At 44.6% G+C, this 72,089-nt stretch overlaps 2 protein-coding genes across 7 annotated transcripts; both read left to right on the plus strand.

The window, feature by feature from the left end:
* The first annotated feature begins 3,958 nt into the window (after positions 1-3,958).
* ADGRG4 (adhesion G protein-coupled receptor G4) lies at positions 3,959-56,314 on the plus strand. 6 transcript variants are annotated; one of them, XM_075573219.1, is made up of 27 exons: positions 3,959-4,109; positions 7,010-7,109; positions 8,831-9,183; positions 12,189-12,283; positions 18,502-19,116; positions 25,383-25,433; positions 28,410-28,778; positions 29,251-29,342; positions 29,531-29,595; positions 29,721-29,763; positions 30,926-30,960; positions 31,080-31,231; positions 32,891-33,023; positions 35,186-35,304; positions 35,810-36,014; positions 37,764-37,929; positions 38,397-38,528; positions 39,882-40,004; positions 41,064-41,109; positions 41,790-41,893; positions 42,634-42,755; positions 43,475-43,743; positions 45,217-45,325; positions 46,605-46,885; positions 48,441-48,542; positions 54,065-54,232; positions 55,954-56,314. In XM_075573219.1, exons 4-27 carry the CDS (start codon positions 12,205-12,207, stop codon positions 56,043-56,045), a joined length of 3,672 nt encoding a protein of 1,223 aa, XP_075429334.1. In that variant the 5' UTR covers positions 3,959-4,109; positions 7,010-7,109; positions 8,831-9,183; positions 12,189-12,204; the 3' UTR covers positions 56,046-56,314. The 6 variants fall into 6 exon arrangements, with proteins under 6 accessions (XP_075429334.1, XP_075429332.1, XP_075429335.1 ...); XM_075573217.1 differs by having other exon boundaries at positions 8,831-9,179; XM_075573220.1 differs by lacking the exon at positions 8,831-9,183.
* Positions 56,315-65,616: 9,302 nt separating this feature from the next.
* On the plus strand, positions 65,617-70,358 carry BRS3 (bombesin receptor subtype 3). Its single transcript, XM_075573623.1, has 3 exons — positions 65,617-66,187; positions 67,937-68,288; positions 69,531-70,358. Exons 1-3 carry the CDS (start codon positions 65,760-65,762, stop codon positions 69,936-69,938), a joined length of 1,188 nt encoding a protein of 395 aa, XP_075429738.1. The 5' UTR covers positions 65,617-65,759; the 3' UTR covers positions 69,939-70,358.
* Positions 70,359-72,089: the final 1,731 nt, after the last annotated feature.

Genomic DNA, 72,089 nt, shown 5'->3' on the forward strand with positions numbered 1-72,089 from the left:
CCCCACCTCAGTACATGTGTATCATAGATCCAGGTTCGGTTACAATGAACAAGAACCACATAAATCAGCAATTATACCTAATAAAACAAAATCTATAAACAACATAATAAGCGGTATATAAAATAATAAAAAGGAAGACAATGTTCAAAAAAACGGGATAAATGAATCCTGATTTGGCTAAAAATATAGCTGAACAGCTGCCTGAGGCTGACAGGGGGAGACGGAGACTTACACTGAAGCCCAGAGCGGGTTCCGCGGCAAGCGTTAGGGGCGTCCGAAAACTCAACCGCCAGAGCTTCTGCAAACCGCCGTTTCAGCCTGTCAGAATACGCGCAGAGTGACCTGTTGGGGGGCCAAGGGGCAGGGAGGGGCGGGGGGGCCAAAGGGCAGGGAGGGGCGTGGGGGGGCCAAAGGGCAGGGAGGGGCGGGGGGGCCAAAGGGTAGGGAGGGGCGGGGGGGCCAAAGGGCAGGGAGGGGTGGGGGGGGCCAAAGGGCAGGGAGGGGGGCCCAAAGGGCAGGGAGGGGCAAAGGGCAGGGAGGGGCGGGGGGGGACAAAGGGCAGGGAGGGGCGGGGGGGCCAAAGGGCAGGGAGGGGTGGAGGGCCAAAGGGCAGGGAGGGGCGGGGGGCCAAAGGGCAGGAGGGGCGGGGGGGGGGGCCAAAGGGCAGGGAGGGGCAGGGGGGCCAAAGGGCAGGAAGGGCGGGTGGGAGCCAAGGGCAGGGAGGGGAGGGGGGGCCAAAGGCAGGGAGGGGCGAGGGGGGGGGCCAAAGGGCAGGGAGGGGTGGGGGGGCAAAGGGCAGGGAGGGGCGGGGGGGGGCAAAGGGCAGGGAGGGGCAGGGGGGCCAAAGGGCAGGGAGGGGGCGGGGGGGCCAAAGGGCAGGGAGGGGCGGGGGGGCTAAGGGCAGGGGAGGGGCAAGAGGGCAGGGAGGGCAGGGGGGAAAGAGGGCAGGGGGGCAAGAGGGCAGGGAGGGAGGGTGGCAAGAGGGCAGGGGAGGCAAGAGGGCAGGGAGGGAGGGGGGCAAAGGGCAGGGGGGGCAAGAGGGCAGGGAGGGAGGGGGGCAAGAGGGCAGGGAGGGAGGGGCAAGAGGGCAGGAAGGGAGGGGGGAAAGAGGGCAGGAAGGGAGGGGGAAAGAGGGCAGGGAGGGAGGGGGGGCAAGAGGCCAAAGGGCAGGGGGGCAAAGGGCAGGGGGGCAAAGGGCAGAGGGGCAAAGGGCAGGGGGGGCAAAGGGCAGGGGGCAAAAGGGGAAAAGGCAGGGGGAGGGAGGGCAGGGGGGGGCAAAGGGCAGGGGGGAGGGAGGGCAGGGGGGCAAAGGGCATTAGGAGGGAGGGTAGGGGGCAAAGGGCATTAGGAGGGAGGGCAGGGGGCAAAGGGCATTAGGAGGGAGGGCAGGGGGGGCAAAGCAAAGGGCATTAGGAGGGAGGGCAGGGGGGCAAAGGGCATTGGGAGGGAGGGCAGGGGCAAAGGGCAGGAGAGGAAGGGCAGGGGCAAAGGGCAGGGGAGGGAGGGCAGGGGGGCAAAGGGCATAGGATGGTGGGCAGGGGGGCAAAGGGCAGGGGGGGCAAAGGGCAGGGGGAGGGAGGGCAGGGGGGGCAAAGGGCATTAGGAGGGAGGGCAGGGGGGCAAAGGGCATTAGGAGGGAGGCAGGGGGGCAAAGGGCATTGGGAGGGAGGGAAGGGGGGCAAAGGGCAGGGGGGGCAAAGGGCAGGGGGGGCAAAGGGCAGGGGGGCAGTGGGGGTAAAGGGCAGGGTGAGTCAGGGACGCGGTAAATAACCATTCCCTGCGTTCCTCACTTGCACACAGCCGCACTCCTCTCCTACGGGTCCGGCCGCCGTCCTCCTCCACCTCTTGCTTCTCCACGGAGAGGCTGAGACGCTCAGGTGAGGAGTGCTGTGCCTCTCGCTGGAGAGGCGGAGACAGCCGGTGGAGGAGCGGCCTGTGTGAGGGGAGAGCCGCGTGCTCTGTGTGTGTGGGGGGGGGGGGGGAGCGCGGGTGAGGGAGAGCCGCATGCTCTGTGTGTGTGTGTGTGGGGGGGGGGGAGCGCCGGGTGAGGGGAGAGCCGCGTGCTCTGGTGTGTGTGGGGGGGGGGGGGGTGAGCGGGGGGGGGTGAGCGGGGGAGCGGGTGAGAGGGGTGGAGGTGAGCGGGGGGGGGGGGGGTGAGCGGGGGGGTGAGCGGGGGGGTAGAGCACCGGGTGAGGGAGTGGCCTATGGGTGGTGAGAGCCGTGGGGAGGTGAGAGTCTCCCGCTGTGTCCCAGGTGCTCGCTCCGCTCCCCCGCTGACTGTAGCGGCGCCTGGGGGGGGGGGAGGAGAAAGCGTGGGAAAGCGGGAGACCCGGGGAGAGGAGGTGCGCGTGGGTCGTGTGTGTGTGTGTGTGTGTCGTCACTCCGCCTCAGGCCAATGAGAGGTGTGCGGGGGCGGGCGGGCCAAGGGAGCAATCTCATTGGCCTGGCCCAAGGTCCAATCTGATTGCCGCTAGGGACACAGGGAGGGACACAGGGAGACACATACAGACAGACAGGCAACAACACATAGGACACTTTGAGAAATATATAGTAGATACTTTACTATATTTTAATCTCCGGTGCGCATTGTGTGCATTTTTCTTTCTAGTGTAGTGTGTTCTACAGAAAAAACAACTCAATGAATCACAGTTGGGGACTCACAATTTCTCAATGAAATAACAGCAGTGGGTTTAATCGTGTTGAATTGAAGATTCTCTCAATTGGAAGTACCAGGTGTCATTTGATGCTGCGTTACCATGGCGACGAATCGCCAAAGAGCCGGCTGGCAACAGGTAAGGGATGTTACAGAGGCCTCATGCCTCCCCCGGCATTTCATTTAAATGCCTTGGTGAAGGGCTCGGGGCCTCTGTAGCCACCACACCCCCCCTAGAAAATCTTGCGCCCCCCCCAGTCTGCGCACCCCTGCCTTATGGTAAGGTATAGGATTTCTATGATGCGTGCACTTGCCAGTTTAGACCAATAATTGTTTTGGTGTGTCTACTGCTTTGTTCTCCCACTCTCTCTCTCTCTCTAGATAAGTACTCCACTAGACTGAAATAGACACAGCACTGTAAAGTTGAATATCGAAATGTGATCTTTATCGCCCAAAGTACAGAAACCAACGTTTCGGTCCTCTCTGGGACCTTCCTCAGGTTAGTGTGTCTATTTCATCAGAGTTGTACTGCCAACCAACTTCACAATGATGACACCCATTAAGGTTGAAACATGTCTGTGAATGGTTTCTCTGGCTTTGCATCTGATTCCCATGCTGTGCTTTTAAAGCTGTGTTAACAGCGAGCATTAGTTATATGAGCTCCATGTTACAATGGCTTTTCAGACAAAAGGTGACACATTGTCTGCTCATTTGCATGTCACTTCCCAGAATCCCTTGCTGCAGTGGAAGCACTGTATGCTGGGGATAATGGTGAAAGGCAGGGTTGCAGACCTGCCAAAGACATGTGAATGTGCTCACAAGTGATCTTTTTATTTACTATATGCAATACAGTACGGTGGAGGTTTCTTGTTGCCTTTTTCACCCACCATAACTTAAAACGTGATGATATATATATATATGTGTGTGTGTGTGTGTGTGTGTGTGTGTAGTGGGTTTGGGTTCTGGGCTTGCTAAGACAGAGTATGTCCTTATTCACATTATTTTTCCAGCCGGAGAGTGGCCTCAACCTTCACTGCACAACGCCACAACATTTTCCAGATGGAAAAACTCTCATCTTTTACTCTCAGAGGAGAAATATAACTATTGTTTTTAAGGCTATGACCCATGTAGCATTTCTAAGAGCTTTGTAATAGAAACAAATGTAACTTAACTTTGTACCTTATTGCCCTTAAACTTCCCCCCCTTTTTCTAACACAGCACGGGTGCATGCCTTGTATTTTATGGCATAATATGTTATGTATAACCAATAAACCTACGCTCGACAAACACTTTGAGCGACAGAGATCGTAGGTCAATAACTATGCTGAAGTTTCTGCATTATCCAACAGTTGGGCTTGCACACGTATTAATGTCACAAGGATCTCTATTACATTACAGGATCTGTGTATTGATGCGTTTTTCAGGATGTGTTGAGAGCTGGAAGATGAAGAAATACGTAAGTATAGCTTAGATATACGTTATTTCTGTCTAATTTATTTCCCCTCTTTGTATTTTTAAATATACGAATGGTTTAAAGCCAATGACACGTGCTCATGCTGTGCACTGTAATGTAACTCAATGCAGATTTAAATTCCTGTCATTCAATTAGGTCTTGTCTGCATGGACTTTTATGACTGGACAATAGAGAATAGACTCGAGACGTCCACATCAGACATTAGAAATTGTAGGTTACATAGGAGATTGTATTGTATTGTATGTCTTTATTTATATAGCGCCAAAAATGTACTCAGCGCTTCACAAAGAATACAGTACAGGGAATTAAAATACATGAAGTGCAGCAAAATCAGACAATAGGAAAGGAAATCCCTGCCCAAAGAGCTTACAATCTAAGAGGTTTGAGGGGAAATTTACAGAGAGAGCAGGTGAGGGAACAAGTGCTGTAGATGGCAGTGCTTGGCCACAATGGGTGGTAGGAGTGACTGTGGGACAGTACCCATGGGTGCAGGCTGCTGGGATGCTTAACTTGTGGGGTGAGTTTTAAGGTTAGTCAGTATTCATTCAGAAGGTTAACACCATTTACAGGGGAAGAGATGGCAGGGAGGCATGGGTAAGATCAGGTGTGTATGTCTTAGTTCAGACATAGGGGAGATCCCCAGCAGCAGGAATGAGTAGATAGAGGGTGTGAATAGAGGATTTGTGTGGGTGTTTTTTATTGAGGGGTAAAGAAGTTTTTGGGAGAGAAGTGTATAAATAATGGTGCAGTGGGGAGTGGGGAAGTTGTAGAGAACAGAGACGTTCACAAAGGAGTGAGGAAACAGTAAACAGACAAAGCAATAGGGAGGGCGTAGTGAGATGCAGAAGGAGAGACTTCCCATGTATTGGAGGATAGGAAGAGAACAAAGAATCAAAGCTTTTAGAAAGTCAAGTTCTCACCGCTGCAGAGTTGTTGTTGTTGTACAGTGTCCGGATCTTCCTAAAATCTTCACCTCCAATTTCATCTCCAAAATTAACTCCAGACACTTTCAATGTTACACTTTAAAATGTTTCACAGCCACAGGAGATCTTATTAATATGTGGTTCATTGCAAGCAGATTATTTCATTGTCTTTTTACATGTGTCACATATGGTTTGGGGTAGATCAAAACACAAGTGTAAAATAGGTAAAGCAATAATAACTTTAAGCAAGTAAAACAGGAGATCTTGAATACCACCATGGTACATCCTTAATGTAATATGTAGTATTAGACATGTGCGCCTCCTTGACCTTGTAACCTTCGAACTTCCCCCCCCCCCTCTTTCACGTCCCAATTTACATTCCATAGGGAGGGATGGCCGGGGGGGGGGTTCTCTTTAGCCTGTTATCGCATGACTGAGCTCCTTGGCCACTTCCTCCCCATAACCCCTCCATTTCCCTCCCACCCCCCTTTCTTCCAACTAGCCACCATGTTTACCCAATACTCCCATCCCAGCGAATGATGACCTCAAAGGGGAAGGGGGGAGGGTGAGTTGTGTCCACCACATCGAGGGGAAAAAGGGGAGGCCAGTCCTTTAGTCATGCCGCCTCTCCCTTATGTATGAGGGCTCTTCTTTTTTTTTAAAAGAGATTAATATTTGGGAGGCTGTCATGCTTTGATGATGGATTTCCCGGGACAACTTGCCAGTTTGTAACTGGCATGTCCACTCACTGGGATGCCCACTGCAAGATTAGGGGAGACATTTATTTAGCTGTTGCCATGAGTCACAGAGGTGGATCACAGTAGATAAAAGGAATCCGTGTCTTGGATTTAATAAGCAGAATGAGAGTGGAGAGGAAATGGCAGCTCTTGGGCAATGCCCTGTTGCTGAAGGACACATTCATTCCTACACTGACAGTAAGCTGGGGGAGCGCAAAGACCACAGGAAATAGTCAGTAGGGCTTTCGTGTCTGGAATAGGGGAGAATAGGGGAGAAATAGATGCAGAGAGAGTGAGAAACCCCATCTCCATGATATTGCTTTAGATCAGGGGGTACCCAACTCAGTCTCCAAGACCCCCCAACAGGTCAGCTTTTCAGGATATCCCTGCTTCAGTACAGGTGGCTCAGTCAAAGACTGAGCAACTGATTGAGCCACCAGTGCTGAAGCAGAGATACCCTGATAGCCTGACCTATGTGTGGCCCTTGAGGACTGGACTTTGCTACCCCTAATTCACATCCGTCTGAGCTGAAACCACCCACTCTCAGCTCTTCCTTTACATGTTATAGTGCAGTACTACCTTTATATAACTTCCTGCCAACAAAGGAGTTAAATGGATACTGTACGTTTACTGGCCTTCGTATCCACACGATTACTTCTGTATAAAGCCGCCCTTGAAGAAGACAATGTCACCACCCTACTAATAAGGAATGGTTGGAAACCCCCAACACCAACATATTGTGTCACCAACAGAATGCACACGGGAATAGCACTATTAGCAGGTTAAAAACAAGAAGGACTGCCACTTCTGATTTATCTCTGTCGACTGACGCTAATATACTTTAATTAACACTAATGAGCCCCTTGCTTGACCACTTAACTAGAAGATGTTGATGTTGCTGCTTCTTGAAAATAAATTTCCACCCTCACCTTACAAGCTACAATAATATTTATAATAGTGAGTCCTATCTTTCTCTTTTTATAATGTAATCCGAGGAATTCTTCCAGAAATTAAGCACGCCATTCCCCACGTAGAAGTTACAGGGACGGGTCCTCCGAGATGCAATGTGTATTATATGATGGCTAGGGGGAAAATAAATAAATAAATGTACCTCGTTAACATTGCTTCGGGGTTCTGTGTTTAGCCCAGCAAAGTGAATTCTGCTTCATTCGAGAGGTCAGATGATCCAAATTAGATCTATTTGTCTGTCTATTTAAAACAGTTCTCACACTGTCCACCAAGCCAGCGCGGAACGGGATAACAGCATGAGGACAAGACCCCCTTGGAGTCCACCAGCCTCTCCCCCTGCATGTCTGATTTAGGTACTGTGTGTTGCTATTTCCACAAAGAATCTCTGGGACGTAACACTCGAGTCGCCCCCAAGGCGTTCAGTAATGTTACAGCTGCTCTATTGCCTCTGAAACTCCCCAGCCCTCTCATCCCTTATACCCAATGTCTACTTACCCTGCCTATAGATTGTAAGCTCCTTGAGACAGCGCCTCTTCTAACACATTGCAGGCCTCTCCTACCTCTTCTAACACATTGCAGGCCTATCCTACCTCTTCTAACACATTGCAGGCCTCTCCAACCTCTTCTAACACATTGCAGGCCTCTCCTACCTCTTCTAACACATTGCAGGCATATCCTACCTCTTCTAACACATTGCAGGCATATCCTACCTCTTCTAACACATTGCAGGCATAACCTACCTCTTCTAACACATTGCAGGCCTATCATAGCTTTTCTAACACATTGCAGGCATATCCTACCTCTTCTAACACATTGCAGGCATATCCTACCTCTTCGAACACATTGCAGGCCTATCCTAGCTCTTCTAACACATTGCAGGTCTATCCTACCTCTTCTAACACATTGCAGGCATATCCTACCTCTTCTAACACATTGCAGGCCTATCCTACCTCTTCTAACACATTGCAGGCCTATCCTACCTCTTCTAACACATTGCAGGCCTATCCTACCTCTTCTAACACATTGCAGGCCTATCCTACCTCTTCTAACACATTGCAGGCCTATCCTAATTCTTCTAACACATTGCAGGCCTATCCTACTTCTAACACATTGCAGGCCTATCCTACTTCTAACACATTGCAGGCCTATCCTAGCTCTTCTAACACATTGCAGACCTAACTTACCACTCCTAACACATTGCAGACCTATACTACATCTTCTAACACATTGCAAGCCTATCCTACCTCTTCTAACACATTGCAAGCCTATCCTACCTCTTCTAACACATTGTTGGCCTCTCCTATCTCTTCTAACACAATGCAGACCTATCCTGCCTCTTTAACACATTACAGGCCTATCCTGCCTCTACTAACACATTGCAGGCCTATCCTGCCTCTTCTAACACATAGCAGGTCTATCCTACCTCTTCTAACACATTGCGGTCCTACCCTACCTCTTCTAACACATTGAAATGCCCCCTTAAGTGGAGGTCTGTATTTACGTAAACAATAAATTATGATGAAGATGAAACCCAAAGGGTCGAAAACAGCTGTCTGTGAGTAATTACTGGCTACGCGCATATTGTGCTGTGCTGAAAAGCTGTGTAATACGGCAGGTATAAGCTTATAGGGGTCCATGTTAAAATGGATTTGAGGCAAAACGTGACACTGTGTGCTCATTTGCATGTCATTACCCAGAATCCCTGGCTGCAGTGGAAGCACTGTATGCTAAGAGATAATGGGGCAAAACAGAGTTGCAGACCTGCCTGAGACGTGTGAATGTGCTTATACATGGTATTTTTATTTGCTGTAAACTGTACAGTGGAAGTTTTTGTCACTTTTTTACCCACCATAACCTAGTTAATGTATGGTCAAAACATAACCTAGTTAATGTGTGGTTGAAACATAACCTAGTTAATGTGTGGTCGAAACATTTCTATCAAACTCACAACTGAACACATTTATTAACAATGGATTTAACATTATTTATGGATAAATGTCTAGAAACAAAATTATGGATTCATCAGCAGTAAAAACACAATATATTGAACCAACGCTACTTTTTATCTCTCCAGAGAACAAATAATGACACATCTGCCTCTTGTACCTAAAGAAAAGGCATTGATCTACGCATAGTTGACATATGAGGATAACAGAACTTTGCTCTTGTTCTCAGCCCAGTTCTCCTTTTGTGGACATATAATGACGTACAAAGGGCTGTATATCAGGAAACAATGATGTGAGAATGACAGGGCACTCCATGATCTGCAGTAGTACAGAGAGCAGGAGCCAAGGCTAGATGGGTTTCTTCTGGAGACCATAGACTGACCACAGGCTAAGTGAATGGAAAAGTCTTTAAATGTCCATGTACTTTTCAAGAACAACCAAGGATCATCGTCTCCTTGAGATTTCTACTGGAAGGCTGTAGGTAAGATTCTAGCTCATACAAAGATAGCCTGCATATTTAGTTTGGCACCAAATGTTGGCATCACACATTTTAAACAATTCATTCTTATAAATAGCAATCTTATTAAGTCCAGCTTCTTGCTGTGTTTTCTCAGCTGCACGGGTGTTTCCTATGTTATTTTTTTTGTTGTATGAGTCAATTTTGCACTAAAAATGTATGAAATGTCTCAAAATCATTTATTTGGAGAATTGAGGGGCATCATCTCAGCTTGGCTCTTTGAGATTGGTTTTTGGTTTAATTTGTCGTGGCAAGAACAACTTTCAATTTGACTTGCATGAATATTACAGAACAATTCAACGAGTGGGATGCCAGTTTAGGGCAATCCATTTTTCTTTGCCCGTGCCACATTTTAATAAACCTTTTTTTGTGACGTCTGCGGCAATTACTAACTTTATTTCTCTGTTGCAGCCTTCCAGAGACATGTACGGTTAGGCTGCTGGAGATTGTATTCCATTTCTGTCATTTCCTTTCGTAGAAAAAAAAACGGGCTCTGTAAAATTTCCTGATTTAAAAAGAAATAAAAGAATATTTAGCTTTTCAGCGTTTTTCTCAAGAACTTGTATTCTGAGAGTCGGCATCAACAAATACTTGAGGAACCCGAGTAGCATCCCTTAGTACTTTCTTGTTATACAAATATAGGTGTGATAAAGCGGCAGAGACATTTCATCTGGTGAATTACTGGAAGTCATTTTATGATGGGTAATTTTGATACGTCACATTCTTATATGACCTCCACTTTATGGTATAGTTGAATACTATAACATAGAAAAAGATGCATGACATACGAAATCATCATTTTGTCTGGTGTTACGGAAGTCTTTGGGCATTGAACGTGTGACGTGCTGTAGAACACTGGATAGTGTTGTTGAATCAGATTCTTTTATACTTATCATTTTATATGTATCATTGCATATTATAAAGCCCCTTTCGTGAGCATTAGCAACTCTTTTTAATCAGGGAAGAAGTTTTTTTTCTCCACATTATTAGACCCTTTAGCAGCACTGTTTTTATTCAGGAATTAAAGCAGCAATACAACACCCCCCCCCCCCCCCTTTTTTCTTATTTGGATATGTAAAGCATGTTAAAATGTATCGTTCTACATTCTTACCTAAGCTGGCAATTGTTTGGTGCTCCTGTTATAAATGTGTAAAAATCCTGATTGCGTGCCTAACATAATAGCCGCCTTTCAGTTTCAATGAATCCTTCAGTTAGTGTAATTCAGCAGCTGCAATGTATCCTGATTACTAAGGTAACATTCTTCAGTGTTACAGTTTAAACTGCTGGGAACATTGGCAACAAATTATCCCAAACAGGAAAGTGTTACAAAGATCTTGCACTGCTGGGTAGGTGCGCTAAAACCTGCTATAGAAGTCAAAGGATGCTCATTATATTAAAGCTCATTAAAAATGGCATTAAGAGTTGAATTTTTTTTAAATCACTAATATCTAATACTACAGAACTGATTTATTAAAAAAAACAACAAAAAAAATCCTATATAAGATTTCACATGTTTTGCTGCTTTAAGAGAAAAGGACGCTTGAAGCAAATTAACTTGCTTAGGAATTTACTGACGCTACCATCTATCATTTTTAGAGAAGGGCAGAACTATCCAAAACGCAGGCGCGCCGTTGTTAGCGGTTTCCCCCCCATATTCAATTCCTTGCGAAACGTCTCCACATTAAGCGAAGTGGTTTTAGAAAATGTAACAAATTAGCATATTAAAGCTGCAGTTGAAGCAATATCCTACGTGTGTTTTTTTAATAAATAAATCAGCTCTGTGACTATGTCCTCCGCCCCCCGCCCCCCACCCGGCCCCCCAGAGATGTAGTTTTATATTGTGCACCAGTAACAATAAAGTCGAGTAAAACTCCTTACTACTATAAAGATAAAATGCCAGAGCAATTCTTAACCGTGGTAAATAAAATAAAATCCTTTATCAGTCACTTAGGCTGAGGCCCCGGTCTCTCCGCTGTAACGCGCGCCCGCGCTTTTGGCTGCGCATTCCGGCGATTCCCCGGTCTGCAGCTCACTGCAGGAGCAGAGACCGGGGGGGCGTGGCGGAGGAGTGATGGGGCGCAGCCATGACGTCACCCGGCAGGTTCGCCCTCATTGGCTGAACCGCCGGGGGCGTGCCTAATCGCTCGACGCGAGTCCTGCTCTCAATTCTATTGAGAGCAGGAGTAGCTCTCGCGCGAGCGCTGCGGCCCCCCCCTCGCAGCGGGCCCGGCGCCATTGCAGGGAGGGCTCTCGTGCGCGCAGCGTCCGCTAGTAGGCAGCGGGGGCAAGGCCTTAGGCTGCGTCCCCGCTAGCGCTGAGCGGGCGGCGCTTGCTTACATATATAGATATATGTAAGTCCCCGATCACGCTGTGCGCTCGGGCACACACGCTCGGCACTTAGATAAACCAAAAAAATTATACTTTCCCCCGCGCTCAACTACCCGCAATGCCTTCCCCCCGCGCGCGCGTGCATGCATGCAGGACACCCGGCACTCATGCTTGGCGCCCTCTCCAAGCATCGGCGCGCTCAGCGCCAGCAGGAACTCAGCCTTACTGTATATAGAAGTAGAGGAGGTGGTAGTACTGCTGCAAAACAAAGAACTACATATCAGTACATTATATATATATTTATAATATTATATATATGTATTGATATCCTTTGAGATATATATATATATATATATATATATATATATATATATATATCTTCCCAGAACATGACATTATAATGGTGCATATGCCATATACTGTAATGAGTGGACTAGATATCGGTTATCTCTTGTAAAACAGCAGTGACTATTTAAACTCCAAATGACTTACTTTGCCCATTACAGTGTTTGCATTGTTCATGTATAGTGTGTGTATACACTTGCTTTCAATATCCGGTGTTGATAGGAAGGTTAAACACCAGAGTGAGAATATACGCTATAAGGACAGCACTAAACCACTCCGGTCTGTGTCAATTTCAGGAGCCCAGGTAATAAGATGAAGACGCAGGAAGCCTATCAATATCCTGTGAGAGTGCTGTGTGTGCTGGTCTTTACTGCTGACTTCGTGTTATCAGGTAAGAAAGGAACATATTAAAAACATGTCCATGTGGCAAATTAAACTGTGGTAGTTATTAAATCTGTAGTGTCAAAAATGGACACACCAGTGGTTTCTATCCTCTGTAAGAGCATAGAAAAAGGACACAACTCTCATGGTGTAGTAATTGCTATTAAATTAACTATAGTGAAGAGGGTAAGTATTGCACGTACATCCAATCAAGTCAATCAAGCATTACATGTTGGGTACATGTTACCACAACGGCACACAGCTGGTCTCCTCATCAAGCGGCCATCACGACAGTCTGCTCCCAGGTACATGGAGATCGGAATCTTCAACTCAGAAAAAGAACACACGCCCGACTCCTGAAGTCCGCGGTTGATACGGGTTGCTCCGTAGTGTCTTGGCGCTTTAGCGTGGGCTCGTGTAATAGTAGGGAGACCCCCACACTGACGGCGATAGCCGAATACACCTCCTGTGTCATATACACATACACATTACATAAATCTTGAAGTAAAAGTAATACATTGCAGACCCCGCTGGCAGAGAAATGGTTAATATAGTGGAGAGCGGGCCTAATTATGGCGTAAGAGTCGCCCAACATTAGGGCAGGGAAATCGCATTTTGCTTGTGCGCTCTTACGTACTAACTGAAATTTCGCCATCTGCGCCACAGCGTCAACAATGCCTATTTTTTTTAATTTGTTTTGCCGCACAGTAATGGGCTGTGCTCGGCGTACAGATGGTAAATAGCATGTACTAAAAAATATGCGTTAAAATCGGGGTGTTGAACCCTAAGTTCAACCCTAAAAAGACCGTTCGTAGAGTGAAGTTGCTATGTAAGAAACCCCAAAAACGTATACTATAGGTCACCAAAATGTATTATTCTCACAGTTATGGCTATTATGAATAATATCACACTAATAATTGATACTTGCTAACACCGGTTATAAATAACGAAATGCACATCATTCTGTTTGAATTTTAATTGCATTCATAAGGTATTCGACAAGAGGCGATGCATCAACATTCATTTCAATTCACAACTGACAGCAAACGCCCACGATTGCGGGGCTATATACAATATGTACGGTTGGAAAAGTACAGATATGGGTTTATTTCTAGTTATCTAGATCTCTCTTCATATAAACTTTGAGAAGCAAATCACTTCTACTAAAACAAAAACAAATGAATGACAAATAAATATGATCAAGTTCTGGTTAAGAAGTAATTCCTTAGATAAATCTCTTGATAGAGTAACTATTTTTTCTATTCAGAAAGAGAGAAATAAAAGGAATAAAGAAATTAATCATCTGTCTAATAGGACCAAGTACAATGCATTTGTCAGCAGATTCAACCAATCAATTCATAATAGCCATAACTGTGAGAATAATAAATTTTGGTGACCAAGTATCCAAGTCTGCATAATTCTTTCACCACCGTACCCCCCCCCCCCCAATTTGATACTTTGTATTATGTATCCTACAATTTCATATTTAAAGCAGCAGTCCAAGCTGCCTCCCCCCCCCTCCTTAATATGTGCATCAATACAATCCACACAATGATACGTAATTAGCTAAGTTGCCGATCGATCTGTTCTCCTGTTATCGATCGGCGAAGATTCGGCTCGGGGGTTCACTAAATGGCTGTCAGCGCAGCAGAAGAGGACCAAAGATGCAAAGTTCTGTAGGGAAGATCATGTGACCAGGCAGTCACTAGATACAATTGGTGCACTACAAGGGAGAGGGCAGGGCTTAAAAAGGGGTGTGCCAGAGCCTGTTTCAGAAGAGGAAGGAGATGTGACTTTGTAAATGGTTGCTATAGAAACAGAAAATGCTTGTGTAACATCCCTTCCCTCCTCCTCAGGGAGATATGCGTGTTATGGTGCTATCTCTTCTCACAAGAGGCCTAAGCCCCCGCGCTTGGGGAGCCTGGCTTGGCTGGTGCAGCGCCTCAACCCATGAGTATCCCTGCGTTGGCGGGATAGACCCTCACGGGAGCGGGTATACGTACCTGGTATACCTCCAATAACCACAATCACAAGAAGTATGTACAACCTATTTACTATGGGCCCATAGTCTCAACAGTATAGCATATACAGAATACAGTGAACGTCCCCCCAAAGTACTGAGGGTGCCCTGGGCACCTGAAACCCAATATCTACAATTCCACCCAGATATATGTGAGGGCAGCGCTACCCTCCCGGTGTGGTGTTGGTGCATGTGTTGATACCTTCCTGGCTTACTCAGGCAAACCAGGGGATTTGTAGACAGGCTGGAAACGTGGTCCCACGATGCAGGGCCTCCAACACAACCTCCACAGGGCCTCCAACACTTCTCACCTTATGTCCGGTAGTACTGCGGAACCGATTCCAGCTGGCCTGGGGAATCTTCTGCTGTGTTTCCGTTGGCTCCGCCAAGTCGTCTGTATACTAAGGGGGCTAATCCCTTACTATGGGCCGGCCCTACAAAACATCCGCTACTGTGTAGGGGAAAGTACCTGGGGCCTACAGGCAACGGGTCTGGCCTAATCCAGGAGGCTTGACTAGCTCCCCGGACACTACCTCTCCGCCAGGACTGCCACGCTGTCCCCAGTCCACGGAGGATATCCTGAACGACAGGACCTCCTCCCCTTGCAGCGCCAACCTCAAGATGGCCGCCGCTTTACTCGTACTCCATATGTATGTGTCCGTGCCAACCACAACATGGCCGACACAGCTCACTAAACCCTCCCACGCAACGGAACCACTGCCAGGGAGGAGGCAATGGAGGTTACCCTGCTACACTTGTTACTTTATAATACATTAAAAATGTTATTCAGAGTTGTTTTTTTAATGAAAAAAAAAATGCTACAAGTATATTCTCATAGTACGGAACTGATTTATTTAAAAAATAAAGGCACATGTAGGATATTGCTTGGTCTGCAGCTTCATTGTGATTTTAAAGCCAAAGCCCCACAGCCCACATTTACTAAGCTGCAGTACTAAGCTGAAGCTTCATTAGCCAATGGCAGATATACTGTAGGTACAAAGGGCACAGATGAACGTAATCGGTACAAGACATATATAAACAGATACTTTACCTGCTAAATAAGTACATTTGGCGGGCATGAAGCAGTTAATAAGTGGGCCTGGTGTATACTTTTCTATCTGTGAGAGATAAGATATGGTCGCACAATCATTTCCATTGTGTAAGATTTATTCACTAAAGTATGTTAGTAATGACTGATTGGTATAGGAATACTGATAAAGGCGTATACTGACCTTTGGTAAATACCTACAATACCTGCCAACTAACTCCAGGTCAGCACTGTGATCAGAATCCATCTGCACCTTTATTCCGAGCTAAAGCTATTATAAGCATGGGAGTATATTGTTATCTGCATAGCACCAACCAGGTAGGCAGTACCATACTATGGTTACACCATTATAATGCTGTTCCAGTACAGGGAATATAATAACACAGATGGGATAAGTGCAGCAAGACATAAATGTAATATTGAGAGAAAGGAGTCTCTGTCCCAAAGAGCTTACAATCTAATTATATTAAAGTTGCTAACATACTAGCAACTGGAAATACAAAAGCAGGACCCGATTATCACACACCACATCTAGACTTAGCAGGTACCCATATGTAAACCCCCGCAAATAAATTGTGACAGTGAATTAGGGAATTAGCACAGCTAGATTTCCCTTATGTTATACATATTCAACACTCCCTATAAGGAGTAGGACGTTAAATTATTCAAGATGCAAAGACCCTGAGGAAACTCCATACATATCAGTGAGTGCAGTGATATTGGGAATGAGTGAGATTGCCTAATGAGTGAGCCTCACTGCAAGTGAGTGAGCCTTGTGGCAGACCTCATTAGTAAGGCACACATTTAGAGACATCTGTGAAAGAGACCTCTTGCAACCTTGGGAGTTTTGGTGGATCATTGTAAGTCAACGCATTTTTTTATCTCATAGCCAAACATTCAATGAAGCTCACCAAAAAAGTTACATCAAATGTGATAATTAAGCACACGGTGGAAATATGTTCAAGCCAGACACATTAATTGATCCTCACCTGCGGTAAAGAATTACCAGACTCTGTGCAGTTATTTCAGTATATTGTGCATGCGTGCGTGTGTGGGTGTGTGTGGGTGTGTGTGCGTGCGTGTGTGTGTGGGTGAGGATAATGTTCTTGCAGCAAATGATAGTCAGTCTTTATAAGAAAAAGAAGAAGTAAATAGTTTAGCTTTATATTCGTCAAAGATTATCTTGTTTGATAAACAATAACTAGATCACAAGTTGATGATTTATTGGGCTATAAACCCTCCGTTTTTGATTTACAAATCAACAGCTGCCCCACCTTACATCTCAGCCCTCATCCGCAACTACTATACATACCTAAACGCCTCCTATGTTCTGCCCACCACATCCGTGTCTCCTCTTGCCTTATTACCTCCTCTCGCTCCCGCCTACAAGACTTCTCCCATGCAGCCCCCTCTCTCTGGAATTCACTTCCACGCACCATCAGACTCTCCCATTTCAGACATTTACTCCCTGAAAAAATACCTTTTCAAGCAATCCTATCTGGCATACCCCTAACATCCAACTCCCCCTTCTCCCTTGCAACCCCACTGGGACAAGCTGTGTGCCTGGACCAATCTCCGCTAACATTCCTCCCCACCCTCAAATCTTAATAGGATCAGCTGTCCGGCTGGATCATAGCCCAGCCTGAGGCACACTCCTTCCTACAATCAGGGTTGCTGCCACTCCGGGTTTGACCCGGGGACTACAGGTTTTGGCCACGTATCTCCGGGCTACGGGTTTACCTTGTAAATCTCTGGGTGGCGGTGTCTCCGGGCATTATCTGCGTCCTTCCGGCATCTCCCCTGCGACTCCCGTCAAAATGTTCTCTGGGTTAGCCTTCAGTGGAAGGTGGCAACCCTGCTTATAATGAGCAGCCACTCTGTCTTTTTGTTTCAGCATTGCATTTATTCTCTCTAGATCAGGGGTGTGCAAAGAGGGGGGCACAGCGGTTACAGAGACCCGAGCTCTCCCCCAAGGCATTTAAATTAAATGCCAGGGGACCGCGTGAGACCTCTGTAACTCTATCCTACCTATTCAGCCGGTGGCATTTGATGATGGAGGTGGAGCAGGAGGGGGAGAGGGAGGGGGCGAGCAGGGGAGGAGACCAGGCAGGGGGGTGCAGAAGAAAACTGTGTGCACCCCTGCTCTGGATTATAAACACCCATGAGCAGGGCCCTCATTAAATTCTGTATCTGTTGTGTATGTTTTTCCTTATTTGTATTTGCATGTAACTTTTTATGTAATGATCAAATCTCTGTACCCCTCCATTGTACTGCGCTGTGGAATATGCTGGCGATATTAATAATAATAATAAAGGTTCTGGGCTTAAGCCAATCGGAACCAGGTAGCTTTCCTTGGCTCTTGCACACAGGCAGACATAGCTACAATATTTTTTAACCGGTACAGGCCATAATAAATGAGTACTGTTGGAGGGTGTTTGCTGTTTTATACATGATTTGTGGAGATAAAAGGCTTTTATTATGAGGATTATAAGGAGCTGAATTTTGGGATGGGTGTCCCAAAAACATTCTTGCTTGGATCCTCCAAAGACTGCCAGTACCACTAGCAATATATGCATAATTATACTAAATCTGTTTTTATATCAACCTCTATTCATCACCTGGTAGTGCCATGCATTACTTATTTAGAATGAATCTTCTTTATTTAATCAACTTTCAAATTTTGGTCTTTAATGTTTTTACCCTAAAATATATATATATTTTAGGGTAAAAACATTAAAGAGATATATATATATAATTTATATATATATATATATATATATAATTTATTTTGATATATATGCAACATTTTTGCTGGTCAGTCTGTGTTGCTCTTAGCCCAATGGATATATCCATAGACCTGTAAATACAGTCATGAGCTCACATTTATGAAGTGCTGCTGAGCCCTAGCTCACCATTTACAGAGCCATCAGGTGTTCTAAAGTTACCATCGTTAGGTACAGCCAGTGAGACTAAGTAACCAAATGGTGCCAAGAGTAAATGCCTGTGATGGTTTATCATGGCAATACCTAAAGGTTCCATACATTGCCCAACGGTGGTGACAAAGCAAACGGCTATCAACGGGATAAAATAAAGATTTGCAATATACACTCATTTGACTCACTGCCATTAATGTTTGTTTGTATTTTTTTTCTTTGTGCAGATGCAGCTTCACTAAGGAAACACAAGTTTGAAGTGTTAACATCAGAGAATTATATACAGCTGATAAACACCCGTATTCCTGCCTTAGGAGAATTTACCCTCTGCTTGGATCTCTACCGCATGACCAACACCAATCCTTGGACAGCCTTTACCTATCACATTGTAAACGATAAGCATGGACAGAAACAAGAACTTGGATTAGTTGGGGTTGGCAAAAAACTGGAACTATATCATTTTGGAAGTGTTATTGCAGTTGACAAGGAGCTACCGATTTCCGTGTGGCACTTTGTATGCTCTACATGGGACTCTTCGAATGGGCGGTTAGAGCTCTATGTGAATGGCAGCAAAATCTTTAACACGACAACTCATGTGTCACAATATCTGAAAGCTAATGGGAGCCTGATATTAGGAATTAACCATACTAAGAAGGGAGAAGAAATTAAGCCACTAGATAATCACAACTTTGTCGGATTCATATACAACGTCCAGATATGGGATTTTAAAAGGCACCCGGATAAGTTGGGTGACTGCTCCGAAGGAAATGTCGTCCGTTGGCGGAATCAGTTTTGGAAATCTCGCAAAGGAGATCCGGTTGTTGATGACCACCTGCGCTGCGGTAAGTCGCCCGATGTAGCGTTTTGTTTGCGTGGGTGCCAGATTGTATACTTGGGGGGAAGCACAAAAATGAGATGAAGTGATATGAGGCTAAGCAATTAAGCTCTCAACAAAGCATTTAGAACAGATAGACAAATAATGGTATGGGGTCGGGGTAAACACATACTGGTTAAAAAATGTGTTACAATCAGGGTCGGTGAAAAGGTTTCATGATCCCCATTCACATGGGCTTCCTAGGCATCCCATATACTTCCCTGCACAGAGAGAAGCTGCATCTCCCTGCACAGCTCTTATACGATGGGAAGATCATGGGGGACGCTGGGGAAAATGGGGAACGATGGGAAGATCATGGGGGATGCTGGGGAAAATGGGGAACGATGGGAAGATCATGGAGACACTGGGGAAAATGGGGAACGATGGAAAGATCATGGGGGACGCTGGGAAAAATGGGGAACGATGGAAAGATCTTGGGGGACGCTGGGGAACGATGGGAAGATCATGGGGGATGCTGGGGAAAATGGGGAATGATGGGAAGATCATAGGGGGATGCTGGGGAAAATGGGGAATGATGGGATGATCATGGGGGATGCTGGGGAAAATGGGGAACAATGGGAAGATCATGGGGGACGCTGGGGAAAATGGGGGATGCTGGGGAAAATGGGGAACGATGGGAAGATCATGGGGGACGCTGGGGAAAATGGGGGATGCTGGGGAAAATGGGGAACGATGGGAAGATCATGGGGACGCTGGGGAAAATGGGGAACGATGGGAAGATCATGGGGGACGCTGGGGAAAATGGGGAACAATGGGAAGATCATGGGGATGCTGGGGAAAATGGGGAACGATGGGAAGATCATGGGGGACACTGGGGAATATGGGGAACGATGGGAAGATCATGGGGATGCTGGGGAAAATGGGGAACAATGGGAAGATCACGGGGATGCTGGGGAAAATGGGGAACAATGGGAAGATCACGGGGATGCTGGGGAAAATGGGGAACGATGGGAAGATCATGGGGGACACTGGGGAATATGGGGAACGATGGGAAGATCATGGGGATGCTGGGGAAAATGGGGGACAATGGGAAGATCATGGCGGACGCTGGGGAAAATGGGGAACGATGGGAAGATCATGGGGGACGCTGGAGAAAATGGGGAACGATGGGAAGATCATCGGGGACGCTGGGGAAAATGGGGGATGCTGGGGAAAATGGGGAACGATGGGAAGATCATGGGGACGCTGGGGAAAATGGGGAACGATGGGAAGATCATGGGGGATGCTGAGGAAAATGGGGAACAATGGGAAGATCATGGGGACGCTGCGGAAAATGGGGAACGATGGGAAGATCATGGGGGACGCTGGGGAAAATGGGGAACAATGGGAAGATCATGGGGACGCTGGGGAAAATGGGGAACAATGGGAAGATCATGGGGATGCTGGGGAAAATGGGGAACGATGGGAAGATCATGGGGGACACTGGGGAAAATGGGGAATGATGGGAAGATCATGGGGGACGCTGGGGAAAATGGGGAATGATGGGAAGATCATGGGGGACGCTGGGGGAAATGGGGTACGCTGGGGAAAATGGGGAACACTGGGAAGATCATGGGGACGCTTGGGAAAATGGGGAACGATGGGAAGATCATGGGGGAAAATGGGGGATGCTGGAGAAAATGGGGAACTATGGGAATATCATGGGGGATGCTGGGGAAATGGAGAACGATGGGAAGATCATGGGGAACGCTGGGAAGATCATGGGGGATGCAGGGGAAAATGGGGAATGCTGGGAAGATCATGGGTGACGCTGGGGAAAATGGGGAACAATGGGAAGATCATGGGGGATGCTGGGGAAAATGGGGAACGATGGGAAGATCATGGGGGACGCTGGGGAAAATGGGGAATGCTGGGAAGATCATGGGGGACGCTGGGGAACGATGGGAAGATCATGGGGGATGCTGGGGAAAATGGGGAAGAATGGGAAGATCGTGGGGAATAATGGGAAGATCATGGGGGATGCTGGGGAAAATGGGGGATGCCGGGGAAAATGGGGAATGCTGGGAAGATCATGGGGGACGCTGGGAAGATCATGGGGGATGCTGGGAAGAACATGAGGGACGCTGAGGAAAATGGGGAACGATGGGAAGATCATGGGGGATGCTGGGGAACGATGGGAAGGTCATGGGGACGCTGGGGAAAATGGGGAACGATGGGAGGATCATGGGGGACGCTGGGGAAAATGGGGAACGATGGGAAGATCATGGGGGACGCTGGGGAAAATGGGTAACGATGGGAAGATCATGGGGGGATGCTGGGGGAAATGGGGAATGGTGGGAAGATCATGGTGGACGCTGGGGAAAGTGGGGAATGATGGGAAGATCATGGGGGACGCTGAGGAAAATGGGGAACGATGGGAAGATCATGGGGGACGCTGGGGAACGATGGGAAGATCGTGGGGGATGCTGGGGAAAATGGCGTTCTCCTTGTACAGAGAGAAGCTGCATCTCCCTGCACAGCTCTTACAGGCGATCTCCTTGCACAGCTCTTACAGGCAATCTCCCTGCACAGAGAGAAGCTGCATCTCCCTGCACAGCTCTTACAGGCAATCCCCCCCAGCCCAGCCCAGCCCAGCCCAGAGAGAAGCTGCATCTCCCTGCACAGCTCTTACAGGCAACCCCCCCCCAGCCCAGAGAGAAGCTGCATCTCCCTGCACAGCTTTTCCAAGCGATCTCCCTGCACAGCTCTTACAGGCAATCTTCCCGCACTGAGAGAAGCTGCATCTCCCTGCATAGCTCTTACAGGCAATCTCCCTGCACAGAGAGAGAGAGAGAGCTGCATCTCCCTGCACAGCTCTTACAGGCAATCTCCCTGCACAGAGAGAGAGAGAGATGCATCTCCCTGCACAGCTCTTACAGGCAATCTCCCTGCACAGAGAGAGAGAGAGATGCATCTCCCTGCACAGCTCTTACAGGCAATCTCCCTGCACAGAGAGAGAGAGAGAGAGATGCATCTCCCTGCACAGCTCTTACAGGCGATCGCGCAGTAAAAAAAACCATTTGTACATAGTATTAAAGCAGGGGGTATCTGGAGCTGAGGAAAAAATAAGGTAGCGCTAAGACCAATATGAATAGAATACCAAATAAACAAATGAAAATCCCTAACTATTCACACTTCGAATAGAGGGCGGCTGCCAAATCACACACTGACCACCAGGTCAGAGAAAAACCATAGATAACATCAAATAAATTTGGCGCCTGAATGCACTTGAAATACTGAAAGTAATAAAAATATACCACCAGAAATGTGTGGCAGTGGTTCCTTGGAGAATCCGATGGTATAGATGATATAAATTCAATATGTGCATGAAAAACAAAAAAAGACAAACGTAGTGCAATACTACTCACAAATCAATTAATACTAACATGGAGCTAGTATTGGCCACATGTAACACACTATTAACTAACAAACAGACTAGGTGGAAGCCTTAAGACAAACCAGGTGATATTAAACTAAATATAAAAAAACATTTATTAAAATAAGCATAAATATGAACAATGGCAACTGTATATGAGTAAAGGGTCCTACAATTCCTCTGCTGCTTTGTATGAAATACCCACGTACTAGATAGGAAGACGAGCCGCAAACGTGAGGGGTTGCTCTCTAACACTATCCACCGCCTACTACCACTTCCTATCTAGTAAGTGGGTAGTTCATACAAAGCAGCACCGCCATGTTGGTGGAAGCAGAAGGAGGACGGCAGCAAAGAGGCGGCCGCCACATGTAAGTGCCTTCCCACCAGGCCCGGTAGGCCGGACAGCGCGGCAATTGTATATGGGGATGGACATTTTTGCCGCCCCCCCAAATGTTGCCGCCCTATGCCCGGGCCTATCAGGCCTAATAAAAAATCCGCCACTAAATTCCTCATATCCAAGCAGACAGTTATCTAGATATTGGATTACAGCCATGTAAAATCACTTCATAAAGGACATTGCTTTTTAATCCCACAATACAACAACATGGCAAAAAAGTTAGTGTATCAACTATGCACAGCTAAGTATTAGTTACTAAAGAAAATGTTGCATGTCAGTTGATAAAAACACAGTGTTAATGTATGAATGTATGCTTAGTCAGACATTCATTGACTGGGTCAGGTATATACAGGGCTGGTGCAAGGGTGTTAGGCCCCCTAGGAGAACCTTCAGACTTCCACCTCCCACCCTACCCCCTTTCCCTCCCAATTAACTTTCCAAAACTGCCCAGTGGTTGAAAAGAAATTCAGACCAATTGGTTGTATTTTGCAAATCTGGTGGTACATCACCTTTTGCCTAAGAGGCTTGTAGCATATAGCTCGGGATCTGGTGTTTGGGGAATACCAGTTTTCCTGCCTTAGGAGAATTTACCTTGTGCCTGTATCTACACCGCATGACCAACACCAATCCTTGGACAGCCTTTACCTATCCTATGGTAGACAATAAGCATGGATAGAAACAAGAACTTGGATTACTTGGCATTGGTAGAAAACTGGAACTATATCAATTTGGATGAGTTATTGCAGTTGACAAGGAGTTACCGATTTCCGTGTGGCACTTTGTATGCTCTACATGGGACTCTTCGAATGGGCGGTTAGACCTCTATGTGAATGGCAGCAAAATCTTTAACACGACAACTCATGTGTCACAATATCTGAAAGCTAATGGGAGCCTGATATTAGGAATTAACCACATTAAGGAGGGAGATTAAATGATGTATTGAAAAATAAAAATATTCCGAAAACAATTCTGCAATTGGAAAATTCTGTGAGAAATACTCTTCTCACTTATAGGGCGTTTACCGTTCTCGGTCTATTAGAGCTCATTTAGGGCCTCATGCAGAGAGCAGCGCTATTTACAATCTCGCCATTTTCGGCCGAAAATCGCGCAAAAAACAGCTGAAAATGGCGAGGTAGGAAAAAAGCGCCATTTTTTTTTCTATTTGAAAATCTCGCCGTGCGGCTGGCGAGAAACTACATCTCGCCAGTCTGAAAATATCCAAATTCAGAAAGGTGCGCTCGCCATCTAGCGGCTGTTTTTGGCGCGATTTTCTTCAATTTTCTCCGCCAACTAAAGTTGGCAAGAAGCAGGAGCTCGCAGGCTATAGGGGAAAAAAAAATGCGCGATTTTTTTCTCTCCCTTTCAGTTGCGCGCATCTCCTCATTTACAATTCTCCACATGCAGTAATGCTAAAAATAGCGGATTTCGCCCATTTCTGCATATGGAGAATAAAACTCTCCATTAAAGCTACTTTTTCTTAAACTCTCCAATTTATTCTAGCGCTGCTCTCTGCATAGGCCCCTTAATGTTCAATCTTTTGGTGGGAAAATGTGCATTATCTGTTGTATTTACAAAACACACATTTTTGGTCTGGAAAATTATTTTAAAATATATTCACTATACATAATCATTCAACACAGTTCATTTGTCATTGACTCATCAGTGCTGAAAATTCTTGGTGGTTTTGGGTTTAAAACAATAGGATATTGTGAAGCTTTTTAGTCGTTAAGGTTATATATCTGCCACATCCTCTGTTCAGTTAATACCTAGAGTAATACAGTACATTGTGGCTGCTGACAAGAGAAAGGGATGGGGGAGCACTGGTGGAAGGGTAGAATACAGCCTGAAATAGGTGTGCAATACTCTGAGGCAATATAGTGGAGTTTATAGGTGTAAAATAATTCTTAACACTCACACGGCCTTGTGCAAATGCTGTCGCATCAAGGTATCTTTAGGTCCTCTTTTTCTGTTCACATATATATGTATTTATTCCGAGGGTGAGACCACACCAAAGAAGAAGAAGAAAATCGCAGACGCAAAACGGCGAAAGAATCTAGAAGACAGAAAAAGAGGACCTAAAGATACCTTGATGCGACAGCATTTGCACAAGGCCGTGTGAGTGTTAAGAATTATTTTACACCTATAAACTCCACTATATTGCCTCAGAGTATTGCACACCTATTTCAGGCTGTATTCTACCCTTCCACCAGTGCTCCCCCATCCCTTTCTCTTGTCTCCTTTACGTTGAAGGATCCTGGGTAGATCCTTTTCTGGGGTCGTTTGAGTCACAGGAGGAAAAGAAGCAGAGGGATACCTTGCCTACTACCAAGGTTGCTATTATACCCATATCCCACACTTACCATCCTTACAGGTAGCGCCCGGGTATTTTGTTCTCTAGTACATTGTGACTGCTGTCAGTCTAACGTACCATTCATAACCTTACCTGATTTTTCCATTTCAGCTTTTACTGTGGATATACCATCAACAGCAACCACTCACAAAACCTCCGTGGGTATGTGCATTACAGTTGTTATTCACTAATTACATTTGTTTGACATTATGTAAATGTTATCTGAGTGCCAAAAGAAACAGGTGGGGAAAATGCATTACAACAGGGGTGGCCAACCTTCCTTTTGTTTGGCAAGCCAATAAGGCAAAAGGTTTTTTGGAGCGGGGAATGGGGGGCCACTGTCCTCCCCATCGCTGCCGTAGGACTTCAGCGGTGGGGACGGCCGGAAGATTATGTGGGCCGGGTGACAGCTTTCCTGGGGCCCAGGGCTAGAGTTTCTACTACGACCCCTCGTGTTGGCAGCCTTGTGAGCCCCTCCCATCCCTCTCTCTCTCATCTCCTCGCTCTCACTCTCTCTATTTCACTCCCCCCTTCCTTCCTTCTCTCCCTCTCTTGCTCCCCTCCCCTCTAGCGCACACTTCCCCCTTCTCTCTTGTGCGCACTTTTCCCCCTCTCTTGCGTGTGCACTTTCCCCCTCACTGCGCAATTCCCCCTGTCTCGTGTGTGCACTCCCCCCTCTCTTGCGCGCACTTCCCACCTCTCTTGCGTATGTGCTTCCCTCTCTCTTGCGTGCGCTTCCCCCCTCTCTAGCATGCACGATTCCCACCCCTCTCACGCGCACGCTTCCTACCCTCTCTCTCACTTCCCCCCTTTTTCGCAAGCTTCCCCCTCCCCCCCTGCCACGGGCACTTCCCCCTCCTCTCGCTCAATTTCCCATCCTCTCACTCAACTCCCCCTCCTATTCTCTTTCAATTCCCCACTCACAATCCCCCCTCATCTCACTCACAATGCCTCCCACCCTTTATAATCCCACACCCCCTCCACACTAAGGAGAAGATGGCATTGGGTGGGGGAGGGATGTAAGAAGAGGCTAATCATGCGGGCCACTGCAGGCCACGGCCTGGCCACGCCTGCATTACAATGTCCACACTGACTTATTTGGGACGCTTAGTTTGGCCACTAGAACTGGAATCCCTCGTTTTCCATTAAAAAAAAGTATCAAGGAGTTAGGATACTGTCATGGGGGGCTGTGATTTGTCGAAGGGATATTACCTGATGGGAAACCCAACTCTCATGTGCGTAATGCTTGTGAATGAAACGTTCATCGTTGTCTCGAATGCTGAATAGTTAACATTAAGGTATTTTCTCCCACATTACCTCTTTGCTCCTGTCTTTGTTTCAGAATATGCATTAGTGATTGTAAACATCTCTATGTATTAAGCTTGTATTTTAATAAGTGCAGATATGAATTTATGAATTATACTGTTAAAAAAACAAAAAACGTTCAACTCTGTACTACTGTGGCCAAAAAAAGGTGGATTTAGGAAAATAAAGGGCAAAAATGCCTTTCATAAAGACAACCCAGTTGATTTAAATTGAGGCGTCATGCATGTTGAACGACCACCAGCCATCAAGCCGAAAAGGTCAATCTTTTCCTGTATAATATTATCATAGAGATCAGTGATCCATGCATATGTTTATGACAAAAGAAAAAGCAAACCCCACAAGACAAGATTCACAGAAACTCCATTATGGGGCACTCAGGGCGGGTGAAAAAAAATACAAAATGTATTAAGTATGCCACTGATGGTTTAACAAACAAGAGAAAAGCTATAAAAACACTAAAAAAAACAAATAAGTGGACCATCTCCAGAATGCCAAAGTCAGAGCAGTAATAACAGCAGAAAGCTGTAGGGCAACCTGTAATATCACATAATAATCAGGTACCAAGTAACAGAAAAAAGCAGCGTAGATAATACTAAAGGTACTAGAACCTCACAGTAATCCCTAACATCCAGGGGAGGCTAAATCATGTCCTCTCCTAAAAAATGGGATAACTGCCCAGCCAGCTAAATAGAGGGAAATATATGTCTCAAAACAGGGTGTATGTAGATGCACGAGTGAGTATCAGCAAATATACCTGTATACACTGGAAACCCTGGTGGAAAAGAGTGAAGCAGTAACAGTTGCAGATTGGCATAAGTAGCAACAAATCCTATTCCCCGGTAGACTATCAAACACTGGGAGAGGATGATACATACTGCTGCAAAGAAAGTAGCTATACAGACCACTCTTGTAGATTTGCTGAATCTCCTTTAGTGCTGTTCAGCATAAGTCCAGTTTGCAGCTAGCAGAATAAGCGGTGATAGATGCCAGTCTCAGAATGAACGAGTTCCCGAATAGGCACAGAGATGTCCAGCAGATACCGTCAATTCCCTAACCATACCTCGCAGACCACGGAAATATCACATGAACCCGCAGTAAACTCAAGATATTCAAGATATTGTGGTTCGTAAAGGGACATATCTTGTCACTTGTGGGGTCCTTATATTCGAACATCGACCACAAGGATGGTATTAATGCAGTGAAGTATTTTCAGCGTATGCAAAACCCTGATACTCAAGATCAATGTGATTTAGTTGTCCTTTTTCTCACCTTTATTTTATTCCATAACTATTTTGTTTTTTGATAGTAAATATTATGTCCAAATAAGGGGTACCGCCATGGGCGCAAAATGCACCCCATCGTATGCTAACCTCTTCCTTGGATGGTAGGTGAGGGATCATGTTTTTACAGATCATCTGATTAAATATAGTAATCACATTTCTCCATTGATAAGATACATAGATGACGTCTTCATATGGGAGGGAGACGTGGTCGTTTGTACTCAGTTCACGGGGGTGCTAAACTGTAATTAATCGAATATACACTTAACAAATGAGATTTCCGAGACCTCTTTTTCTTGATCTGCATATTCCGATTACCAAGGATTTCAAGATTGAGACTGATGTTTTCTGCAAAATACAACTACTAACAGTTTGTTGCACTTTAAGAGCTGTCACCCAATCCCTCCACCTATATTTGATAGGTTTAGGTGTGATTCTGTTATCAATTTGGTAGTAGTGCTGTTTTCAGCCCCTTGTTCTCATCAATGTGTACATGTTGATTAGTTATGTCATGTGTTTCCACACGCATCAGCTTTTACATTACCTGAAACTACATCTGGAAGCAGATCTGAAGCTACTACGACAAAGAGGACACCTGGAACAGTTCTAGCATCGACTTCAAGCACCATGCCACCAGTTGATCCTTTGACTTCGTCACAGACGTCTGCTACTGTCACAACATACATAAGTACATCTCCTGCAATAACGTCATCTGGAATGTACTCTAGCACAGTACCGCAACATGAAGCCACGAATGCTAGCCAGACTTCCTCGTCATCAGTTGCTACCACTAAAGTGTCACAAACTCTGGTGACAACACATTCAGGATTATCAACCCCCACTACTACTAAATCCAACGATGAAACAACCTTATCCAAACCAGCTATGCCCAGCGCAGAAGGTACAGACTTAGGTCAAAGGGTATTGGGTCAAAGCATTGGAGTGTTTGTCAAAAGTTATTAAAAGCAATTTGGGGTGTATTCATTAGCAGTCTATCATTGTCCAACACTATATGAGCTCCCCATGGAGAAAATCACAGTTTGACTGTGTTCCATTATGAAATTAACGTATATGCTTCAGGATGGTATTTATCTCTCCTATGCAAAATTACTTGGGGTCTAGTACAGAAGATGATTACACACACACAGCTAAATTCATTATTATTCAACAGGGGAGGGAGAATGACTCTTTAACACGGCATACTGTATGTGCTCATACTCGGCTTAGTTCATTTTATTTTGCCAAGTCTGACCACACAAGCCGGGACACACATTAAGCCATCAACTCACCACAGTGAATATAGCAAAAAGTAAATTGCACAGAGTAAGCGAAACCTATTTCATTGTCATCTGTTTATTTCAAATGTCTTCCAGTCACATTCTACTCAGTCCAGATGAACATCACAGTGCTAGAAACACGTGGGAATATTGATGTAGAACTGGCATCAAACATTACTGAAAACATGGTAAGATTTGTTCTTCTTATGAATAAATGTAGATCTGAGTCTACAATCCTGAGAAATCACAAGGGGAAAATTAACGAATTAAATAAGCGTTATATAAAAGCATTTAAATATCAACACCTATAAAATTGACGTTGAGTCCCCTGCTTGCAGCACCTTAACCATACAGTATTTGTTTTGCTTTCTCTCAGCTGGATGACACTTTTAAGACCACAGACTTTGCTGTTCTTCAGTTTACTGTATACGACGAGATGAGGTATGTACCCGGGAAGCCAGTGCTCACCTTTCCGTTTCATTTTTCACCTGTGACGTGTGCTCTGCAGTTGTTATATTGAGATGCTATCTGCTGAACTAATGTTATTCTCTCAATGCTTGCTGCAGTAATGAATCTTGGGAAGGACATAGAGAGAAGGGGCAGATGAAGGTAACGTATCGGAATTGTTACTCAGTTGCAATATTCTTACCAGGACCCTACATCAAGTAAAGGTCTAAAATGATCTACTAAAGGAATTGGGTGTTCGTATATTCAGCTGACCCAGGCTTCTGATTTCCACCATTAAAGCGGCAATCCAAGCTGGCATTTTTTTCGTGTTTGTTTTTGTAGACATAGGATTGAAGCAGGAGGACTCACAAGCTGAACCCCATTCATTTCAGCTCCGGAGACCCGCTGCTCCCGGAGATACTTACCTCCGTTTGGGGTGCCATGAACCACTCTGGCCCGCTAGCTGGGCTCGCTAACTGGGGTTGACGTAATGGCTGCTTTTCAAAGATCCCGCGTCCAGCGGGCCAATGAGAAGCCGTGAAGTCATCTGTCGCGGCTTCCACGTGATGCGGAAGGTTTAAACGTGTAGGGGATACCGGCACCCCCTTTGGAGGTAAGTATCTCTGCTAGCAAGGGGTCCCCTGATCTGAAATTAATGGGGTTCATCTCCGGAGACCTCCTGCTTCAATAGTATGTAACACATGACCCACTTGGATTGCTCCAATTTCATGGATAGGAGACCACTGACTGCCTTTTTGCATCTATACATTTTGGAGTAATTGAAGGATGACCTATAATGTTAGTCTGACAGTAATATGACATTGTTATTCCTTGACTGTATTGTCAGAGTGCACAGCAAGATAAACACCCTATAGGCCAGGTGTTGATAGAATCCTGGGTAACAGGCACTCTGACCTTTGGTAATAGGAGAATGGGAAGAATGAGTGCTGGATAGTTAGTGGTGGATGAGACAGGCCACTATATGCAGTATATTTACTGAGTCCAACAGTGGATACATAGTATTAGGAGAATATAGGTTCTATTTAGAATACAGGCAGTCCTCGTTATCCAACGTTTCACTTTACAACGAATGGAATACCCAACGCTTTACAATGCAACCCTAAGGGCTGTTTTCCGACGCCGGAATGCGTTATCCAACGCTCACCGCCACTGATTAACATGGGACTCACTTTACAACGGTTTCACTATCCAACGCTACTTCCAGAACGGATTCTGTTGGATAACCGAGGACTGCCTGTAAATTGTATTCTTTCAGTGATTTTTTTTTAAAACTAATTTTGCTATTCCTTGACTCTTTTGTCAGAGAAAGGAGACAGACGAAGACAACGGCAATTTTAAGTGAGTGTTGTTACTAAGTAACACCAATGTAAAATAAGGATTTGTATCACATTGTCTTAAGATAGTTTGTACACCCATCACATAGTCATATAAGTATAAATAATGTCTCTTTTTCATAGTTATGGTTCAAAAGTGATTGTCCGAGCAGTCTCCTCTGACACAGCACAATCATTGACCGAGAAGCTGCAGGATCTTCTAGAAGGTCAAGATTACACGGACGCACAATCAAATAAAAAGCTTTCTGTAAAATCGGTGAAAGTTCAACTTCTAGGTAACCATTTACATTTGAGTAAATCCCTAATACCATCCTGTAGAACTAGCAATCCCCCCCTCCTTTTATACAATCTTATTTTGAGTATTGTTTCTATTCAATTATAATCAGTGTTCGACAAACCTATACATTTGCTCGCCCCGGGCGAGTGGATTGAACCCCCGGGCGAGTAAATATTGGCCCAAGCAGCACACGTTTGGTACTAGGTGGCGAGTAGATTTTTTTGTGTGGCGAGTAGATTTTGTGGTGATTTGTCAACCACTGATTATAATCATTTTAATACACGTTTATAATTCTTCCTTCCTCCTCTTCCCTTGCAGCCAACGTTAACCCCTTAGTTGGCAGAGGGGTAAGAAGAATTACAGGCATTTTTTTTTTTTTTTTTTATAAATAAGTTCTGTAGTATTAGACAATACTTACTGGGGTAAAAAAATCATCTCAATGCCATTTTAAATAAAGTTTAATAAATGAACCATCATTTGGTTACTTTGGTTTTAGCATATCTCCCGCAGCAGTGCAACATGTTTGGCAACAAATTATCCCAAACAGGAAAGTGTTGCAGTGTTCCTAAGAAGAGACTGTGGCTGAGCTGCAAGCTGTAACAATATACAATGCTACCTGTAGTAATATAAGGCCTCGGCCAGGCTTCCTGCTGGCGTGCTGAGGCGCGCTGAGGCTCCTTTCCCTGGCCTTGCAGTTGCTTACCGCACGCGCCATCAGGGGGCGGGCCGGGGGCAGGCTTGGGGCGGGCCGGGGGCAGGCACGTCACTGGCCGGGGGCGGGCCAGTGACGTCACGGAGCTGGTTTCGCCCTCATTGGGCGAACCGCTCACGTGACCGGCCTGTCGTGCCGGCAAGTGGGGGAATTTTAAATTCCCCTAAGACCTACGCTTCCGCGCGCTTGTGAAAGCGTAGGTGAGCCCCTACTAAAGCCGCTCTAATTGTGGCTGTAGGGGCTCAGTGCTGAGCGGGAGCGCGCGTCAGCGCGCTTCCGCCAGCAAGCACGCAACATGGCCGAGGCCTAAGGCTACATTGTAGCTGATGACTACACCAACTGAAGGATTGATTCAGGAGCAGCCATTATGTGAGCCCAGAGAGCAGGATATTCGCTGATCAATCACAGGAGAATGGATCGATCGGCAGCTTAGATAATTAGTTTTCATTAAAGGTGATCAAATGCTGCATATATTAAAACAATTTTTTTTTTAAAGTGCAACGAAGAATTATTTTTTTATCTTTTAATTGTATCCAATGAAGTTGATGCTTATCAGATAGCGATTGTTCTACACTTTAATACTTTTGACTAGTTATTGCATCATAATTCTATGCAAACAAAGCACACAGATTATGTTCTTGAAATCTGTGAGAATTATATAGGGATAAATCCATTTTAGGTTTAATAATAACAATGCCAATTGTACTGTATATATGGATGGATGTAAAAAAAAAATGTATAGGGAAATCATTATACAAGGGAGGGAAAAGGCTAGTTACCTAACGTTATTGCATGAAATTAATTTACATTTGTTATGTTGCTTCATAAGAATGTATCTTGGCTTCCAAAAAATGAAACTTAGGCAAACCTTTAGTGTATGAAGTATATTATTCCATCTATTTTCTGCATTTCCTCTGTGACTTTCTAACAAATAGATCTTTCTAGATCCAGGCAGTTGCCCGCTAGATGTAACAAATTCCGGTGAACAAGGATTGTACCAGTGGGAGGAAAAAAATCCAACAGAAACTGCTATTGTGCCCTGCAAGAAAACTCCTAACGAGTTTGCCACCAGATATTGGTAAGGTCAAAACTTCATGAAGAATTCAGCGCTGTGAAAAAAAGTGTACGGCTGTCTCCTTTCTGCACCTGTGGTCTCTACTACTATTTTCACTAACTGTCCCCTGACTCTGGAACTCTCTCTTCATCAGTTCTTGCTCTTAAATCAGTTAAGCAGCCTTATTGTTTTAAAATTGATATTACTGTTATTTTTACATAGTGACGACTACATACTGTACACGGCGAGCACACAGACAGGTAATACAGATAAATGATACCGTTCTAAAATAAGTGCGGTAGGTAAACGTAAACATGGTGGAAATGACATTTTTGCCTTCAGTTGATAAGTGTTGGCGTAAGTGTAATATATTAAGGATCTCTCTGTGCATAGCAATCGCCAGAGGTGGGTTTTTGTGCGTTAGTTATTATCGGTGGTATAACAGGGGCAAGCCTGTTAAATTAAAGCTAGAGCTGTTGGGTGTCGGCCAGGCAATGGTAACCCCTACAAAGGATGAGAAGAACAGAAAGCGCACACTTCCTGGTGCAAATAACGTTTTTTACTTAATAAATGAGACAAAAAAATAACAACAATATTAAGTAAAAAACGTTATTTGCACCAGGAAGTGTGCGCTTTCTGTTCTTCTCATCCTTTGTAGTTTCAATTAAGTGCTGGGTTAGCACTTTCAACAGAGAAAGCAGCACCCTCCTGGAACTCTTTTTCTCTGGACTGTTTCTGGACTGCAATTGTTCACGTTTGGACTTTAAGGTTGTATTTAAACCCCTTCAGGGTCCACTCACGGACATACTTACATTTATTTTGCTTGTTGATGAGCGCCTGTAGCTGAGTTATATGTATTAAGATTATCTAACACATTTATTTGCTTATTCTCAAATTAATCAGCTAGTACACCTCCTTTTTCTCCAATGGTTAATCCCTACCTGGAGGAAGGCAGGGCTACTGGCGAACCCAGCTCAGTGTAGCAAGGGTTTAAAAGGCAGGAAAGGGAAGTGTTTGTCTCTCTCCCTGGTCTGCGTACAGACCACATGTGCATGTCCTTGATTCCTAGGGACACCAATACGTGCAGGCCATATGTACATGTCCCAGATGCATAGGGACACCCAGTAACTATGTAGCCGTATCTGGACTTCCATACACAGGGGAAGCTGAACTTTAGCCCAAAACAAACCTGTACTTTATGTTGCTAAAACTTCGACTGAATAAAAACCTACGTTATTTTGCCAAAGCAAGTGTCCTGTCTTCACCTCTGCATGCATCGCCTACAGGGGGTTACTGGTACTATAAAAATTAAGTGCACCCTTGAAATGGTAGATTTCAATAGCGCATTGATTATCGGAAGATGATTGGGGGCTTGTGATGAGTCAGGAGAAGGCAGCAAAACTGATTACATCAACCATTTACCAAACATACTTATCCTCTTTGCTGTGCATTGAGAATACATTTTTACTCCTATTGTCACTGTCTCAATTAAACTGTAAACTCTTCATTACAGTAAATTACCAACTTCCACTGTTAACTTCTATGTATGGTGCACTTTAATTTGAATGAGATCATTATATATCACTTTATTTTGTACTGCACTATGTTAGAATATAGGGCCTCATGCAGAGAGCATCGTTATTTCGAAATTCGCCATTTTTTGTACAATTTCGCGCAGAAACCGGCAGAAAATGGCGAGTTCCGAAAAACGCGCCATTTTGTTTTTTCAATTGCTAAAACTCGCCTCGCGGCTGGCGAGAACCTCCATCTCGCCATTTTTAAAACTCTCCGAATGCAGAGAGGTGCGAACGGCAAGTAGCGGCTGTTCGCGCCAAAAAATGGCGCGATTCTCGCATTTTTGCCGCGCCAGGAAAAGATGGCAAGATGGCGCTCGCCGCCTATAGTAAAGGGGAAAAAAAAGGCGCAAATTTGTTTTTACACGTTTCTGAAGCGCGCATCTCGCCAATTTAAACTCGCCACACGCATCCATGTTAAACATAGCAGAATTCGCACTTTTCTGCATATGGAGAATAAAACTCTCCAAAAAAGCTACTTTTTATGAAATTCGCCAATTTTAAAATTCTATGCTCTCTGCATGAGGCCCATAGTTCGAAGACATTGCAGCAGCGAATGAGTTTTAATCCTCTGCGCACATGTAAAAATGTATTTTTTTTCTATTATCGTAGTAATATCAACATCACCAATTATTTGGCTGAGTGGAAAAAACCTAATCTGGAAAGATGCATATCCTTCCCCTACCTCCCAGATACAATAAATGCGCTTACAGATGTTATTGTAACACCAGGTAACAGTGACTGTATTTATTTTTTTTTAAAAATACCAAGTTAAAAATTCGCATACTGTATGTCATCAAAACCCCCAAAAGGTGGGATCTAGTGCTTGAAGGGCCCCCGTTTCTCTGGCTTACACGAAAGATGTGTGTACAGTAGATATTCCAGTTCAATTTCCGAAGCGTACTTGTTGTTTTTCCACATTTCCTATAATAACCAACTTTCACATAGTTTGCATGTCAGATAACATACCGGAGTAAACTTTTGCCAAGATTTCTTATTCTGAATTCTAAAACATTTACTTTTTTTGTGTGTGAATTTTGCCATTTTGGGGGCATGATTTGTTGGCTGCAAAAGTGCAATTGTCTGGATATTTATACATTTGTGAGAATGTTTAGCAGATCTCGAGTTAACACACACACAACACTTATATGCATATTCTGTTGAGCTTTGTACACTAAATGATATTAAAAGAAGATTTGAGCAATGTTAAATGTAACGGTTTCTTCTTTTGTCTAGAAAATGCAATCCATTTAGCAGAGCACATTTTAAATCTAACGAAGCAATTGGAGTTTTTATCCAAAGAAGAAACTGAAATCATTCTCTCCAAGGTCCCTGAAATAGTAGAATTGGGAGAGATAGATCTCAGAAGTGCCAAGACTACATTAGACATAGTAAATGCTATTTTGATGAAAGGAGGTCACCTTCGCCCATTTACCAATAGGTAAGCAATTGACTTCCGGGAAAACTGCCATGTCTATTTCATGGAGCGGGTTTATAGCATGCAAACCAAAGGGATTAATGTATCATCATTTAAAATAACTTTATTCCTTAGAGCCCCACATCTCACTCACTTAGACCCTTAGATATTAACGGCTCATTTTATACAGCTGTATTCTCTTCCAGTAGAATAAGAGTATTAGAGTATTAGAGTAATGGTACAAACCTTGGTTTTCTATATTTCCCTCAAACCGTTGGGAAGAAGAAAATAACCGGAGCCGGGGGGGGGGGGGGGGAGAATGTCCCAGACCTGATCTGCTACCCCCAGACCTGATCTGCAACCCCCAGACCTGATCTGCTACCCCCAGACCTGATCTGCTACCCCCAGACCTGATCTGCTTCCCACATACCTGATCTGCTTCCCACAGACCTGATCTGCTTCCCACAGACCTGATCTGCTTCCCACAGACCTGATGTGCTTCCCCCAGACCTGATGTGCTTCCCCCAGACCTGATGTGCTTCCCCCAGACCTGATGTGCTTCCCCCAGACCTGATGTGCTTCCCCTCAGTTCCAGAGCTATTTATAGTTTTTGCGCTGCTGTGAAATACATCAAATCTGCATGCATGGCCGTGGAGTCACCAACAGGAAGTCCCGACATCAACTCCTGATGATGTTATAGTTTTCTATTGGGCGCCAGAGCTAGGCTGTCCCCAGCAGCCTAACTGTGTCCACCTTGAATGTATTATTGCCCAGTCAATAAAACCATAATATCTCAGTGTAAAATGTCCTTTAACGTCTCTTTCATAATTACTCCAACATAACAGACCTCAGTAATTCTGGTTCATCATATAAAAAGAAACGTTTATTTTGAAGATAAATTCTTAACTTAAAATATTACAAAATGGTGGCGATGTTCCAAATAAGTTATGGTATTCTTAAAAATGGTTGCATAGTTTTCTTTCTGAGTGGGATCATTCTTAATATCATGATAAAACTTCTATTTTCTTCGTCTTTGTTAACCCGTCTGTCTCCTCGTGGTGGAATCACTATGTCCTCACATCCTGGTGGAATCAATCATTCTGTGCCTCTCGCCTGTCTCTTGCTACATCATGGTGGTATCAAAATGTGCTTCTCCTCCCTCACTCTGTGCTACATTTGGATCCAAAAACTATCCAGTCAGCTCTTGAGAATAACTGACTCCACTTCCAGCAAAGGTCCTACAGCTAACCTGATGTAATTTCGTAAGAAACTGCCCACGCCTCCATACAGAGAATAACCAAATATGGCATATGTACTGGAAGATTCCCATAGCTCCTGTCATAGCCTCTTTCCTCAGCTAAAACCAGAGTTGTCAATAATCATTCAAGTGCCATCCTAACCAGGGTTTCTCTATAGAGACCTGCAGGTCAGCTGCACCCTCAATGTAGCTCTACAATGTAACTGAATATATCCCAATATATACCAAAGGAAGAAATAACCTTTACAAATCAGATATAATATATACCTTGACATTCTGTATTGATACTGGATATCTTACACTCAGCAATAGGGTAGGAGGGGTATCCCTGGAGGCCGGGGAATGGTTGATCATTTCCAAGGACCCCGTCGTTTAGGTAAAACAAAATTACAGCTCCAAACAAATTGAGCAACATGGACAGCTACTTGTAATGGAAGATATATTTCATGCTGTAGTATGAACTTTATTTGTTTTTCATATGTGTTTACGCTGTTCTTTTTTTTACTCATTGGAAGGATTCTGGGTATTACAGAAGAGCTTGGATATAAAATGACCTTTTCTGGGGAAATGGCCAACATCACAGCACAAACCCTGGTTATATCTGTATCGAAAGTGAATTTCAGTGAATTTGAAGAAGTTTTCTTTACCGTTATGTCCTATTTGGAAGGAAAGGATCCTGAGGTTTGATTGCTGTACAAAATATATTCTTCACGCATTCTTCATATTATATCACATAACCCATTCACAGCCAATGGCCTATCACTGTACAACATGTCCTAGTCATTGCATCATGCCCAACCTTTCCAACATCAAAAGTCATAATGCTGGTGATCTACTTTATTTTCCAAAACTGGTAGAAACCAACAGAGGAACTCACCAGCATGGAATACATATCCTATAAGGGGAGTGGGGGGGCGGGGGAAGAGTTTTACCAACTGCACTATCTACATAATAATGGTGGGACAAGCTCTTTAAATCAAGATATATTCTAAAAGTTAGAAATAGCAAAGCTAGATAAGTGCTTCACATTCAGGTTTTGGTAACAGAATATGCAAGTCCCACATGAACGCCCTTTCCTTTCACAATGCTAGAATCTGACGGTGATGGTGAGGAATATGTCTTAATGGAATGGAATATTCTTCAAACAGATCAGTATGCAGAAATTTCCAGTTGGCAAGGCAGTGGCCTTTGTACGTTTACCTGGAGCAATACGCGGCCACGCTGTTACAGCCACTTCTAAAGTGCAGTTTAACTTCTTCGGTAAAACAGCACTTTTTAAGGTAAATGTTTATGTTTTGAAGTTCACTGTACTCTAAACAAGGGGTGGCCACCAACAGGTCTGGTTTTCAGGATAGCCCTGCTTCAGCACAGGTGGCTCAGTCATTGACTAAGCCGCTACTGATTGAGCCACCTGTGCTGAAGCAGGGCTATCCTGAAAACCTGACCTGGTGATGGCCCTTGAGGACAGACGGTGGCCACCCCTGCTTTATACAATAAAATGTTATACCAGAACAGGAAACTGTTTTGTTTTGTTGAAGTCAATGTATCAGAGAGGTCAGCATGGGTAGTTAACAATGAGTTGCCGACATTCTACAAGACCAAGGGCCAGATACACTAGTCTCTGTTCAATCAGGCCAATGACGCGGTTTTACCTAAAACAGTAGGATGTTACTTTCCCTGAAGTGAACGCCATTGTTTATCCCATTAGCATAGACGTAACGCCACGTTATTGTGGGGCCACGATGCGTTGGCTTCCAATAATGTGACATTAAGCATGTCTTATTCCCATCCGGACCCTGAAAATGGCGGAGGTGTGGGAGGCGTAGCTGAGATACCTAGCAAATATGCGACTTGAAAGCATTTGAATATACTTTGCATTTTTATATGTAGGCTATTTCCCAGGTATCAGAGGCGTGTTCACAGGTATATGTCCACATGTTGTATAAAGGAGTGTTTGTGGAGGTATATAAATACTCTACTAAACTCTTCCTCCCCCTCCACTATTTAAATGAGTCAAACTAGGTTAGCCTTATTCTCTTTAGTGCCTAAGGATTACTATTAACACAACTAATGGAGATTAGTGTATTTGGGCTTTTCTAGTTTAAGATTACTGTTACATAGTAAAGTACACGTGAATCATTGGGGTTGCTGGGTAATCTGAGCTGATAAAAAAACATTTCTGTTCATTTATTAAAACTTTTCGTGTGTTGCCCTTACTAAAAAAAAAAGTCACTTTAGTCCTTTATAGTATATTTGTAATAAATGAACTAAAGTTATTTTTTCACCCGCTTTTGAGAGCGAATATATTTTCCCTTTGTAGTTAGATGTGTAGAAAACTGTATTGCAACACATCGTCTAGAAACTCATTTTAATTAGTATTGGTTATGTTTATGACAATTTACCTTTTTGACTTCCGGTCAAGGTCAAAACAAAGGACAAAAGATATGTTATTGCATACAAAGCTTTCAATGCTTCCCATGTCTCATCTTCATGTGAACACTACATAGGAAGCAGAAACGTGTGCGGGTTAGTTTGCTGCTTGATACAGTTAGCGCAGCCAAATCTAGGTTAAATTTTTTTTAACTAAAACCTCCACTGGTATTGTAATTTTGACTTTATACTTTGTGTTGTAGGATGAAGGTTCCAGCAATTCCCAATTAAACACATATGTTGTAAGTGCCAGTGTAGCTAATACTAAGATTCGGGATCTAAGTGATCCAGTGGTCTTAACTCTGAGGCATATTCTCCCAAATAAGGTAAGCTGCTCTGCTTCGGGCGCCAATGCTCATCGTCCTGTTGCATTTCAACCTGACGAGCAGTGTTTCATTGTAACTGTTTTCCTAGTCTGTGTATTCATTCAGGAAGGGAACAACCTACAGTACTGTACATCACTGTGATATAATTCCTCAGTAACCTCTTCAGATAATTCATTGCATCTGGCTATCCATTCACTTGGCTTATAAATGTTATTATTGATCGGGTTACCTAATTCATTGCACAATGTTCCTTCAGAGTAAAACGACTAATTGAAACACGCACATTATTGAAAAGAATGAGATTTGTATATATTATAAATACAGTATTTCAATCTAATAAAATATAGACTCTTCCCAAGAGGGTGTTACGAGTACACTTGGGGCCAGATTTATTAAATAGTAATGAGCCACAAGGCTACCTATGGCCCACTCAAATCATTCAGTTGTAAGGTGCTGTTCAGCTTAATATCACTGTTTAGGGCTCTTCGAGGGAGCTTCGCTGGATCGATGCGGGATCGCAGTGTGATACTTCATATCGGCGCTTAGTGGAGCCTTAGGGGCTCATTCTATATCAGCTGAAGCGGCTGGAACTTTGGGGAATTTGTGTCAAAAACAGTCTCAACTGGGCTACTTCCGCTGATATAGAATAAGGCCCTAAGCCTTATTCCATTTATTCTTTTTCCTTTTTTTCACGTTTTTTTCCTGTTCTATATCTGACCCGGGGGGTCAGAGTTATATCAAAGGCTGCGGGTCTTCCTTTAGATTAGCGCTACCTTTTCTTTGTCTAGTCCCTTATTCCATTTATAGCCCATACCTGGACAGCCAGCCACTGCCCTTTGCACTTTCATGTTCCCTCTAGATACATACAATGACATCTTCTCAGAGACGTAGGTTACTAATAAATTCCCCTTGACCAATGCCAGTTTCTCTTTTATCGTTTCATTGCTATCTGCACAAAATCGGTATATATATATATATATATATATATATATTTTTTTTTTAAATAACATTTCAGTTCCAAGTGTTACACCCTCAGGGTATGTATTTCTTTCCTTTTAGGACAAGAATCCTGTACATTGTGTGTTTTGGGACTTTCATCAAAATAGTAAGTGCTATTACCTTTAGTATTCTTAGCAATGATTGGGCAGGTTCGCGGGTTCCAGATCAGAACTTCGCAAAAAAAGTTTGTTCGGGTCGAAATTCAGAAAGAACCTTTTCTAAAAGAAACTTGGCGATCTTTTCAATTTGCAAACATCAAAGAAATGTAAACTTCAAAACATTTGACAAATGTTTCCTACTTATTTGAAGAAGAAAAAAACACAAGTTCCAGCAAAACCAACACACATCCTTTCTTTGCAACCAAAACACCAGCACAAGAGCTCACCCTTCCTTTTTAGAAACACTTTCTGATTATTGATATTTCAGATCATTTTAATGACTCTTGACATGCGCAGACCGGCAGCATAACAAGCTTTTATTAGCACGGCTAAAACTAGGCAGTTCTTACGATATATCAACACACTATATATAGCATCTGCATCCTTTGCATTGACGTACATCCAGAGAATGATTTTATGTGTCATGTAGAATGAAATAATTAGGAGTCAGCAACCCCCAATGCCTGACAGTCATTCGAAACAACGATCTGAGACACATCACCCTGTTATGGGAGGCTCGATTAGTAAGAGTTTCCCTGGACGCTGCATACAAGTGATTTCTAAAAGTGATGTTACATTTATGAACTCTACTCCAATGTAACTCTTTTGTATTTTCTTTCTGGTGCAGATGGAATAGGCGGATGGAATACGTCTGGATGTAAAGTAAAATTTAATAACATAAAGTATACTACGTGTCACTGTTACCATCTCACTCACTTTGGAGTTCTCCTGGTAGGTACTCAAGTCACAAGATACAGTACATGGGGATTTGTCACAAGGTGAATGGGTTTACAGATGTCACTGCTCTGTATATACTGTAAGAAGTAACCAATATGAACTAGACAAGTCTGTGTCAGGCTAAGCTTTTGCACTACCAAGGTTATCCTTGTAACAAAGTCTTCTGTTTTTATGTATATAGTTGAAAGTAAAACAAGGGGATTAACTAGAACAAAAGGTCATAGCAGTGTATTTCAACAGGGGTTCCCTGGGCATCATTACAGGGTTCCCTGCAATTTTCAGGTAATTGAAGAATTTACAATGCATCTGATCTCAGACGCGCTATTAGAGAGGGTTGGGGATCCTTACAATGCATCTGATCTCAGACGCGCTATTAGAGAGGGTCGGGGTTCCTTACAATGCATCTCATCTCAGATGCGCTATTAGAGAGGGTTGGGGTTCCTCAGAATTTCTCTATATAATTATAGGGTTCCTTAACTAAAAAAAAAGGTTACAACACACTGGGTCATACATACTATATTCCTTTGCATGAAATACCACACATATAAGAGATATTTCATTAAGGATTATGTATTTTCATAAATGTACTTTGCATCATTGTGTGTTAAATAACTTAATGTGGCAAAGACCTTAATTCAATAGCACTTTCGGAATGCCGCCTCGGATATTGAATTGAACTAATGCAGGATACTGTATATGAATGCTGATTGGGAATGTTCCCTTACGTTTATCAGGACCTTTCCAGGAAACCACTTGACCCTTTGAACGAGTTCATAATGAGCATTTTAACATACGTGGGATGTGGCACGGCTTCTGTTTTCCTGGGAATTTCCCTGGTAACATATTTGGCATTTAAGTAAGATATTTTATTTATTATATTATTTAAGTATAGCATGTCACAAAGAACATATCCAAATTGTGTTAGTAATAAAAATAGTAATGGACATAAGGCAGGGGTAGCCAACTGGAATCCTCAAGGGCTACCAACAGGTCTGTTTTTTTAAGCCATCCCTGCTTCAGCGCAGGTGGCTGAATTAGTGGCTCAGTCAAAGTGATATGGCAACTTATGGCCCATTCAAATGATTCAGTTGTAAAGTGCTATAAAGCTTAACACTGTTTAGGGCTCTTAAAGGGAGTTTTCAGGATATCCCTGCTTGAGCACAGGTGGCTCAATCAGTGGCTCAGTCGAAGTCGACCGATTGATTGCGTCACCTGTGCTGAAGCAGGGATATCCCGAAAATCTGACCTCTTGCTAGCTCTTGAGTACTGGAGTTGGTCATCCCTGACGTAAGGAATCAACAGTAAAAAACGAAATACTAAAAGAATCAAACACTTAACCAAAGAATCCCGTTCTTATTTTTTAGGATTTTTTTTTTTAGTCCCCGTCAGAGGCCCCGAATTAAAACAAAATTCTTCTGAATTACCACCAAAAGTTTGCTTTATGTGCGTGTGTTTAAGGAAGACGATTACATTGCTAGCTTGTTTTCTAAACGTTATTTTTTTTTTGCCAGCTAACGGGGGTTTGCCTCTTTTGATTGCAAAATTTCTTTTTACAGAACTATTCTTTCCTTTCAGACCTCTGCGAAAAGATTATCCTTCCAAAATATTGATGAATCTGTCTTCGGCACTGCTTATGCTGAACTTGGTATTTCTGATCAACAACTGGCTATCATCATTCCAAAGTTATGGCCTGTGCATCTCCTGTGCTGCTTTGCTCCATTACTTTTTGCTGGCCTCTTTTACGTGGATGGGGCTGGAAGCTGTCCACATGTATTTTGCCCTCGTCAAAGTTTTTAATGTATACATTCGGAACTACATATTAAAATTCTGCATTGCTGGATGGGGTAAGTACAATGCTAATGTCCTTGACATTTGGATATGATATGCTGAAGGCAGCATGATTCACAAATGATTTCCATCATATGCAGCTGTGGTGTTGATTCTGTAACTAAGAAGTAGGTTTCATTTAAAAAAAAAAAAAATACAATTGAAATTAGGGGTATCATTTCCCACAAGTCAGTACTGTATCTCCCATGAGTCCCAGAACAGACTGCAATATATTCCAATATATGCCTGTGTTAAACGTCAGGGTTCCAATCATTGAAGAATAGCGGTGGCTGATACATTGGTTCTACACATTCTGTTGCACGCATAAAGATTGTTCCCCCTTAATATGTGCATCAATACAATCCACACAATAAGTAATTAGCTAAGTTGCCGATCGATCCGTTCTCCTGTGATCAATCGGCAAAGATTTGGCTCGGGGGGGTTCACTAAATGGCTGTCAGTGCAGCAGAAGAGGACCAAAGAGGCAAAGTTTTGTGGGGAGGATCATGTGACCAGGCAGTCACTAGATATAATTGGTGCACTGCTAGAGAGAGGGCAGGGCTCAAAAAAGGGGTGTGCCAGAGTCTATCCCAGAAGAGGAAGGGGATGTGATTTTGTAAATGGTTGCTATAGAAGCAAAAAATGCTCGTTCCATTATGATACATTGAAAATGTCATTCAGAGTTGTTGTTTTTTTTTTATTAAAAAATGCTACAAGTATCTTCTCATTGTACAGAGCTGATAGATTATAAATATATATATATATATATATATATATATATATATATATAAAATCTATCAGCTCTGTACAATGAGAAGATACTTGTAGCATTTTTACATTTAATTTAATAACACATCACTGTCTGGCATTCATTCACCTAGAGACCATCCAACTCCTCAAACACATCACTGTCTGCCATTCATTCACCTTGGTCATAAGTGGAACTGCCTGTGTTAAGGTTTTTTTTTGTATTCACCAATAATTCACATACAGGCATACCCCGCATTAACTTACACAATGGGTCCAGAGCATGTATGTAAAGCGAAAATGTACTTAAAGTGAAGCACTCGCCTTTTTTCCACTTATCGATGCATGTACTGTACTGCAATCGTCATATACGTGCATAACTGATGTAAATAACACGTGTACCAGGCTCTATAGTCTCCCCGCTTGCGCACAGCTTCGGTACAGGTAGGGAGCCGGTATTGCTGTTCAGGACGTGCTGACAGGCGCATGCGCGAGCTGATGTTTGCCTATTGGGCGATATGTCCTTACTCGCGAGTGTACTTAAAGTGAGTGTCCTTAAATCAGGGTATGTCTGTATAGTATTGATATATTTGGATACCTGACGCCTTGTTAAACAGTTATATCTGTGATCACTATCTCGAGCTGAATAGCAGCCTTGTATTTTAAAATAAATAAATCTAATATTTTTAAAGAATAAATTACCAGATGTCATTGCTTCATATAAGTTCTTCTTTCTTTTATAGGAATACCTGCAATTGTAGTTGCCATTGTACTGATTATAAACCGAGATTTCTATGGAAGCGAATCTAATTTCAAACAATATACTCTCTCCAATGACAACCCCGACAATTTGTGAGTAACAAGTTGCAGCAATTTAACCCATGCTGTGCTGAAAAGCTGTGTAATGCTGCAGGCATACGCTGTTTGGGGCCACATGTTAAAATGGACAAGAAGCAAAAGTTGACACACTATGTGCTCATTTGCATGTCATTACCCAGAATCCCTGGCTGCAGTGGAAGCACTGTTTGCTAAGGGATAATGGGGGAAGACAGGGTGATAGGCCTGCCTGAGACGTCAATGTGCTAACAAGTGATATTTTCATTTGATGTTGAATAGGAAAGATATCTAGAAAAGTTACAGTACAGGTAGAGCACCCAGGAATGTATCTGCATGTCTTAAACAAACTGACTTCACTCACCCTATTGTCAGTCATACAGTGGTTAAGCTGCAGATAAGGATTCTGGGTAGGGTCATGCAAATTAGCACATTGGGACCGTGATGTATAATATCAATCACTAGCCACTTGACAAAATACATAGAAGCAGGTGCAAAATGTAATACTAAAAACTATAACGTGATACAAAAAGGAAAGAAGGGTTCTAGGGAGAGAACAGAAACGGAAAGATATATAACAGTTGTGAGAATTAAGGAGAGAACATAAAGGAAGGTGAGTGCATAGAAACTAAAGGGTTATTCCAGAGTGCAGGGTCCAAAAAGATTCAGGGACTGCAAACGGTAGGGAAAAAAGGAAATAGAAGAGCATGTTGTAAATATGGGGGACGGGATGGTGAGAATTTTAGAGGAAAGAATTGTTACTAAATGGGAGAATATAACCATTCAGGTCATTAGTAAAGGTTGATACAGTGATTTAGAAGCTCATGGATAGTTTCCAGTGGTCTCCCCCCTCCCCCTGCTCCCTGCTCAGCACCAGAAGGCTCCGTGGCTTTGCACTCACCTCCCCAACCACGGTCAGGGGTCAGGAGAGCCCTACAATGAGATTCCCCGGTGCACTTTAGACGCCCCAGTCCGACGATTTACATGTAGCCAGTGTACCGGTTTATGAGGACTGCTCGCTAAAGTAATACCCATGATCACTGGTTAACCGCAGTTATTCAACAATATTTATTGTTGAGCGACTATTCAGCAACATTTGACAATTAACAATGAATAACGACTATTGCACTTCAGGGAGTTTATTCAATAAAGTGCAATAGCCATTACTGTTTGTGAATGCCAATGTAAGTAAAGACCGGTCACTGACAGATAATGGTTTTTAGTGATTGGTAAACCTCCATCAGTATCACAATCAGTGTCACTTCCTAAGACGTCACACGTTTTGTTCTCTTCACAGCTGCTGGATTCAGAACGATGTGGTATTTTACCTGTCAGTGGTGGGCTACTTCTGCGTAATATTCCTTATGAATATCTCCATGTTTATTGTTGTCATTCTTCAAATAAATTCAATAAAATCTAAAAGGATGAAGAACTGGAAGCTACTCTTTCTCCATGACCTCAAAGGCACGATCAGCCTTGCCTTTTTACTTGGCTTAACCTGGGGTTTTGCCTTTTTCGCCTGGGATCCCGTTAGAGTTACATTTTTGTACCTTTTTGCCATTTTTAACACATTACAAGGTGAGTGCATATTAGGCATGATTCTTATTTCTGTCACAATGAGACATAGTAGACATCAGCACTCATAGAACATTGGGGTGATTGAACTGCAATCGTACTGGAAGGCCTGCTACTCATTGTTAATATAAGACACCCTAGCACAGGGGGGCCCAACGCCAGTGCGCAAAGGACCCCAACAGGTCAGGTTTTAAGAATATCCCTGCTTCGGCACAGGTGACTCAATCAATAACTGTGCTGAAGAAGGGATATCCTGAGGCGTGACCTGGTGGTGGCCCTGGAAGATTGGAGTTGTCCACCCCCGCTCTAGCAGAACATATGGGTCCTGGAGAAGAGTAGATGTGTGATACCTTCTAATGACTCAACGTGACAATACTTCATAGATGTGGCTGCACAGAAGCTACGAAGACCTCACAGGTTCCTTCTTTATGTGCATTGTCAAAATCCAGAATTATGATCATAGAACATTTGAGGAAGAGTCTATGACTATGGTCCATATTCAGTGTGCTGTGAAGCTGTCTGCTCCCTGCTTGGCAGGATTTCTACCCCATTCAAATTAATTGAGCTGCAATCTTTTTTAGTGAACGGAAAACAGCTTCATGGCAAATTAAATAGGAGCCGATATCTAAGAAGAAATGTCACGCTGGTCCATTAAAACCACCTTGTTCGAGCCTACTGATCATAATGAGCATCATTATCATCATTTATTTTGTAAGTCAATACAGGCCTCCACTTAAGGGGGCATCGCAATACTTTACAGTCAGTTTGAGAACTACAATTCAATACAGTTATTTTTGTTGCATAAGAGACAGACACGAAAATTCAGAGTTAGAATAAGAAATGGCTGCATTACATGAGCAAAGGTTATTATACACATTCAGTTTACAGATATTTCATGGACAAGATACAGATGCAAGCTCCTTCAGAACTGAAAGAATGAAAGATCAGAGTCAAGTTTGCAAAGTTTGAGAACGTCTTGGCGACAGAAAAGCCAGACACCCACTACCTTTGCAAACTGACTGCAGCACATAGCCACTCACCTTTCACATCTCACAGCTGCTCGGAGGAAGCACAGTGATTATTGAATCACCACCTCGGTACTTTCCCAAGTTATCTTACCCCAGAGTTCGAAGTATAAAAATACGCAAAAAAAACTTTACAGTGCATTTGATATTTGAAACGTTTGACGATTTTAATTGAACTTCGAGGTGCAGAAAATGATGACTTTAAAATATTTGAATCCTGTTTAGAGACAGGGTGGCCCGAAAAACATAACGCTGCATTGTATTGCAGGGCATTCTGGTACTGAAAGCATCACTGGGTCAATTCTTTAATGTTAGGCATATGTAGCATGCAAAGAACAAGCGAGACTACGTTTGCTGAGTATGGTTAAGCAATTATTTATTAAAAAACAAGAATGCTTTTTTTTTGTTGTCAGATACTAAGATAGCAAATGGGAACCAATGGGAATAAAAATCACAATGGTACAAAGTCAAGAGGGAGAGATGCCGCATACGGCAAAATACTCTGATTAAAATGCTTTGTTCCGTTTTGCTAGGCTTCTTTATCTTTCTGTTTCACTGTCTGATGAAAGAGAATGTACGAAAGCAATGGAGGATGCACTTATGCTGTGGGAGGTTCAGACTCGACAACTGTTCTGGTGAGAATCTGCCTATTTTTATACTTTCTATGACTCATGCAAGTGTGGAGCATATCACCCACACAACTTTGTGAACATGTCTTGCAACATCTCAAGAAAACTTGTAGGTATAAGGGTACATCTTTGAACATTTAAATGAATTATGGCCCAGATTCGCAAAACAGTGTTAAGAGGTGTTAACCTATGTTAATAGCATGTTAAAGCAGCAATACGGGCTTCATTAACAAAAAAATATTATTACATGATTGAAACAGGGGGTCTCTGGAGCTGAACTGTGTTCATTTCAGCCCCATGGACCCCCTGCCTCCAGAGATGCTTACCTCCGCAATGGTGCCGGTATCTCATTTCAGTTTAAATGTCCCGGTTATGCAGGCCAATAGGAAGTCACACCGGATGACGTAACAGCTTCCTATTGGCCCGCGTGACGGGGACATTTAAATGCCGCCATTATGTTGGGCACACAGGTGTCTGACTGCAGAGATACAGGCACCCCTACGGAGTTGTGTCTCTGGAAGCGGGTGGGTCCCCAGAGCTCCAAAGACCCCCTGCTTCAATTCTCTAATAAAGACGTGAAACTGGGTTTGCTGCTTTTAAGACCAACCGCTTATCTTCAAAGGTGAAATAACGTAACATTAAGTCAGGTTTTCTCCCATAAAAAGCATTGCATTAACTATACCAGTCATTACTGTTAGTTACATGCAAATGGGACATTATTATAACCGCGCATATACACAAAAGTGCATCAAAGTTAATGCAGGAACCTAATATGTTAGACCATATGCAGACTTTGCACTGAGATAGGGCTTTTTTCACAGTCATTGTTTTTTTTATTTTCTTTACCACTTTATATTTACTAATGTAGCCCCGGGGTTATTTTTGACTCACTGACCCCCCTCCGCGAGTGCCGAGTGGTCGCGGGTGCCGCCAGAGGCAGCGACGGACCCGCCGGCACTTCGCGAGGGTGGGGGCCAGTGCAGGGAGCGCTTGGCATCCCTGGAGCTCCGGCGGCGCACCCGGCTAGCGGGGGCCGCCATGACACATTGCGCGAGCGTGCGCAGGAGGGACTCGGCGGCTAGGGAGAAGTCGCGCGAGGGCAGGGACGGCGAGGAAAAGGTTGCGGCGGCCATTAGGCGTTCGCGCATGCGCAGGGCAAGTGCGCACGCGGCCCCAATGCTTTAGCAGCCTCCTGGGAACTACAACTCCCAGGAGGCATAGGGAGGCAGGCACCAGGTGTCTGATAGGAGCCAATAGGGCTGGAGGATTCCCACACAGGAGAAAGGATACTTTTCGCAGGCTTAGTGTCACGTGAGTTGGAGCTGGGAGCAGGAAGGGGAAGGAAGGGTGCAGGTAGCGAATGGCTCCTGCACCAGGTAAGGATCCCCAAGTCCCAGGCAGGCCCCAAATCCATGAGAGGGTAGGGGGTAATTGATAAGGGACGGCCCGAGATAGGGAGGTCGCCCTTAGGTGTGAGAGGGTGCTGGCTTGTCAGTGGATCACGGCTGGTAGTGCCGTGAGCGCTGACAAGTAAGCACAGTGTATACAGTGTGTTGCTGTCTGCAGGTTGACTGTGTGTGTTGCGGTCTGCAGGTTGACTGCGTGTGTGGTGTGTTAGTGCTGCATGTTGTTGCTGCAGGTTGTTCCTGCGAGGCTAGTTACCGTTAGGATTGGGACTTAGTTAGTTAGGGGAGTGGGACAGGTACTTAACCCATGTAGGCCCCTAGGAGTTTCCCCGAAGCCACTATAGGTTGCTGTACTATAGGGACGGCCTATAGTATAGCGTGTGTCACTTGGATAGTTAGGGACTCAGCGGCTGCTGCAGTTCCAGTGACGGAGTTCGGACCCACGTTGGGGTCCACGGAGAATATCACCTGGATAGGATCAGACAGATGCATCGCACGTCTGACCCTTTGTGAAGATCGTTGCAGGCCCGAGTACCGGAGTGCTCGGCAGGTAACTCTGAATTATAAGTGCACCACCGGGCCCTTAGCTTAACTGTGACTGCGCAGTCACCCACGATCTCCGTAGGAGTGCGGAACATTGGGTGGGGGATTACCGGACACTGGGTGGGAACACCGATATTGTGTGTGTAAGGGTATACAGTTATAGTATAAGGTTATGTTGTGTTATGTTTTATATGTGTGTTAGGTAAGTATTAGTTATTATCTCTACTGTGTATGTGTTTATTGAGTGTCATGCGAGGAACCACTTCCCCCTTTGGTGGGAGCCATCCCAGGTGGAGGCGCTGCGCTATGTAAATGTGTGAGTATTACCACAGGCTCCCAGCTAGCGGAGGCTCATATCTCCTGGAGCCGCAGGTGTTATACAGCGACCAGTAGTCCCTTAGGAAGGTGTTCAGAAAAAGGGCTACACTAGCTATATAGAATATTAATGGAGCTTAACAGCAGCTGTTACGATAATTACACCGAACAAAATATCTGCCAATACCATTCTTAATTAGTTTTTTTTTTTCATTTGGCAGGAAGTTTGATTCTAAATTGTGTGCGTTATGTTTATGACAAAGTGTTTTCCACATGCAGAATAGTCAGTAATTGCATCCCATCGTACCAGCGGCAAAAGTGTCAATTTAATGGAAAGGGTATTTGTAATATATAGGGCTATATTTACTAAGCACTCTTCTGTCCTACGCTTTTGAGGTGTCCAGCATTTTTTTTATTTTTTACTCTCTTTCATATATTTGTGCTGGCTACACTATTAGGTGATTTTTACCCTTATATTGAAACGGTTTGCCTCATTTTTTGTAATTTTTAAGTGATAAGCTGAAGACACCCTGTAGCCCATTAATTCAATGAGTTGTAATTTGCTTTACAACGCCAGAAGTTGTTTCAAGGCAGAAGACTGGTTAATAAATAGGGCCTGTCCAAGTGTAGTCTTGTACGTCTTTATTTATATAGCGCCCACAGTGTACCGAGAGCTTTATAAAAGAGACAACACCACCCAGGGAATTATAATGCAATATGTGCCATGGACGAGATGTGTGCAGAGGTTTTAAAACAGGAGACTTATTTAAAAGGAAAATAATATAGGCTTTTATTAGCCGAAGCTTTCACAACATAAAATCTGCTTGTGTTCCACATACAGGAGCAAAAGAAATAGCCTAGCTCCTCTTTGGAGCACTGACTAAACAGTGCTTAGTCTATCTGCAAGTTGGGTGGCTAAGCCCCTTACAAACGATTACACGAGTCAGACATTGATACATTTTACCTCCGGGCCCTCTGGCTTCCTCCTGGCCAGGAAAGGGGGTGAAAAAGTCCAGGGCGCTTTCCACAGCAGTCCAGGGTGTCTCCCTGGATCAGAGAGTCTGAGGGCCTTGTGCAGGTTGGTCTCTCTTATGCAGTCCAGGTGCAGTAGTTTCATGGATCACAGAGGCTGCTGCAGGGATCTCTGTAGGCTTTTTAAAAGTCTCTAAGGGCTTGACCCCGCTGCCTACTACAGCGGACGCTGCACGCACGAGAGCCCTCCCCTCAATGGCGCCGGGCCCGCTACGAGGGGGGGCCGCAGCGCTGAGGTGCGAGCTGCTCCTGCTCTCAATAGAATTGAGAGCAGGACTCGCGTCGAGCGATACGGCACACCCCCTGGCGGTTCAGCCAATGAGGGCGAACCTGCCGGATGACGTCATGGCCGCGCCCCCGTCACTCCCCCGCCACGCCCCCCCCCCCCACCCTCCAGCTCTCTTCCTGCAGCTCCCTGCAGACCAGGTAATCGGCTGCATGCACCGCCAATCTCGCGGCGCGCGTTGCAGCTGAGTTACCGGGGCCTTAGCCTAACGGGGCAAGCTGAGGAGGCTAATTAAGCCATGCTGCTCAGTGCTGTCTCAGGCTTCGAAAACATGTTTCTCCTGCACCATTATCTGATAGGGGATGTACCCTGTTACATGCCACAAACAAAAATCGGACAATAGGAAAGGAAATTCCTCCCCTGTAGAGCTTACAATCGAAGTGGTATGTTGGGAAGACTGACAGGAACAGCAAGTGGGGGAATAAGTGCAGTAAATGGCAGTGCCTGACCACAATAATAACGTAAGAAAAATAATAACTTTATCTATATAGCGCTTTTCTCCCGATGGGACTCAAAGCGCTTCACAGTTACAAAAAGGGAAAAAGAAGAAAACATTTAAGGTTATAAACAAGACCAAACACAAGGAAAGATGCAATACAGGATGTGGATGGTACTGTAGCTAATAAATGCTGGACAGATTGTGGGTCAGTAATTAAACGCCTGGGTAAACAGGTAGGGCTTGAACCTGTTTCTATAGATATCCAGAGGGGGAAGGCTCCTGAATTGTACGAGACAGACTGTTCCAAAGAGTGGGAGCAGCGTGGCTAAAATCTCGGGCCCCAAAGGAAGTTACAGAGACTCTGGGAACTGTTAGGAGTCCTTCACCTGCAGATGGAAGTGAGCGAATGGGAGTGTACGGAGCTAGATGGGAGTGTGGGTGTCGGACAGTAGCCAAACTAGTCATGAGTCTAGGCTATTGAAATGCTTCATTCAGGAGGTGAGTTTTAAGCTTTGATATAAAGGGTGGGAGAGAATGTCCTTGGCTTATACTGAGTGTGAGGGAGTTCCACAGGTAAGGGGCAGTGAGGGGAAAAGGTTTAAGACGAGAGAGAGCAGTAGAGATTAAAGGAGCGGAAAGGAGACAGTTATGGGCAGACCGTTGGAAATGAGCAGGGACATAACGAGAAATCCAAGATGATATGTAGGGAGGAGCAGATGAGTAGAGACTCTTGAAGGTAAGGAGAAGAACTTTGTAGGTGATCTGAAACTTGAAGGGAGCCAGGAGAGGGGTTTAAGAAGAAGATGAGCAGGCACTATTCTGGGAGGAAGTGAACTTATTCTAGCAGCAGAATTTTGGACAGGTTGCAAAGGAGAAAGTTGTGAGACAGTTGCTGTTAGCAGTATGTTACAATAATCCAGACGGGAGAGGATAAGGGCGTGCATTAGACTACGGCCCCGCTGCCTGCACTGCATGCGCGTCGGCGAGGCAAGCGACGCGTGCAGCCGAGTCCCCCGGTCTGCAGTGAGCTGCAGGGGGAAAGACAGGGGGAGGCGTGACGGGGGCGCGGCCGTGACTTCATCCGGCAGGTTTGTACTAATTGGCTGAACCGCTGGGGGGCGTGGCCAAGCGCTCTGTCGCGACTCCTGATCACAATTTTCTTGAGAGCAGGAGTTTCTGTCGGCGCAGCGCGACACCCCCCATCGCAGCGGGCCCGGCCCCATTGTGGGGTGGCTCTCGTCCCTGCAGCGTCCACCACAGCGGGTGCTGCAGTAGCCAGCGGGGACCTGGCCTTAAAGTTTTAGCAGTAGATTGACAGAGGAGAGGGTGGATTCTGTCAATGTCGCTGAGGAAGAAGCGACAAATTTTATCCATGGCGGGAATGTGAATGGAGACTAACAAGAACGTCTTCAAAAATAGGCACTTCTGTAATGGGGCACATTGGAGCTGTTTCCTATCAGTACTTTCATCAATATATAGCACATTGAGCTTTTCTTTTACATTTCAGATTGGAGCAGACTGAGTAATTTAGAAGCAAAACAAAAAAGTCAGGTACACAAATTACCATCGCAATCATTCCACTCAGCCAGGTCCAATACGACGGAGTCCACATCCAACTCATCCAGCACTTCGGGTTCTTCGCGGAATGGACCGCCTGATAGAAACTCTGGAAATGGTAAATTGTGGTAAAAAGGGTAAAATGGCAAACCGCAAGATAAATATTTGCTCGCATTGCAGGAAAATCTGAAAAGTGTAATTCAAATGTGTATGTGTGTGTATATATATATATACACAGTAAGTTAGAGGAGAATAGGAAACATGGAATTTAAATGTATCTGTAGATTACAGGGGAATATGAAATATGTAATTTAATTAATTCACACTGAAATAGGGCGGTCAAAAAGTACACGCGCTTTTCGGTTCCAATTAAAAATGGTAATTTTAAAGCAGAATTGCTGGTTTGTCAAATATGCCAATGCTCTCTGTTTATAACGCCCGGGCCATAGAGGGGTGAGGAGAGCGGATGCGCGCTAACGCTGAGGCTCGCCTGCTTAAGTCAGCGCGATTCCACGGACTTGCAGGCGAGCCAGCGTGCGCGAAGGGAGCCGGGGGGAGGTGGTTGTAGGCAGGGCAGTGACGTCGCTGGGCCAATTGCCCGCGACCCACTGACGTCAATGTCACGGTGCTGTGACGTTGACGCTGCTTAAGGCTGATTGGATGTTTTCAGCGTACAGCGCGCTGAAAAACAGCTTGGCGCTCGGCTGAAAACTCCAAAGCCTCCGCACGCCTGCTGACGCTCGCGTGAGCCCCCTCTCAAGGCATCCTCATTGAGGATGCAGGGGCTCAGCGCGGAGCGTCCGCACGCCTCAGCACGGCTGGTCCTTCTATGGACGCAGCCTAAGGGAGACTCACTGAGACTTCAGCTGAAAATAATTCAAATAACCCGATGTTTTAGAAATCGCCCACATTTTCACCCCCAATTTACCTGAGAGAAGCTTTCAAATGTTGACCAATATGTTTGTCACTTTTTTTGTTGACATTTTTTAACGTAGGATTGAAGCAGGGGGGTCTACGGAGCTGAACCCCATTAATTTCAGCTCCGGGGACACCCTGCTTCCGAAGATACAGACCTCCGTAAAGGGGCCGGTAGCCGCTCCGCTATCATGGTGGAGTTTCCAAGTCCCCGCGTCATACCGGCCAATAGGAAGCTGTGACATCATCGGGGAGCTTTAAACTTTGTGGAGGCACCGGCATCCCCTTTGGAGGTCTCTATGTTTTGAAGCAGGGGGGTCCCAGAGCTGAAATAAATGGGGTTCTTCAAACCTGCTTCAAACCTATGTTAAAAAAAAACAGTAATTAAAAAAAAAAAACCACGCATGTATTGCTCCTTTAAAGAGACTTACCTTGCAATTCTCTGAGGTGCGCGCAGCGTACGTGTTAACACCACTCTCGTCATTGCGCATCATCACTACTGAACCTGGGAATCGCAGCCAGACCAGATTTGCGTAATTAACCGATGAATTGCTGCACCAAACACTTATCACATAGGAGAGGGTTTAGGAACAGTTCTCCGATGTGTGGACATGTATTACATTGATAGTTAATTGTAACATAAAAGGAATGTTATTCCACTAAGGACTTCTTTATTAATTAGTTGAGTGCAGGAAGGTGCTACAGGTACCTGAACCTTTTTACTACACTGCTTAACCTGTTTAATATTCTAAGGGTCTGCAATAAATTGGAGCTGTTGAACACTCTAGCACAGAAAGGTTAACATTTAAATAAAAGCCATTAAAATACTTTTTACTCAGTTAATACGCCAGAATGTGCCCTACGCTACGTAAATGAGTGAGAAAAACATCCTAAATAATTAGCTTTATTCTTTGCTTTATGTAGGTGGAATATTCATGCGATCAGCCAGCGTGGTGCCTCCGAAACAAGCAGCTAAACATCCTGACACAAGAAGAATCTTGACATTTGTGGAATAGAAATACAATGAAAAATACTGTACTGTATTCTTCTGCAGCATGATGTTTCAGAACTGTGCACAAATACCAAGCTTTGCGAAGTTATTATCTGCGCTTTTATCTTTGTGTTTAAAACATACTGATATTCTCGAATCTTTACAAGAGATGGACTAGAATGCAGTAAATAGTTTGCAATTATTATAACGCATGTTCTCAAATCGGAGACATCAGGAAGTGTTAGGACATTGCTGAAGATTGTTGTAAGCAAATGAAACTAAGGCTGGAGAATTCTTAGTATTATTATTACCATTGTTTATTTGTAAAACACCAACATATTCCGGAGCGCGGTACAATGGGGGGTTCAGAGATTTGATAATGACATAAACCAGAGTTCTATACAAATACAAAGCAGGACAAGCATGCACAAAAAGATGCAAAAGGTAATGAGGACCCTGCTCATGAGAGTTTACAATCTAGAAGGATTGAAGAACAATGTTGAAACAAAAGGTAAAGTGGTTGGCCATTGTGGGGTGGAGTGTGACTCACGGTTGGAGTATGGTCCAGCCACGCTGCAGATCACATTAAGGTTTGAGAGTGGGGATGTTGGTGGGTGTTGCATAGCGTGGAGATTGGTCCAGCCGCACAGCTGGTCCCAATGGGGGTGGAGGGGTGAGAAGGTGGATTTGGATATTAGAGGTAGCCAGATAGGCTTCCTTAAGAAGGTGAGTTTTCAGCGAGTGTCTGAATGCTGGGGGAGAGCGTGATGGTGCAGTGGTAAGGAATTCCAGAGAGAGAGGGGGCAGCACGGGAGAAGTCTTGTAGACGGGAGCTGGACGAGGTAGTACGGCAGGAGGAGAGGGGGATGTCTTGGGCAGAATGTACGGGTCGTTTAAGAATATTTATTTGGGGACGAGAGCTGAGATATAAGGGGGGCAGCTTTGTTGAGAGCTTTGTAAGTCAGAGCTGGGGTTGAGAATAAGAAGGGAAGGGTGATGTACATGTGAAAGAGGAAGACACTTAATCACAAAGAAGCAGGACTTAATCACCACGAATGAACATATTAAACCTCTTACTGCCATTGGTCTACTTTGGGGCCATAAAAGGTATTTAGCGAATTCTGTGACAAAATATGTTGATGCTAAACTATTTAGAGGAGATTTCAGCAGATGGGCAATATTGTGCAAATATATTTTTCACCTCAGCCTTTTGACTTCTGCCCCTTCAAAGCTGTAGGCGCTTAACACACATTCCGTATCTGAGATGTCGCCAAATTTGCCTCATCTGATAAATATCTGTGAAGCGGCGTTCAAACATGCAATGGATCTCGTCCTGGAAGCGTTTTCAAGTCCTGTTACTAAGGCAACGTTTTGTAATTGTGCATCTTCTCTCAGTAGCACTTACTTGTTATTACACCGCACTCGCAGTCACTCTGCCAAATCCTCCGGAGGGCATCTGCTCCAGTGAAGAACACAAAGCAGTAGAACAACATTGAGATACCCCACTGCAACACATTTCAAATGTCACCTCCACCCCGTGAGCGTTACATGAGCCAACACACGTACGGAACTGCAGGATACAGTACAACTCTTACTAAACATGCATTCCTCGCTTACAGAAGAAGCGTTGTCTCTTCTTCTACGAAGGACACTTTTAACATCTCTTCGTAACGGTCCCCTAGTGCCGCTTATGGGACACAGGAGAGAGAGAGAGAAAGATACACAAATACATCTTCTTGTCTTCACTTGTTTCCCGGTCTCACATCTCATCGTCTGACTTTAGTCTCAGAATATTACGATGGTAACCACTTGAGCGGTGCCCAGCCAACACTAATAATGATTATCTTTTTTTGACCCATGATAGTCGAAGTGGCAGCATTCAGAGTAATTGTAACTTACATTACAATTCCTTAAACTTCACTTGTATGTTTATTGTTTCCTACATTAGGTAGTCACTAATTCTGTCACATATCTGTCATAACTAGGTAAATACAACCTGGGACAAACTCCCAGGTATCCCAGAAAGTTAGCTGAGCAGGTCTAAGAGACTATCAGGATGTATGGAACCCTCATAGGTAACATGGAAACCCACAAAAGACAGGAGATCAAAATAAGTCAAAACTGGCTAGGTGTAATGTTACACGAAAGTCAATTAAGACTGGAAAAACAAAATGGAGTCTGCAAAATGTGCAGAGCTACACCAAAACGCTATGGTAGCTAGGAGAACAAACAATAAGCAGGGGGGCGATAAGCACTGAAGCAAATAACCAGACAAACTAAAGTTAGCTGCAAGGGCTGCAGTGCGACATGCAAAAGCAATGGCAGCAGGGGGCAAATCAAAAGCAGGGGCAATTAGTGCAAAGGGAATAACAAGACAAAGACAAGAAGGTACCTGTAGATCTGCAGAAATAGAAGTCAGAAGAAAGAGAACAGGGACAGTCGCAGTGCTAGGGAACAGAAAATAACCAGGCAGCTGCTCTGTAAACAAAAAGTTGACAAGCAAAGAACTAACAGACTGGGCGGGGTCTTACACCCAAACTAGGATGTCCTCTGGCCTAATGGACTGTTCTAGTGTCTGCCGGCCCCGGATCAGAGCTTAACTGCTCCGTGCGCCTCTTCAGGTCTGCGAGGAGTACGGCGGCGGGGAATCATGACAGAAACAGACAGTCGACTGGCCTCTTAGTATACAGTGGACTGGCCTCTTAGTATACAGTGGACTGGCCTCTTAGTATACAGTGGACTGGCCTCTTAGTATACAGTGGACTGGCCTCTTAGTATACAGTGGACTGGCCTCTTAGTATACAGTGGACTGGCCTCTTAGTATACAGTGGACAATCTACACTGGTGCGACTGGTGTTCCCATGCTCTTAGCTCCTGTGGTATTACTGAGGTATACGGGGAGTGGTACTTATAGGAATTGTTGTGAGAAGTTATTTGCTTTAATACTGTAATAAAATGCATCAAAGTTTGTTTTACGGCAACAATAATAATAATAATAATAGCATGTTCTTGTATAGCGCTGCTAGTTTTACGTAGCGCTTTACAGAGACATTTTGCAGACACAGGTCCCTGCCCCGTGGAGCTTACAATCTATGTTTTTGGTGTCTGAGGCACAGGGAGATAAAGTGATGTCCCAAGGTCACAAGGAGCCCACACCGGGAATTGAACCAGGTTCGCGTTCTTCAAACTCAGCGCCAGTCAGTGTCTTTACTCACCGAGCCACTCCCTCTCCGGGATTAAGCAACAATTAAAGACCCCAGTTACAGACAGCATTAACCTCTCTTACCTAGGAGGTTGGCATTAATTGTACAAAATACGATTAACAACTGTCTTACCTTTGATGCCAAGATCTATTTTCATTGAACATCAGAAATCGATATCATCCTGTGACACGGCCGGGCCATCAGAATACATCATTTATCAATGCAATAAATAAGGCACTGTGATTGGGGTTTCAGGGCATGGCTGATAAATTAAGTCTTCAGTTTTTATTTATTGGAGAAATAATAAGAAATACACAAACAGAAGAATATGGCAGGGGGGAGTGGGGAGAGAGGGAGTGGGGGCGAGAGTGGGAAGGAGGAGGGGGGGGGGGGTAGGGGAGAGAGAGCGGTAGAGAGAGAGAGAAAGAGAGTTCCTTTTATTAATACCACCTCTAGGTAAGGCATAAATTCCATCAGGGTAAATGGCTGCATTACCCTGAACGGCCTGTAGTGGGTATACGATGTTACGGGGAACACTGCTTTTGCATATCATTAGAATTTTTACCAGATATTATTTCAAGGAGTAACACTGGGTTAACGGTAGGTTATTCTCTTTAGTGGATACACGTTACGATTAACCTAATGTTAATTTAGGTTAGCGTTACGTTAAATAGCCTAAGGGAGCTTCGTGCATCTGGCCCTTGGCCTTACAGTATAGGTATTTGGCAGCGTGCCAAAGGGGCAATCTCACATAGTCGGCCAGTTGAATCTTTTACGGGCTTCTGAATGGGGAAGTGTTGTGTTAGTCAGTCAAGTGTTTTCTTTCCCCTTATCCCACCCTGTCCTCATCATAGAGCCAATAAAGATAAGGGGAGGCGGGAGGGGGGAATCTGGCTGTACAAGCACGCGCTGATCACACAGTGACATCACACAGAAGGGAGGAGCCAGAGGAAATCACACCCCTCCCAAGTCTCACATTAATAAATAAATACTTAGAAGTGTCAGATTTGGGTACATTTTCTTTATCACTTACCAAGGGGTGACCCCTTAAGCAGGTCACTGAAATCAGTTCACTTTGATCCTAGGTGGGATTGTTCCTTTTATCAGCCCAGACGCTGCCTTTTACCTGTGCCACCCGTTCTGACCAAGGTGATATGATTTGTACCAGACAGCACATCGAATGTGTATTTGGAAGGTCAGATTTGGAAACATGAATACGGATAGGCAGGTAACGTTCATTTCCCAATTGAAAAAAGTGGGGGGTAGCGGAAGGACTACCAAAAATTGGCAGCGAGGCGTGAATCGAGATGACTAAAAAGTTTTAATGAACCAAAAACAAAACAAAAACATCCCGACGTCAGGCACAGGAGCTCTGTATCTACCTGTGCAGGAGCACACGCATGGAGGAGTTCCCGGGACGCTGCCCCACAAGCATATTGTATCATTCTCATGGACCGCGAGTGCTTCATAAACCTTTTTGCATGCGGATTACAAATGGGCCACTGTGGTTACCGGTTTACATCTGGGGTAGTAACGGGAGAGGTTTGAGCCGGGGACTCCCCTCGCCAAGTCAGCAGGCCTTTTTCATTCTACTGGATATAGACCCAATGTTGGTCTTTCTCCCTTCTCATAGAGGTAAGTGAGAATTTTAATCATAATAGAGGTATATTAGTATTTTATCTGGTAGTGTTAGGACCTGTGAACTGGGTCTGCCTTGTCGTGGCTCACAGGCGTACAATGCTTTGGCCAAAGGGTTAAACTAAATGACCCTTTTTCAAGAGAATATATAAGTTATTTACTGTGTATTTTTGTCAAATTGGATGTAGCATTGGGCTTTTCTGTCGCTTGTTGTATACATTTGCCACGCTCAATAGCTCTCCTTTTTGACACTTATAAACATATATTTTTTGTGGGGGCTCAGGGGTTCCTAACATGATCTTGCTGGGGTCCTGTGTGTTGTTTGTTAACTTACTTTCTTCCTCCCCCATACCCCGGAGACGCTTGCATCGCCACACTTGTTTGGCCATCCCCTGCTTATTTTCATATAAGATTTATACTTCTCCGGACGACGGGACGTACATACAGCCATATTGATTAGCCATACAGGTGAAGATTGTCCTATCTGGTTATATGAGCACCGGCCACAGGACTTTTTCTAACTTTTATTTCCCATACTCCCATTTTCATTATGAAACATCATGTGCATTCTGCATGCGGCATTGTTTTACTTGTCACCTGGTAGGAAGATGTGTCATTTCCTTTGTGCTTGACTGTGATCTGCAGAGCTGGGGCTTTTAAATGGGCATTCTTCTATTGTACTGCGATTATCCTGACACCTTGTCATGTAATTGGGCACAAGGTTTGTTAAGAGAACAAAAAACAGGCCCAATAAACATGCTCTGCATTCCTGATTTATGCGCTCATTATTGTAAGTGACTAGATAACGCCGTAGTGCTGTAGTTAAAGGTTCACTGGAGGAAGGAAGCAGACATATTTAATGTTTTAAAGATGCAGTCCCCTTCATAAGCCTTGAATGGACTTATTCTAGTAGCACCGCAGTTGTAAGTGCCAAAGCGCGCGGTTTGCTATGTTCAGAAGCAGCAGAATAAAATGTAGGAATAAAAACTATTCTCTATTGCAAATCGCATCTTCTAAACCGCCTCTATAAAAAGTGACAATCCGCCCCGTTTAACAGCCAATCCCCCCGGCTTGTTCTTGCTTTAGAAGCGGAATGACCTGAAGTGTTGCTAACGGCATCCCCAGTCTGACTTACGGGTTTTGCTCTCTCAGCCAAACCCATATTTCAGGTTCTGGATGTTACTCGCAATACCACTAGGTATTGACCATTTAGGTGGTGTTAAAAATATGTGCGAGTTTTTAGAAGGGGGTTTGCATAACGGATTTACAAGAATTGACGTTTTTGTAAAACAAAAAATTGCAAGTCGGAGGCTTTTTTGACAAACTGATTGGATTGGCGGAGTCAGAGTGAAACCGCTTGTAAAAAAAACCCTTTTATACACAGATAAAGACTTACAGTATAGCAAAGCATGCTAATCCGCTTCTAGAGGGTACTTCAGAAGTGGTTTGTTACATTTCGGAACTACTATGGGTTTAACTTAAAAAAAATAAAATCTACTGTAAAAAAAACATGATTTTAATCTCCAGCTGCTGACGTTATCAGGGTAGCCTTTGGACTGTACTGGGCTCTGGGCAGAGTTCCATTTTAATCTTTCGGACACTTACTGTAATTTGCAAACGCTTATATTTCCTGGGTGAAGCCTCTGAATTTAAAAATAAAAACAGCGCTAGATAGGGGGAAATTAGATCTTTTACAAAAGCTTCCTACAAAGCATTGCTTTGCCCTCTGGCAAAGAAAGTGTTAAATCGGCTGTTCCTCCCTCTAGGTCAGAGGTGGGAAACTCCAGTCCTCAAGGGCCACCAACAGGTCAGGTTTTCAGGACATCCCTGCTTCAGCACCGATCAGTGATCAGCTCAATCAGTGGCTCAGTCGAAGGCTGTGCCTCTGATTGCGCCACATGTACTGAAGCAGGGACTGATTGTGCCACCTGTGTTGACGCAGGGATATCCTGAAAACCTGACCTGTTGGTGGCCTTTGAGGACCAGAGTTGCCCACCTCTGCTCTAGGTCCCCCTGTTTTTTTACGAGTGAGAATCAGGGGTCCCTCGGAGCTGAACCACAATTAGTACAGGCCCTGTGGTCCCCAAGACACATACTGAAGACCCTAACGCCGGTATTTCCTGGTTGATCCACACATCATGCGAGGCAATAGGGAGCAGCAATGGATCTAGACCACCATTTTGTTTCCCCTGGAAGGGAGGTATCTTGTGACCCATGGGGTCCCCAGAGCTGAAATGAACATGTTCCAGCTCCGGAGACCCCCTGCTTCCCACCAATGTAAAACAAAAAGCGGGGGTGGGGGGTCTTTAAAAAAAAAAAGTGAGTAGTGGGAACGGCTGTTTTAAGCGAAGCATGGGCCGCACTTCCCCATTTCCCCTTCCGTCTCCGTATGCATCCGCGTCCTGCCAGTAATGTCACAACGTGATGACGAGAAGAACCCACCTCGTGTCTAGGACATTTCACCACCGCCATTGTGTAGTTGCCCCTAACCTTACCCTAAAACCCCTACCCTAACCCGTTAACCCCTTACCCTAAAAACACTAACCTTAACCCCTAATGCTGACGCTGATCTTTACCCTAAAAATCTAAACCCCTTACCCTAAAACCCTTGTCCTTAACCCCTTACCCTAACTCGCTAATCGTACCCCTTACCCAAAACCCCTAATCTCAACACCTTACTGTAACCCCTAACCGTACCCTAAAAATCAACCTTGACCCATTAACCTAACCCTCTAATCTTACCTTTACCCTTAAAAGCTTAACCCCTTACCCTAAGACCCCTAAAGTTAATCCCTAACGCTAACGCTAATCACTTACCTTAGCGGCAAACCGGCCGGCAGCTGACTGACCTTGTTGGCTGACTGACCTTGGCAGCTGACTGACCTTGTTGGCTGACTGACCTTGTTGGCTGACTGACCTTGGCAGCTGACTGACCTTGTTGGCTGACTGACCTTGGGGGCTAATTGACCTTGGGGGCTAATTGATCTTGGGGGCTGACTGACCGTGGCGGCTGATTGACCTTGGCGGCTGATTGACCTTTGCGACTGACTGACCTTGGAGGATGACTGACCTTTTGCGGAAGACTGACCTTGGCAGCTGATTGACCTTGGAGGATGTCTGACCTTGGAGGATGTCTGACCTTGGAGGATGACTGACCTTGGAGGATGACTGACCTTGGAGGATGACTGACCTTGGAGGATGACTGACCTTTTGCGGAAGACTGACCTTGGCAGCTGATTGACCTTGGAGGATGTCTGACCTCGGAGGATGACTGACCTTGGAGGATGACTGACCTTGACAGCTGACTGACTGTGGCGGCTGACTGACTGTGGCGGCTGACTGACCTTGGCGGCTGAACAGCTGCGGCGAAACGTCCCTTTCCAAAGCCACCTTGGAAGCTCAAAATCAATTTAAAACCACAGCTAATCCTGGTGACCACTATTGACCAGTTGTTACGTTGTGTTGACACGAAGCTGTTCTATGTGTAAGTGAACATTGGGGGTTATAGTTCTTTAACCTTTCACTAACATACTAACCCTGTATTCGCTTGTTCTTTTTTTATATTTGTCAGTGAGTGTATGAAATTAATAAAACTAACAGCTTGTCACCTGCATTGTAACCCAAACTGTATTTCACTAGCTGTGCAAAGCCTTTCAGTATTAAGTTGTTACCCATCAATTCAACCCAAACTTTTAGGACAGTTCGGACCAATATTGAATTGTAACAGCTACCCATAAGCATTGAACCACCTGTGCTGAAGCTATCCTTAAAACCTGTTGGATGCCCCTGAGGACTGGTGTAGATCACCCCTGGGATAAAACATGTTATCTATATTTTAATTCTAAAAACTATGCTATGGGTCTCCCTCAAATGTAGCAAAAGTTTGGAAATGCAGAAAATATGTTTCTTAACCAAAACCATCTTTGGTTTCTCATTCAATTAAACATTGCCATCTGGATCTCCCTCACAGAACATTTTCCCTACATTTCTCAGCATTAAGGCTATGAAATAAAATAATTGAAATGTATGAAATACGTGTATTTATGATTTCCTTATATATAATCTTGTGGGAATGGTTAAGTGTTACATATTTGTATTATGTGTACTATTTTATCTTGGTGTTTGAGATATAGCATACAGTAGGTCTATTTAGTTATAAAAGATTAACATTACTTATGCAAAAATCTTTGGGTCCAATTTCCTGTTTTTTGGCCCCAAAATTCAGATTCGGGATCTCACCAAATCTACAACCGATTCAGCCTAATTCCACTTATGGTTCTAAATTTGGGGTTTGAATGAAATATAAGGGAAACTCATAGCTACATTAATCTGATCATGCTGATACATTCAATAAAATGTTATTAATTCCCCCCCAAAAACGTATTTCTCTAATAGATGTTTTTGCAAAGCAAATAATAGTAGGTTATGTTCATATGATCACCTACTCAGGTTAAAGCCAGGTAAATAGCACCCTGCTGATCAATATAATACATTATAATGTCTCAAACTAAACCCACACACACAATATATCATAGAAATAACATCATATGAATGTATATAATCTGTATCTCTGCAATCTTCAGTAAGGTAACCTAAACGTAGCGAATAATATGCACAAAACCAATTTCCCAAGATTCCTGCCTGAAAAGCCAAGAGAAATATTCAGCACCTCCCACACTGTTCAGTGCTGAAACTGGGAGCAATTATCTAAGCACTCGTTACCACTGATGAAGAAATGTCTTGATTTAACAAGTGCTTCTACATATCTAAAGTCATCAGTTGTACCCTAACGAGATTGCAAAGCCTGGGGGTTCGGTCATGCGGCTGGTCAATTTTGCCCTGAGCAGGAGGAACATTTGAAAGAATTTAAATTCTATTTACCCCCAACAACAACAAAAATGCCTCAACAAGGCTTTCCGTCACCGAACCAGACATCTGCTACCAACGCGACAGCTGTTCCGAGGTCCCCTAATGGTCACGGCACATTAGATGAAGAAGACGGTAACGATTCTTCCCCGGGGTTTGAAATATTGACTACGATTTCTGTCACGTATGCTGTTATCATTTCAGTCGGTCTCCTTGGAAACACAATACTTATCAAAGTGTTTTTTAAGATTAAGTCGATGCAAACGGTCCCTAATATTTTTATCACCAGCCTTGCTTTCGGAGACCTGCTTCTGCTGCTGACCTGTGTGCCGGTGGATGCTTCACGCTACCTGGTGGACACCTGGCTCTTTGGAAGAATTGGCTGCAAGATCATATCTTTCATCCAGCTGACTTCAGTTGGTGTCTCTGTGTTCACGTTGACTGTCCTCAGCGCTGACAGGTGGGAATTACTCTTCATATCTTCAGATACATGTTGCTATTAACAGAGGTATTGACTATTCTATTTCAGAAATGCTTAGTTGAGTAAGGGGACGGGAAAATGTAGTTGAGTTGGCAATGAAAAGAGAATTTGCACAAACCCACGTAGATTGTATGTAGATATCAAATTTAAAGCTAATCTTTCCAAGTATTGTATTGCATGTCTTTATTTATTATAGCTCCAAAAGTGTACTCAGCGCTTCACAAAGAATACAGTACAGGGAATTATAATACAATAAGTGCAGCAAAAATCAGACAATAGGAAAGGAAATCCCTGCCCCGAAGAGCTTACAATCTAAGTCAGAGCACATTAAAGATAATGTTTTATTCTCTTACCGTGTTAGCTTAACAAAACCTAAAAATAAAAATCTTATCTCCAGCAATAAGAAAAGTATATGGATTAAATTGGAAATACATATATATATAGACACTGTTATTGCTCTGTTAGTGCTAGAATGGGATCGGCTCCTATTACTGCCACGAAGGAGATCAGTGTAAAAGCAGAAGACTGGAGTGTTGATTGATGTGGATATTATTACAATTATGCACAAAACACATCAAAAATATGTATCACAAGAAACGTGCAGATTTGTTTTTTCACATTTGGAAAATAAAGGAGATTGGAGATTTTTGTTGCATTGGAGAAGAACTGGAATAATAATCCTTTGATTCAATAGGGCAGGGGTGGCCAACTCCAGTCCTGAAGGGCCACCAACAGGTCAGGTTTTAGGATATCCCTGCTTCAGCACAGGTGGCTAAATCAGTGGCTCAGTATGTCAGTCAGGACATAGTGACCTGACTGGCATTGGGGGGACGCGGGATTTTCACTAGCAGGTAGAGCAGGGCGGTTGCTAGAGGACTGGGCAGCTTCCTCCATCCTGATTGGAGGCTGCTGGGTAATGCAGCCAATCAGGAGGTGTCAGGAGCCAAGGAGAGGAAGAAACAGCATGGAGCGGAGACAGAGGTGTGTGTGTGTCTCTTGAGTGTGTATCTCACATCTTTCACCATTGTGTCCAGTATTTTTGGAGAAGCCGCCTGGCCACCCTAACTGCACCATGCTCACGCCAGTTTGACCATATGAAATGTATCACTCCATTCCTCCAACCCTGTTGTATTGCAGTACGGAATATGTGGACACATTGTAAATAAATGCTAATAATAAGACTAATTCCATTGTTTTCACAATGGCACATCTAAAGGAGGCGATTTCTCAGAAAACCGCCAAAAAATAAGTCATTTTTTGGTGTTTTAGACCAGGGGTGCGCATACTTATTTTCATGCGCCCCTTGTCTCCTCTCCCCTTTGGCTCGCGTCCCCTCCCCCCGCACGGCCCCGGCGTCAAATGACGTCGCGGTTTCGTGCGACGTCACATGACCCCGGGTTGCCATGGAGACGCGTCATTGGAACGAAGGTAAGTAAACCAGTTACAGAGGCCTCACGCGATCCCCGGCATTTATTTTAAATGCCTTCGGGGGAAGCGTGGGGCCTCTGTAACACCAGTGCCCTCCCCCCCCCCCCCAGACAATCTAGCGCACCCCCTGGGGGGTGCGTCCCCCACTTTGCACACTGCTGTTTTAGACTACCATTCCTTCCTTGATGTGTTACAAAATGATCATTATTATTGGAATTGCTTGCTGCGAAACCGCTATCTCCAAACACTGCTCAACATTTGTTATCTGCAGTAACAGGATGATTTTGACTTTATATGCAGGTACCGAGCTATTGTGAAACCTTTGGACTTGCAGACCTCAGATGCCGTTCTGAAGACCTGCGGCAAAGCCGTCTGCGTCTGGATAATCTCCATGCTGCTCGCTGCTCCAGAAGCGGTGTTCTCCGATATGTACAAGTTCAGCAGCCCCGACACAAACTCCTCCTTCGAAGCCTGCGCCCCATATCCCGTCTCTGATAAAATCCTGCAGGAGATTCATTCCGTCGTCTGCTTTCTGGTGCTCTACATCATTCCGCTGGTCATTATTTCTGCGTATTACTTCCTTATTGCCAAAACACTATACAACAGCACCTCCAACATGCCGGCGGAGGAGCACACGCACGCCCGGAAACAGGTTCGTAAACACTGACCCATTCCAACAAATACTGTGCAGACAAATGAAAGTGCAAATATCCTACCTCTTGTAAAACACTTGTAATCTTGTCTGTAGTTGTTACATATGCCCAGGGTCAGCGTGATGGCAGTGCCAGCAGTGCATGTGCACCGGGCCCCGCGGTTACGGAGACCCCGCACTCTCCCCCCCCCCCCATGACAATTAAGCTGACTGCGGGGGGAGATAACGGGGGGGCCTCTAACTCTCTTACCACCTCCCGGCATCTCCTCCTGCAGGGTCCGGTGATCATGGCAATGCGACACCGTTGGCCGTCGCGGAGCCGTGATGACAGAACCATGCAGGGGGAGATGTTGGGAGGAGGAGATGCCGCCGGAGAAGGTAAGAGCAGGGGGCCCCGTACCTGTCCCTGCACCGAGCCCGGCAAACATCCCCAGCCGGCCCTGCATACCGTACGCCCATAATCATATTATCTCTAACTGTCCAGGAAATGTCTGCACACTGAATGTATAACCTCTGTTCCTTTGCAGAGGTGGCCCACTCTAGTCCTCAAGGGCCACCAACAGGTCAAGATTCCAGGATATCCCTGCTTCAGCACAGGATACTGAACCACTGATTGAGCCACCTATGCTGACGCAGGGATAGCCTTAAAACCTGACCTGTTATTATTTTATTTATTTCTTTATTTATAAAATGTTTTACCAGGAAGTAATACACTGAGAGTTACCTCTCGTTTTCAAGTATGTCCTGGGCACAGAGATAAGATAAATAATACATGGTTACAAATACAGTTACATAATGAGCAGGGTATACATTATAGACAAGACATTGTGTGCACAGTTAAAGAAAATATATATTATGAGCGTATGAAACAGTTACAGACCAGATTAAAGTGTGAGACAGCCTTGGATTTGAAAGAATTTAAACTGGTGGTGGATGTGAGAGTCTCCGGTAGATTGTTCCAGTTTTGGGGTGCACGGTAAGAGAAGGAAGAGCGGCCGGATACTTTGTTGAGCCTTGGGACCATGAACAGTCTTTTGGAGTCAGATCTCAGGTGATAGGTGCTGCAAGTGGTAGGGGTGAGGAGCTTGTTCAGATAGCTGGGTAGCTTGCCCATTGTTGGTGGGACTGGAGTTGCCCAGCCCTGGTTTAGAGCCTCCGAAGGCCAAAGCCTGACCCTGCCGGCGTGTCTCTGATATAGGTCACTATTTTCTTACCTAGTAACTTATCTCTTTTCTTTTCTAGATCGAGTCGCGCAAAAGGGTGGCAAAAACGGTGCTGGTGTTAGTGGCTCTTTTTGCTTTCTGCTGGCTGCCTAACCACATCCTCTACTTGTACCGATCGTTCACCTACCACTCGGCAGTGAGTTCCTCTGCACTGCATCTTTCAGCCACTATCTTTTCCCGAGCGCTGGCTTTCAGCAACTCCTGCGTGAACCCGTTCGCCCTGTACTGGCTCAGCAGAAGCTTTAGGCAGCATTTTAAGAAGCAGGTGCTGTGTTACAGGACTCCGCCTCCTGCGTGCCAGCCAAGCCCCACGCACAGCAGTACGAACACCGGCGTGAGTGCCGTGAAGGGTAACCTACAGATGTCTGAAATCAGCTTCACTTTACTAGCCGGCTACGATGTGAAGAAAGAGAGAGGCAACGTTTAGGCTGTCGACCTCCCCGCACGGACATCTCGCCGCCGGCCGTTTCACTGCCATGGAAAGGCCTTAACCTTACCCTAAAAAAACCTGATCCTGACCCCTAATACTAATGCTACCCCCTATCCTAAAACCGGTTACCCTAAAACCCCTTTCCCTAACTGTAAAACCCCCGACCCTAAAACCCCTTACCCTAACCCTAAAACCCCTTTTACTAACTGTAAAACCCCTTACCCTAACTGTAAAACCCTTACCCTAACTGTAAAACCCCTTACCCTAACCCTAAAACCCCTTACCCAACCCTAAAACCCCTTACCCAACCCTAAAACCCCTTACCCAACCCTAAAACCCCTTACCCAACCCTAAAACCCCTTACCCTAACTGTAAAACCCCTTACCCTAACCCTAAAACCCCTTACCCTAAAACCCCTTACCCTAACTGTAAAACCCTTACCCTAACTGTAAAACCCCTTACCCTAACCCTAAAACCCCTTACCCTAACCCTAAAACCCCTTTTACTAACTGTAAAACCCCATACCCTAACTGTAAAACCCTTACCCTAACTGTAAAACCCCTTACCCTAACCCTAAAACCCCTTACCCAACCCTAAAACCCCTTACCCAACCCTAAAACCCCTTACCCAACCCTAAAACCCCTTACCCAACCCTAAAACCCCTTACCCTAACTGTAAAACCCCTTACCCTAACCCTAAAACCCCTTACCCTAAAACCCCTTACCCTAACTGTAAAACCCTTACCCTAACTGTAAAACCCCTTACCCTAACCCTAAAACCCCTTACCCTCACCCTAAAGCCCCTTACCCTCACCCTAAAACCCCTTACCCTAAACCCCTATCCTTAACCCCTACCCTAACTGCTTAAACCCCTTAAGTGAACTTACCTTATTGGCGAAACGGCCGGCGGCCGAGTGTCCGGCGGCGGTGCGGTGAAGGCTCCCTCAGCGGCCAAATGCTGGCACCTACTTGGTTGGGAGGAGCAGCTCAGTGAGGAAAGACAGTGACTCTGATAACGACACCGACCTAGATGCGGGGGGACGTGGTTCAATTCCCGGTGTCGGCAAGTCACTTTATCTCCCTGTGCCTCAGGCACCAAAAACATAGATTGTAAGCTCCACAGGGCAGGGGCTGTGTCTGTAACACTACTATGTGCTGCGTACCGCGCGCTATACTGTAATTGTGACGCGCTTTGATTCCCATTGGCAGAAAAGCGCTATATGAAATAAAGTTATTTAATGTATTTTTTATAATCATGAGAATTAGGTTTTTCCTGGGACTGAACTGCGCTACTTTCAGCTCAGGGGTCCCCCTTGTGGATTGCAGGGGGAACTGCTGCTTTAAACCTCATCAAAACAGCAATGTGTCAAGAGCTGGAGTTATTTGAAAGAACTTTAGCAAATTATTTTAAATATCCTTTTCATTTACAGAATGCTACGAAGAATATGTTGAGAAAACCATTATAATCTAGTAAATGGGGTATTATTATTATCGTTTATTTGCAGGTGTCTTATTGAAGAAGACAACCACTTTGAACAAAAAAACCCAGACCATCACTAAAGGTGTAAAGAGTGTGAAATGTATTTGCTGCTGAATGTATTTGTGCATTTTCACAACTCCAGCAATAGAGGTAGGAGTGATACGGTCACATAGAATTCCCATTCAAAGAAAATATATGAAGCCAAAGGGAACCAACGTTTGGGCTGAGATCATACAGTCTGCGCGCCCGCTTGCGACCGCGCATAGCCTCCCGCGCTCCTGCAGCACCAGCGATCTGTGAATTTGGCTGCAGGTGATTGGGGAGGCGATCTGGAGGTGTGGTGGGGGCGTCACGAAGCCGGTACGCTCTCATTGGCTGAACCAGCTCACGTCAGCGCTTGAAAAGACAAAAAAAAATTTGTCTCTTCAAATCGCGGTCGCGCCATGGAGCGGCCTCATAGGCATTAGCCAATTTAAGGTTGGCGCGTGAGTGCGCACGCAATCGCAGGCTGTATAAGCTCAGCCTAAGTCCCCTGCCGTTGCTAGCTTGTAGTGTGTGGATCCAGCAAGTCTCTCTCCTTAGGGGAGCCGTGTCCTAACCACAAAGACCTATGTTTATCCTGCGTCCTCGTTGCCATGACGGCGGGAGACGCTTTCGTGTTGGCGTCTC

Source organism: Ascaphus truei, chromosome 16 (genome assembly GCF_040206685.1).
Source record: "Ascaphus truei isolate aAscTru1 chromosome 16, aAscTru1.hap1, whole genome shotgun sequence".
In the NCBI taxonomy this organism is placed as follows: Eukaryota; Metazoa; Chordata; class Amphibia; order Anura; family Ascaphidae; genus Ascaphus; species Ascaphus truei.

Coding starts and splice junctions, on each gene's coding strand:
- ADGRG4 (XM_075573217.1), top strand. CDS start 9,115: ATGTCCATGTACTTTTCAAGAACAACCAAGGATCATCGTCTCCTTGAG. Junction 19,117..25,382: donor TGATGACCACCTGCGCTGCG/GTAAGTCGCCCG, acceptor TTTCCATTTCAG/CTTTTACTGTGGATATACCA. Junction 33,024..35,185: donor GAGTTTGCCACCAGATATTG/GTAAGGTCAAAA, acceptor CTATTATCGTAG/TAATATCAACATCACCAATT.
- BRS3 (XM_075573623.1), top strand. CDS start 65,760: ATGCCTCAACAAGGCTTTCCGTCACCGAACCAGACATCTGCTACCAAC. Junction 66,188..67,936: donor ACTGTCCTCAGCGCTGACAG/GTGGGAATTACT, acceptor CTTTATATGCAG/GTACCGAGCTATTGTGAAAC. Junction 68,289..69,530: donor ACACGCACGCCCGGAAACAG/GTTCGTAAACAC, acceptor TTTCTTTTCTAG/ATCGAGTCGCGCAAAAGGGT.